At 34.2% G+C, this 68,740-nt stretch overlaps 10 protein-coding genes and 1 long non-coding RNA gene across 17 annotated transcripts; 10 read left to right on the forward strand and 1 right to left on the reverse strand.

The window, feature by feature from the left end:
• The first annotated feature begins 6,545 nt into the window (after positions 1-6,545).
• On the forward strand, positions 6,546-9,540 carry LOC140979938 (probable xyloglucan glycosyltransferase 5). The gene is made up of 5 exons (XM_073445600.1): positions 6,546-7,421; positions 7,542-7,850; positions 7,928-8,218; positions 8,352-8,465; positions 8,555-9,540. The coding sequence occupies exons 1-5, from the start codon at positions 6,699-6,701 to the stop codon at positions 9,191-9,193; spliced, it is 2,076 nt and encodes a 691-aa protein (XP_073301701.1). The 5' UTR covers positions 6,546-6,698; the 3' UTR covers positions 9,194-9,540.
• Positions 9,541-16,600: 7,060 nt separating this feature from the next.
• On the forward strand, positions 16,601-18,424 carry LOC140979939 (probable WRKY transcription factor 11). The gene is made up of 3 exons (XM_073445601.1): positions 16,601-17,429; positions 17,839-17,964; positions 18,065-18,424. Exons 1-3 carry the CDS (start codon positions 16,723-16,725, stop codon positions 18,234-18,236), a joined length of 1,005 nt encoding a protein of 334 aa, XP_073301702.1. The 5' UTR covers positions 16,601-16,722; the 3' UTR covers positions 18,237-18,424.
• Positions 18,425-23,350: 4,926 nt separating this feature from the next.
• On the forward strand, positions 23,351-28,914 carry LOC140978805 (uncharacterized). Of its 3 annotated transcripts, none has more exons than XM_073444030.1 (9): positions 23,351-23,496; positions 23,605-23,797; positions 24,334-24,420; positions 25,148-25,528; positions 26,698-26,854; positions 27,394-27,795; positions 27,916-28,152; positions 28,244-28,377; positions 28,466-28,910. In XM_073444030.1, the coding sequence occupies exons 1-8, from the start codon at positions 23,426-23,428 to the stop codon at positions 28,366-28,368; spliced, it is 1,653 nt and encodes a 550-aa protein (XP_073300131.1). In that variant the 5' UTR covers positions 23,351-23,425; the 3' UTR covers positions 28,369-28,377; positions 28,466-28,910. The 3 variants fall into 3 exon arrangements, with proteins under 3 accessions (XP_073300131.1, XP_073300130.1, XP_073300129.1); XM_073444029.1 differs by having other exon boundaries at positions 27,907-28,152; positions 28,466-28,893; XM_073444028.1 differs by having other exon boundaries at positions 27,394-28,152; positions 28,466-28,914.
• A 2,454-nt stretch (positions 28,915-31,368) lies between these two features.
• Positions 31,369-32,619, forward strand: LOC140978820 (KID-containing protein 1). Its single transcript, XM_073444049.1, has 2 exons — positions 31,369-31,666; positions 32,115-32,619. Exons 1-2 carry the CDS (start codon positions 31,473-31,475, stop codon positions 32,422-32,424), a joined length of 504 nt encoding a protein of 167 aa, XP_073300150.1. The 5' UTR covers positions 31,369-31,472; the 3' UTR covers positions 32,425-32,619.
• A 1,516-nt stretch (positions 32,620-34,135) lies between these two features.
• Positions 34,136-36,174, forward strand: LOC140978808 (uncharacterized). Its single transcript, XR_012175627.1, has 2 exons — positions 34,136-35,599; positions 35,726-36,174. It is a non-coding gene; the product is annotated as an uncharacterized lncRNA (long non-coding RNA).
• Positions 36,175-36,456: 282 nt separating this feature from the next.
• LOC140979942 (pentatricopeptide repeat-containing protein At5g10690) lies at positions 36,457-45,279 on the forward strand. 3 transcript variants are annotated; one of them, XM_073445605.1, is made up of 13 exons: positions 36,459-36,791; positions 37,115-37,297; positions 37,852-37,984; positions 38,208-38,305; positions 38,403-38,564; positions 38,629-38,727; positions 39,104-39,239; positions 39,441-39,673; positions 40,348-40,425; positions 41,796-41,864; positions 41,946-42,122; positions 43,271-44,368; positions 45,097-45,279. In XM_073445605.1, the coding sequence occupies exons 1-12, from the start codon at positions 36,597-36,599 to the stop codon at positions 43,514-43,516; spliced, it is 1,809 nt and encodes a 602-aa protein (XP_073301706.1). In that variant the 5' UTR covers positions 36,459-36,596; the 3' UTR covers positions 43,517-44,368; positions 45,097-45,279. The 3 variants fall into 3 exon arrangements, with proteins under 3 accessions (XP_073301707.1, XP_073301708.1, XP_073301706.1); XM_073445607.1 differs by lacking the exons at positions 43,271-44,368; positions 45,097-45,279 and adding an exon at positions 40,725-40,768 and having other exon boundaries at positions 36,458-36,791; positions 41,946-42,113; XM_073445606.1 differs by lacking the exons at positions 41,796-41,864; positions 41,946-42,122; positions 43,271-44,368; positions 45,097-45,279 and adding exons at positions 40,725-40,768; positions 41,273-41,737 and having other exon boundaries at positions 36,457-36,791.
• Positions 44,920-46,318, reverse strand: LOC140979943 (uncharacterized). Its single transcript, XM_073445608.1, has one exon. The coding sequence runs from the start codon at positions 46,316-46,318 to the stop codon at positions 45,089-45,091; it is 1,230 nt and encodes a 409-aa protein (XP_073301709.1). The 3' UTR covers positions 44,920-45,088.
• Positions 46,319-50,948: 4,630 nt separating this feature from the next.
• Positions 50,949-55,277, forward strand: LOC140979944 (uncharacterized). Of its 2 annotated transcripts, XM_073445610.1 has the most exons (6): positions 50,950-51,227; positions 52,701-53,875; positions 53,964-54,014; positions 54,086-54,184; positions 54,357-54,521; positions 54,922-55,277. In XM_073445610.1, the coding sequence occupies exons 2-6, from the start codon at positions 52,727-52,729 to the stop codon at positions 55,066-55,068; spliced, it is 1,611 nt and encodes a 536-aa protein (XP_073301711.1). In that variant the 5' UTR covers positions 50,950-51,227; positions 52,701-52,726; the 3' UTR covers positions 55,069-55,277. The 2 variants fall into 2 exon arrangements, with proteins under 2 accessions (XP_073301710.1, XP_073301711.1); XM_073445609.1 differs by having other exon boundaries at positions 50,949-53,875.
• Positions 55,278-56,986: 1,709 nt separating this feature from the next.
• LOC140978752 (putative RNA methyltransferase At5g10620) lies at positions 56,987-59,322 on the forward strand. 2 transcript variants are annotated; one of them, XM_073443966.1, is made up of 9 exons: positions 56,987-57,177; positions 57,251-57,346; positions 57,433-57,464; positions 57,543-57,685; positions 58,072-58,143; positions 58,321-58,387; positions 58,699-58,776; positions 58,905-59,050; positions 59,163-59,322. In XM_073443966.1, the coding sequence occupies exons 1-9, from the start codon at positions 57,168-57,170 to the stop codon at positions 59,200-59,202; spliced, it is 684 nt and encodes a 227-aa protein (XP_073300067.1). In that variant the 5' UTR covers positions 56,987-57,167; the 3' UTR covers positions 59,203-59,322. The 2 variants fall into 2 exon arrangements, with proteins under 2 accessions (XP_073300067.1, XP_073300069.1); XM_073443968.1 differs by lacking the exon at positions 58,072-58,143 and having other exon boundaries at positions 56,995-57,177.
• A 2,620-nt stretch (positions 59,323-61,942) lies between these two features.
• Positions 61,943-65,893, forward strand: LOC140978877 (probable LRR receptor-like serine/threonine-protein kinase At4g31250). The gene is made up of 3 exons (XM_073444116.1): positions 61,943-62,889; positions 63,919-64,467; positions 64,616-65,893. Exons 1-3 carry the CDS (start codon positions 62,232-62,234, stop codon positions 65,281-65,283), a joined length of 1,875 nt encoding a protein of 624 aa, XP_073300217.1. The 5' UTR covers positions 61,943-62,231; the 3' UTR covers positions 65,284-65,893.
• Positions 65,894-66,358: 465 nt separating this feature from the next.
• On the forward strand, positions 66,359-67,414 carry LOC140979275 (uncharacterized). The gene is made up of 3 exons (XM_073444618.1): positions 66,359-66,858; positions 67,017-67,151; positions 67,298-67,414. Exons 1-3 carry the CDS (start codon positions 66,709-66,711, stop codon positions 67,382-67,384), a joined length of 372 nt encoding a protein of 123 aa, XP_073300719.1. The 5' UTR covers positions 66,359-66,708; the 3' UTR covers positions 67,385-67,414.
• Positions 67,415-68,740: the final 1,326 nt, after the last annotated feature.

Below are 68,740 nucleotides of genomic sequence, written 5' to 3' on the forward strand. Positions count from 1 at the left end.
ATAATTCTTCAATATTAACCAATTGGCATGATCGATTAGGACATCCTGGTTCAACAATGATGCGAAGAATTATAGAAAATACACATGGTCATCCATTGAAAGACCAGAAGATCTTTCAGAATAATAAGTTTCAATGTAAAGCATGTTCTCTTGGAAAACTTATTATAAGACCATCACCAGCCAAAATCCAAACTGAATCACCAATGTTTCTTGAACGTATTCAGGGTGATATTTGTGGACCAATCCATCCACCATGTGGACCATTCAGATACTTTATGGTATTGATTGATGCCTCCAGCAGATGGTCACATGTATGTTTATTGTCAACTCGAAATGTTGCATTTGCAAGATTACTTGCTCAAATAATAAAATTGAGGAATCAATTTCCCGATTATACAATCAAGAAAATTAGACTTGATAATGCTGGTGAATTTACTTCCCAGACTTTCAATGATTATTGTATGTCTATGGGAATCATTGTTGAGCATCCTGTTGCTCATGTACATACTCAAAATGGATTGGCTGAATCATTGATTAAACGTCTGCAAATGATTGCTAGACCAATGATTATGAAAACAAAGCTCCCTATTTCTATATGGGGACATGCAATTTTACATGCTGCTTCATTAATTCGCATCAGACCAAGTGCATATCATAAATACTCCCCATTGCAGCTTGCATTTGGTAAAGAACCAGACATTTCTCATCTGAGAATTTTTGGATGTATGGTGTATGTGCCTATTGCACCACCTCAACGAAAGAAAATGGGACCTCAAAGAAAGATTGGAATTTATATTGGTTATGATAGTCCATCGATCATTCGATATCTTGAACCACAGACAGGCGACGTGTTCACAGCACGTTTTGCTGATTGTCATTTTAATGAGGAAATCTTCCCAATGTTAGGGGGAGAACAGAAACATACCGAAAAAGAAATTACATGGTATGTATCATCATTGTTACATCTGGATCCAAGAACAAAACAATGTGAAAAAGATGTACAGCAAATTGTGCACTTGCAAAGAATAGCAAATCAAATACCAGATGCATTTGCAGACACAAAAGGGGTAACTAAATCATATATACATGCTGCAAATGCCCCTGCTCGAATTGAAATTCCGAAGAAACAAATTGAAGATAGTCATGATGTCATTAAACGCCTGAAGCGTGGAAGGCCAGTTGGTTCCAAGGATAAAAATCCTCGAAAAAGAAAATTCATAGAGAAACACAATGATCACAAAATAGAGAATGATGTTCCTGAAGAAACACATAATGATCACAAAATAGAGAATGATGTTCCTGAAGAAACACATGATGATGAAAATGTTTTGTCAGAACCACAAACTGACGAGAATCATGAAATCTCTATCAATTATATTAATACTGGAAAAATATGGAACCGAAAAGATATAGAAGAAATTGATGATATATTTTCTTATAATGTGGCAATCGACATCATAAATGATAATGAAGATCATGAACCAAAATCTTTTGGTGAATGTAAAAATCGGCAGGATTGGATAAAATGGAAAGATGCCATCCAGGTTGAATTGGATTCGCTAAATAAACGTAATGTTTTTGGACCTATAGTCCTTACACCTGAAGGTGTAAAACCTGTTGGATACAAATGGGTTTTTATTCGAAAGCGAAATGAGAAAAATGAAATAGTAAGATATAAAGCTCGACTTGTTGCACAAGGTTTTTCTCAAAGGCCTGGAATTGATTATGAAGAAACGTATTCTCCTGTGATGGATGCAATTACGTTTCGGTATTTGATTAGCTTGGCAGTATCTGAAAATTTAGAAATGCGTCTTATGGATGTTGTTACAGCCTACTTATATGGATCACTTGATAGTAATATATATATGAAAATCCCTGAAGGATTTAAGATGCCTGAAGCACAAAGTTCAAAACCCAGAGAATGTTATTCTGTGAAATTACTAAGATCATTATATGGGTTGAAGCAATCCGGCAGAATGTGGTATAATAGGCTAAGTGATCACTTGATGAAAAAGGGATATGTAAATAATTCAATATGCCCTTGTGTTTTCATTAAGAAAACAACATCCGGATGCGTAATTATTGCTGTATATGTTGATGATTTAAACATCATTGGAACAAATAAGGAAATTCAAGAAGTTGTGTCATACTTGAAAGAAGAATTTGAAATGAAGGATCTTGGAAAAACCAAGTATTGTCTGGGTTTACAAATTGAACAAAAAGAATGTGGAATATTTGTTCACCAGACAAATTATACAGAAAAGATCCTTAAACGTTTTAATATGGACAAATCAAATCCTTTAAGTACTCCAATGGTTGTTAGATCATTAAACATAGAAAAGGATCCATTCCGTCCATGTGAAGATGATGAAGATATTCTTGGTCCAGAAGTACCATATCTAAGTGCTATCGGTGCCCTTATGTATCTTACAAATTGTACAAGGCCTGATATATCTTTTGCCGTAAATTTATTGGCAAGATTTAGCACATATCCAACAAAGAGACATTGGAACGGAATTAAACATATATTCCGTTATCTACGAGGAACGACAGACTTGGGACTTTTGTATTCAAAAGATGCTAATCCAAGTATAATTGGTTATGCCGATGCTGGATACTTATCTGATCCACACAAAGCACGTTCTCAAACTGGATATGTATTTACTCGTGGAGGCACTGCAATTTCTTGGCGTTCACAGAAACAAACACTTGTAACAACTTCATCAAATCATGCCGAGATTATTGCACTACATGAAGCAAGCCGTGAATGTGTGTGGTTAAAATCAATGACTCAACATATCCAAATCTCATGCGGATTATCATTCGACGAGAAGCCTGTGATACTATATGAAGATAATGCTGCATGTGTTGCTCAAATGAAAGAAGGATACATAAAAAGCGACAGAACTAAACATATTCCTCCTAAGTTCTTCGCATTCACCAAGGAGCTTGAGAAGAATAAATGTATTGATGTTCGTCACATTCAATCAAGTGAAAACTCATCAGATCTCTTCACAAAGGCACTTCCTACGACAATATTCAGAAAGCACATATATAATATTGGGATGCGCAATCTACGAAATTTGTGAAGAATTGTTCGTGTCAACATGAGGGGGAGTTTACGTGACTGCACTCTTTTTCCCTTACTATGGTTTTTATCCCAATGGGTTTTTCCTAGTAAGGTTTTTAACGAGGCAGTATAAAAACACGTAATGTATACAATCATTATGATCATCATCACAAGGGGGAGTGTTGAAAAATTATTTAAAAATGTGAAAAATATTTGTGTTGAAAATGTGAATGTTGAATGTTGAAAATTAGGTAAAATTAGGTGTTGAATATTGAAAATTAGTGTGTGATGATGTAGGTAATGATGTATTTTATTTTTGGATTATTTGTAAAAATTTTCTATAAATATATCTCTCATTTGTGAAGAAAATCACAATTGAGTTGAGAGAAAAATATTATAAAGTGTGTAGTGTGATAATTTTGAGAGTTTGAGATTTTTACTTTTTACCGTAAATTTTTATTTTTTCACAACCGTTGCTATCTTAAATGCCGACTTTAGAATTATTATATTGTTGACATTTAATTATGGACCGTTGCATTCATCAGCAAACATGTTTTTGTTTTTATTGGTGCCATTATTGTATAGTATAACCATCTAAATATAATGCTTTAACTATTTCACGTTTAAAAATATTTGAGTTGTATTATTTTTATTAATTATAGTTTTTGATAAAATGATAAACGATCGATGATGTAATTGATATTGAATTAAAGGTGACGAGTTAAACGCTCACTAATTGCAAAGAGTGCATTATTGAGATAAAGAATATTTGATGTAATAATTGTCTATGCTGAGTAAACCAATCGAAATGTGACGTTTGAATTGTTATACTCTTTAAAATATTTGATGTGTATCGATCGTTACTACCAACTATAATTTTTAATAAAACGATAAATGTTCATGATCCTACAGTTTTGATTGATCCAACATTGTCTCAACAATTCAATTCTAGTAGTACCATTTTTTGTTTGGTTGTTATTTCACAAATGAAAAACACTTTTTTTTTATTATTTGGTTTTCTATATTTTTAAATTCCAATTTTAGTGTCTTATTTTTGTTTTTATTCAATTTTAATCTTTTTTTTACGTAGTATTGATATAGTTTATATTTGACGCTAACATTATATCAATATGGTGCTGATGTATTCAATATCATATCAACGCTTAAGAAAAAAATTAATTAAACTAAAATTCGAATAACCAAAATCGTGAGGAGGAAATTTTCAGTTTTTCGATTCACGAGATCATAATTATATATTTTAATATATATAAAGTAATATCATGTCATAAAAAGGTTAATATAAATTTTTTTTTTTTGAACGAGAGGTTAATATAAATATTTTGTTCCTTAAAAAAAATATTATCATATAAAAATAGGTTATCACTTATCAACAAACATTCTTTTGAATAATTTGTTTGACTCATAAAATTTCGTTGGCCCTATTTTCCGCTTTTGAATCCAAGGCCATATGAGTTCGTTGAATCGTTTCATCTTACTATTTACAATTATAAAAATAAAATTGTTGCTTTTAAATTACAACAGCTTAGAATTTTTATTTTGGAATAAAAGGGTAGGCTTACCATTTCATTGAAACATTTTATTTTATTTTTAAAAAAAATGAAATCCCTTCAAACATATGTTTTTTTATTCAAAACATAATTTATAAATAAAATTACGAGCCTTTGGTTTTCTTGAATGTGAGGTTGTGCTTGAATGCAGATATTTGATGTTATGAATTTCAATTTCGTTTGAATATTTAAATGTATTTCAAATTCATCTATAATTTTTTAAAATTTTGTAATTGTAATGATGGTTATAATAAATTTGAAATTCACTCAAAATATGTATCATTTCGAATTCACATTTCAAATCACTCCTAAAGTCAAATATTTTACTCCAATTCAAACCATAATTTTTTCAAACAATTTGATTGGATTTATATTAAGAATTCGAAATTAAAATAAATAAATCCTCCAATTTAAAACCAAGCCTGCAAAAATTAACACGTTTCTGTTAAGAAAATATGTAGTTCTTGACTTTTATTATATAATCATAAAATGTAAGCTCGAGGATGACATTTGTACTGTATTTGGTTTCTTGAATGGCGACCCCTACGCAAACCCCATTTTCCAAAGATTAAAAACCCTTTATAATTATCTTTAAAAAAACATTTATAAGTTTCCATTGTAAATATATTACTCAAAATTTGAACTCAAAAAACATTTGTTACTTCCCTAAAATACCATTACTCGATTTAGATTATATAAAGTTACACATCACTTTTTTCGTATCCGATGCATAAGTTTGTCACAATTGAATTTCAAATCATAAACTTGAAACCCGAGCACAAGATGAGCAACAAGTCCATTTGCTAGTTATACATTATTTGATGGCCAATAGATTTGATAATCTAACTTCTCTGTGAAGATAATACTGCACAACAGTACTTGTCTGCATGGATATATATTACAGCCAATAAAACACAAGACTTGGCCAATTCGAAAAAGTTAAAGCGTTGCATTGTTTTACTTGTAGATGCTATTTGGTCCCTCATTTTCTATTTAATTCAAGGCTGTTGGGAAATTGTTTCTTTAAAGGTAAATCTATCAATTGACAAAGAAAGATTAAGGCTAAAGGGCTAGGAATCAATTAGTAAATCTGACTTAAAATTCAAGCTTGAATGATGCAGATAAAGTTTATGAGAAACAGGCATGATTCATGTCTGATTAATGGTTACTGTAAGCATGTCTTTTTTTAGCATGGGATCTGCGTTATATTACCGTGTCATACTTTTACCTTATCCACTTGCAATTTTAACTCGGTGAATTTTTATCAGTTGTTCTTAATTCCTGTTAGCATGCTTCACCTTTTTCTATATGCATGTGTGATTCTTTGCGTTTGCCATTTCAAGAAATCGAGTTCTTATGCTTCTTGTGATCCTCTTCTTGTTGTTTTCACTTGAAAAATCATAAAGGCGAGATTTTATGGTACCGTGTGTTGAAATCTAGCTAGGGATTTGCAGGAAATCCATTTTTTAAATGGTATTATTTCTCTGGTAGATGTTATATACCTTTCTCTGAAATGGTGCTTTGCTTTGTGTAATGTTGTGTGCAAAGAATATTTGTCAATATTTTAAGCTATTTTTTATTTTGACTTCTTTTTTTTTTTTTTAAACTTTCCTGTACTCTGCTTCTGAATACCGAACTAGCTATTTATCAGTGAATTTTTTTTTATTTAATTTGAGCTATTTTCCCTAGTTGGATGTGCCAATTTTAATTTGGTTAATTGTCATACGTCCGTTGAATAAAATTTTTGAGAGTTGTATATATAAACTTGGACAATCTTTCATTTAAACTAGTTTTTGAAATTGAGGAGTTTGTTAGTTGTCTCACATCCGTTCCGTTGATTAAATACCAGAGAGTTGCGTATATGGACTTAAATAAATTTTTTATATGATTTTCGGAGTTAAATTAAGTGCAAGTCTCCATTTTTAAAATGTTCTTTTGTATATTTTTGAATGTAAAGATTTGATGCATTTTGTCTCTTAAACCTGTTTTTGAATTTTGGGTCGGTTTCTATATTCCTTGCAGGGTGAAATTTTACCTCCATTTTTAGAGGAAACAAGAAAATGGTTCCCAGAATGAATCTTTTCTACTGGTGGACTAAAGACAAATCTCAAGGAACTCCAGTGGTAGTGAAAATGGAAAATCCCAATTTCTCCATTCTTGAAATCGATGGCCCCGATGCTGCATTCAAGACAGTGGACAAGAGCCGGCTCAAAAATTCCAAGCAAGTCAAATGGGTTTTGCTTCTTAAGGCTAATCGAGCTGTCGGCTGTGTGGCTTGGCTTGGAGCCATTTTGTGGGGTCTTCTTGGAGCCATCAAGAAGAGGTTGATCTTTAGACAAGGAGTGGCTTTTGCCAGCGAGAAACTAGGGAGGGGTAAATTGATGCTAAAAGTTATAAAGTCCTTTTTAATGATTTTATTGGGAATTCTTGGTTTTGAGGTGGTAGCTTATTTCAAAGGGTGGCATTATTTTGAGAATCCAAATCTTTACGCTCCACACACTTATGATATCCAAGGCCTGTTCCAGCTGTTTTATGTGGCTTGGTTGGAGTTTCGAGTTCGATGTATTGCGCCATTTGTGCTCTCTTTATCGACCTTTTGTATCGTTCTGTTCTTAATCCAATCGTTGGATCGGTTAATTCTGTTTTTTGGATTCTTGTATATCAAGTTGAAGAAGATTGGACCTACAATAAATGGTGATCCTTTTGAATACAAAGATCTTGAAGGAGAAGCTCAAAATTACCCAATGGTTCTTGTTCAAATTCCTATGTGTAACGAGCGGGAGGTATGATATAATTTCCTTCAATATTTCTTCTATATGTCGCTTTCAGTGTTTGATATGTTGTTGTTCTTAGATCATTACCCAATGTGAATAAGAATATCTAAATTTGTATTATTCGTACAGGTGTATGAGCTTTCTATATCAGCAGTCTGTCAACTAGATTGGCCGAAAGAACGTCTGTTAATTCAAATTCTTGATGATTCTAATGATGAAAATATTCAGTTGCTGATTAAATCGGAGGTTGCTAAATGGAGCCAAAAGGGTATTAACATATTCTATCGGCATCGTCTGATTAGAACCGGTTATAAAGCTGGGAATCTTAAATCAGCAATGAGCTGTGACTATGTGAAGTATTACGAATTTGTTGCTATATTTGACGCGGATTTTCAACCAACCCCCGATTTTCTCAAACTGACAGTCCCACATTTTAAGGTTTTTTACTTCAACTTTCGGCATTCTTGAATCACAGTCAAATTTCGAATTTGACAAAAAAAATTCTTTTGTTGTAGGATAATCCTGAACTGGGATTAGTTCAGGCAAGATGGACGTTTGTTAACAAGGATGAGAACTTGTTGACTCGCCTCCAGAACGTAAATTTGTGTTATCATTTTGAGGTAGAACAGCAGGTTAATGGGGTGTTCTTGAATTTCTTCGGTTTCAACGGGACTGCCGGTGTTTGGAGGATCAAAGCATTGGAAGATTCTGGCGGTTGGCTTGAACGGACAACTGTAGAAGATATGGACATTGCTGTACGTGCACATCTCAATGGTTGGAAGTTCATATATCTCAATGATGTCAAGGTACCAAATCCAGTCATTTCACTTTGTTTTTCAGCCAGCATGGGTTAGAAAGCATAGCATGTCATTCCTACTTTTTGAAGAAACTCGACTATTATGACTAACGCAATTGTATTCTACGTGCATATGAACTTAGGTTCTATGTGAAGTTCCTGAGTCATTTGAAGCTTACAGGAAGCAACAACATCGATGGCATTCTGGTCCTATGCAGCTGTTCCGATTGTGCCTGCCCGCTGTCCTGAAATCAAAGGTGCATTTAATATTAGTTCTAATAAGTCGCTGATAGTTTTCAGATGAAAGCCTCACTGATGATCCACGGATACTGGTTCTTTTCTGCAGATATCAATATGGAAGAAAGTGAATTTGATATTTCTCTTCTTCTTACTTCGAAAACTCATCCTTCCCTTCTACTCATTCACGTTATTCTGCATAATTCTTCCATTGACCATGTTCATCCCCGAAGCTGAGCTACCTACGTGGGTCATTTGCTTCGTTCCTATCCTAATGACGTTCCTCAACATACTACCCTCACCAAAATCCATCCCTTTCATCGCCCCCTATCTCCTATTCGAAAACACTATGTCAGTCACTAAATTCAATGCCATGATATCGGGACTCTTCCAATTAGGTAGCTCATACGAGTGGATTGTCACCAAAAAGGCCGGAAGGTCTTCAGAATCCGACTTGTTAGCTGCTGCTGATAAGGATATGAAATCACTTATCCAACCACAGATCAATAGGGGAGCTTCGGAAAATGATCTTTCTGATGTCACCCTATTGAAGGAACAAACAGTGAACAAACCGGTCAAGAAAACTAACAAGATTTATCGAAAAGAGCTAGCTCTTGCTTTTCTTCTGCTAACTGCTTCAATCAGAAGTTTTTTGTCTGCTCATGGACTTCATTTTTACTTCCTACTATTTCAAGGCGTCACGTTTCTACTTGTCGGTCTTGATTTGATTGGAGAGCAGGTCAGTTGATAAAGAACTCATGATGAAAGGTAAAATGAAGACAAGACAATCTATGCCATTTTGATGCCTTAAGCAGCTCATTTAAGGGGTAATTTTGTTTTAAGTGTGAATATCATTCATCAAGATTCACGCCAAATAAAGCTTTCTTCGTCCTGTTAATCACCTTGTACTCTTGTTTTTTCGACAAATTTTCTGTTTAGATAGGATAACAATAACATTTACATGTAATTTCATTATGTATAGGTTGGAAGATCAATTCTTCTGTTGTGGTAATTGGTCTCATATATTTGTGTGTACTATGTCATTCCACTCTCGCCTTGTATTGTAAATGATTGAGAAATACTTTAAAAGATAAATTTGCTTGTGGAAACTCTTGGGTTGTGTCTACTATATATAATGAGGAAACATTGAACATTTGACTTTGTATTTACCAGTACTTTTCTTGACATGATACTTCTTCAATTTGACATCTAAACTCCCAATTTTGTTGGGATGCAAGCAATGTGCATCAATAGATACGTTTTACTTTCGATTTTACTTCTTCTGTTCTTGTCATTGGCTTTTCAGTTAACTTGATGAACTATGTTTACTAAAGATCAGGATATTGAAGAGATCATTCCACCCACTAGTCTATCAAATCAACTTCACAAGAAAGTATGGGTATTATTTTAGGATTGAATTGTAAAACTCGGTGTTATTTGTTGTGACTTAAAAAGAAGGGAAGACTTAGAATTATGTCGCAAGAAATCGCTGCCGCTAACGTCGTTCATGACATATAACAGCGTAGATCGTCGACTTGGATATCAACGTTTCCAAGGCAAACAATGTTGTGACACAGCTATTGATTTTGCATAAATATTGAAATTGTGATTCTGTTAAGGAGAGACTCCCCACTAACATATTAGTCATATCAAAGTTTTCTTGCAAAAATAGATATTCATCTCTAGTGTTTAAAAAAATGGTGTCGGCACTGCGAAATGTAGGAGATTGGACATCCACCAATGTTTTGTTTTAATTTTGTATAGCAAGTTGTGGGATGTTTTGCTCTACGAGTTAGGACAAAGCTCCACCTTAGATTGACTGTGTTGGTCCACCTTTCGAATTTCTCGTCAATGGAGAGTAGGAAACGATTTTGACATGCTACCTATGAAATTGTTGCCTTCTTACATTACTATTGTTTTGTTCATATTCCTTAACAGTAGTATTTTTGGTCTTTTATTTTATTTTATTTACATTGTGTGTGACACAAACTCATGATCTTGAAAGAAAATTAATGTTTGGAATTAGTTGTTAAAACATTAATTCCATAATTAGCAATCTTTTGTGCGAGTGATCAACAAGAAAGCAAAAGTTGAAAGAATTTAGATTTTTTCTAACATGAACTCGAATATCTCGATATATACACAATTCAAGTTCAAAGAACTTGAATGTACGTAATTTAAATCAAGTCGACCTCAAATAATACGGTACTCGAACGTGCACCCTGCCTAGGTATGACCTGACAGCTCGAATTTAAACCACAGTTTGTCAAACTATAATAAAATATATATTATTAAAAACGTATCTGCTTGATTTTTGCTAGTCCCCTACTTGGATAATCCCATGAAAATGACCACCAAAATTGCAGTGTAAAAACTTTGCATATGTTACGACAAAATATTGAAATTTTGGTGACGGCAATTTATTGTTTTTTCAGAAATTATATATAAAATTTGGTATGTTGATAACATTGGCAAAAACTTGTGTGAGACGATCTCACATGTCGTATTTTGTGAGACGGATCTCTTATTTTGGTCATCTATGAAAAAGTATTACTTTTTATGCTAAGAGTATCACTTTTTATTGTGAATATCGGTAGGGTAAACCTGTCTCAAATATAAAGATTCGTAAGAACGTCTCACAAGAGACCTACTCTTCCTTATATTTTAAAATTTGGATTTACCTTAAATTTTTCGATTGCAGTTTTTGTGTTTGCCAACATCACGTATTCATAATTTTTTGCAATATAAAAAATAAAATTAAATAAATATACCTTTAATATTAAATAATTTATCCCTGGTTTTAGTAGGGATATATAATTTTTTTTTTTTACAAAATACATAAAATATTGAGGTGTAAAAGATTTCGAATTATCAAATTCTTATTAAATATTGGCATGAGATATAAAATATACTAAATATTAAAAGTCATATTATTCTTTAGTTTTTATTATTTTTCTACATTATATATAATATATCAGTTAATGATATCATAATTTTTATAACACAAAATTATTATTTGAGCTAGATTCATTTTATGTCGACATCAATAAACTATTAAAATTAATTAATATATTTTTTAATTTTCATTTTGAGAATATTTTGTATATGACAAAAATTACGATAGAATTTTAAAATTAGTCGTGGGGTACACAAATATAGTATGTACGTATTTTTAAAGTAAATCAAAATGTTATATTATAAAATAAAATTAATGAAAAGGGTATTACTGTCTAGAAGATAATTAAATAGATAATTTGGAGTGATATTAACACTTTTTAAATAATATTCTCCATGAAATTTGGGAAAATATATCTAATTAATGGATCAGGGTCTGGTTTGCCACTAAAAATCTCTAGACAACTATAAATCGGTTCATGATAAACATGTACAACGAGATTTGTATAACACTTTATACAACACAAAAATTTCATTTATCGAAATCTCATGATAAATTAAATACAAAATCTCATGAGACAATAATAAAATATCACGACATAATTATCATAAATATCGATGTATGATATATTTATCGTACTTTTAACAATATTTCTTTGGACATTGAATATTAGAAGATTGAACTTATTCTTTGTAGAAAAGCGGATTTTTTTGTGTGAAACGGGGTTGACTTGACAGGCTTTGTAAATATGTCGGCCAGATGGAGATAAGAACAAAAACAGATGAGAGACGGCTTGTGAGATGGCCATAGATAGTTGGGTGAAACAAGAGATGAGAGGCGAGACAGAGAAAGAAATGAGATCGAATCGAAAGGAATTGGCTATGAAAGTTGTGGATGAAGGAGGGAGCTCCAATCAAACTGTTCAAGAAATTGTTTCAGCATTGAAGTTGAAATTATGCTAAAATTCTGTGGATAAAACCGATTGTTTATTATTATTATTATTATCTAAATCTCTATATTCTATATTATGTTACAGGATATGCTACAAATGTCCCCGAGGTTCTATATTGGGCCTGTTTGGTGTGGACTCGGGCAATTATGATATTCGGCCTATTCGAGGCCCATCATTACAAATAAACATTGCTGGTTGGCCCAAAGTTTCGGCCTTATATATGCCACATGGTAAGTTGGCTTCTCACATAGGCAACGAGGACCGAGGATTTCTTGCAGTTAGTGTTTTAAAAGCATTTCTAATTGGATGTTTTATTATATGGATTTGAAATATAAAAGTCAAATATTTGAAATTTTATTTTCCCAATAGTTTTCTTGATTAATTTAAAATTCAAACAAAGACACAATATAATATTATTATTCTAATATTTATCAAGTCAAACAAATTAAGTTTTATGTTGATAATGTTGGATTATGTATATATATATAATATATTATATATTGGGTTGTCTGTATTAATGTGCTTTTCTTATATGTGAATGAAAATCAAGGGATGACGGATTTGTCCCACATCGAAAAAATAATGTGGTATAGATGAGTTTATATTATGTTACACTTTATGGTAGTGTAAGCATGAATAGTTAAAAGGCCCTCTCTCGCGCACGCCGACGCAGAATGGCCAAATCATGGGCCCGATTTGAACTGGAAAATGATTGACTTGTGTGCAAGCGTATGAATGTGACCTGGGTGCGTCGAATGTCGGACCGAGCAAGACAAAAATCGTCTAGCTAGTCTATGTTGTTGCACTTCTATTCCTGCTTTTACAACTACTAAAATTTATGTACTATTTTGTTCGTCAGTCTAGTGATTTGTGCAACATAACTGCGGGTCTATCCGTTGTATTCTAAAAAACAGACGTTCGGTTGAAACCTCGAATCTGTTTTAAGAAAACTATACTTGATACAGAATTCGGTTTAGTTTTGTTTTCCTTATACGATACTCATATTGTAAACAATACACTTATTTCGGTTACACCTATACCTTTACGAGTTTGATTCAATCATTCTGATATTTGTAATTTTCGCTAACAGATAATACACATATCTCCAAATTATGATCGAATCACGCGAAAATATTTAGGAATCAAAACTTGCTAGATTTCTTAAATTATTACCAAAAGAATTCCGTGAGCATGTTTTGAGTCCTTATACCGAAAATTCAATCACTTGAACACGAGGGGACCAAATGTCCGCCACTCAAATATTTGCTGCCTCCCATCTCAAACTTATAGTTGAACATAAAAAATAATTTTGTTCTTTCTAAAAAGAAGCAAAAACTTGTGTGAGCGTATTTTGTGAGACAGATCTCTAATTTGAGTCATCCATGAAAAAGTATTACTTTTTATGCTAAAAGTATTACTTTTTACTGTGAAGATCGGTAGGATTGACCTGTCTCACAGATAAAGATTCGTGAGACCGTCTCACAAGATACTTACTCTTAAAAATAAATTGTCTTTGAAATAATAATAACAATTGTTTTTTCATCTCCCAAAAATTTAAATGGAAAATTGCAAAAATATATATTTTCCTTTTTTCTAGACACGAAAAAAAAAAAGGTAACCCACTTGCCTAAGTTGGAAGTGACGTCAGGCACAACTTTGATCCAATTCATATTCATCAGGTTCGTTGACATTTCCCATTACCATATAAACTTTTCAATTTAGTTGGAATTTAGGAGGTACAAACAATTAACATATGGCAAACAGATTTTAGCAATAATGATTTATTGAATTCACACTTTCCAATAATAATAATAATAAATAAGAAAGTAGACGAGTATTGTTCTTTATCATGCTTGGTAGATGATATTTATACGAAAATGTTATCATCAACTATGAGTGATGAATCAGGACCACTAATTCATACATCATAGTTGAATGAGTGATCATAATTTATCTATTATACACACATGTCATGTGCTGAATGAGTAAAATCATCGCACATGTAAATAACATGAACAAAACTTTTTCCGGCCTTTAATTTAAATATGGGAAAATTAAAAGTCAAAAGTTTGATGTTTTAAATACTCCAAATCGAGTGAGAATGTATAAAGTCTATATTAAATAACATTAGCGGCGTACATTTGCTTTCAATTGCATTTGATTATTTTAAATAAAGCGAATAGTTGGGATTTACTTTTATATTGGATCGATCGCTTTCCTTTTTTTTTTTTAAAAAAAATTATTAAAATAAAGTTGTCCAAACTCATGGACATGAGAATCTCGATGTTCAAGTCCAATTGAGCCTAACCATTCTTCTAGATTTGCCATTCTAGATTTACTATTAGACACACGCGTGGTATATAACATAATATTAGATATTTGAAATATTATTTAATCAATTTATAAAATGAATGTTAATATATAATAGACATTTTTAAATAAAGTGAATAGTTGGGATTTACTTTTATGTTGGATCCGATCGCTATATTTTATTAAAAAATTTTTTTTATTAAAATAAAGTTGTCCAAACTCATGGACATGAGAATCTCGGTGTTCAAGTCCAATTGAGCCTAACCATTCTTCTAGATTTGATGATTTTTCTAAACTAAGTGTGAGATTAGTTGTCGAAACACACAAACAAATCTCCATATCGATATAATTAACAATTTTGACATTTTTAAAGTGAGGGATTATCTAAATTCTAATTTGATTTATCATGTCTATTATTGAGTCGGGTTTAATCTGAATTCTCTATATTTTTTTTATCATCAAACTTTTTAAATATAATCTATTTGAAATCACGAATTCCTCCAACTGGTTACAAGATATCGATTTTACAAGTTATTTCGTAGGAAATTAATTTAATAATATATAGTATGTTATTAAATTTGAATCACATAAAATAACTAAATTTTGGTGTCATGATCTGTTTTAATAACTATATATATTAATAAAGTGTTAAAATTTTAATGCATATCACATATAGCTCAACGGATAAAATCTTTATTTCCTAAACATCAAGTTGTATGTTATATTTCTACGATTTTTTCTTTTCTTTTTTTCTATTATTTTTTTCAATTCATATATCAAAATTACAGTATAGTCTATCACTATTTGTTATATTTATATTTTAACACTCATTTAAATATAAATCAAATAAATAACAAAAAATATTGAGCAAACACACAACACACATATATCAGTTTACTAGTTTGAATAATTTCATGGACCACTTTTAACTATTTTCCGATCATTGATTTTTTTTTTCTCCCTTCTTCAAATTTGTGATTAAATTTAAACGAGTAATTAAGAAACGCAATCCACGTGGCTTCATACTAATGGTTTTGGTAATTAATGCGATTTTTTTACAGAAAGTCCAGAGTCAGCGTCCACCCAATGCATCGCCGCCGTTGATGAGGCTAGCGTGATCGTACGGTTGTGAATTCAGAGCCTTTAGTGGGATTTAGGAAATTTCCAAAGTGGGTCAACCGTATCCCACATGATGTCTCCCATTTTAGTCAGCCTCTCTTAAATTAAAATAATAATTGATTTTTATTTTATTAAAAAGGATTTTCTTTTTAATCTCCAATTTATGTGAAATTTCATAAATACCCGTTTCACCCCTAAACTGTCTCCTTCCGATAAATTTTAGAAAAAGAACATTTTGAAATATAACGTTTTAAAATTTTTATTTGGTATTCAATTTTTCCATGTACCTAAAGGTCATTTTACAAAAGAAGAAAATAAAGGTCAATTGAAGCAGTAGTAAATTTAGCTTGAATTGACATGGACGTATCAAATCGTTTACTGAACCTAACTTCAAGTTTAATTAATAGTATATTGGGAAACCTAATTGTTAAAATTTTAAAAATTATTCTCTCTCGGAGAATCTTGACCTAATTCATTTTCATTCAAATAAATCCAAACTGTTTCAAAAGGTAACATAAAATTCGATTTTAAATGAGAAAACAGTGATTGAGTAAGAGTCAAACGAAAAAATGACACTATTTACTTTTTATATGGTAATTGTGAGAGATGCTTTTTAAAACTCGATCCGACGTAATTAGTTAGTACGTTGCCCTTCACAAATTGTACAGAGATTTGGAAGCAAGTAAAATAGATCTGGCAATACTAATTTCCTCGATATTCCACTCAAAGGGTCCCACCTCTCCCATTTTCAACAGAAAAGCCAGTATTTTCACATAGAAATTTTCAAAGACCCAATATCAGCCGTTGGATAATAAGGAACCTTTGACTATCGTCCGGTTCCCCTTTCGTCTTCTCCCATATATCACCCCCTCAGTCTCCTCTCCTCTCCCCATTCACATTTCTCTCCTGTTTGAATTCCCTCGACAAAACTGAATAATTTAGAGCAGAAAACTCTACGGATTGGATTTTTGGGGTGACCCTTTTCATCAGTCAGCAGAATATGGCCGTTGAATTTCTCGGCTATTCCAATCTCAACGACCAAATGGCGGTTCAAGATGCTGCGTTTGCTGGGATTAAATCAATGGAGCATTTGATTCAAGCGGTGTCTCACAAGCAGCAGCAGCAGAGCCAAAATCAGCAACTCGACTGCAAAGAAATAACCGATTTCACGGTTTCCAAGTTCAAAAAGGTTATTTCTATTCTCAACCGTACCGGGCATGCCCGATTCCGCCGTGCTCCTGTTCAACCGCTGCCTTACTCCGACGAGTCCACTGCTCCTCAGTTTCATACCCGAACATCTGAATCTTGCCAACTTCAAAATCCGGCTTCTGGAATCTACCAACATCAGCCTCTGAGTTTGTTACCCAAGTCCACTACACCTGCGGCGACGCAGCCTTCGACGCTTGATTTCTCCAAGCCGTCGCTGATGGCCCTAGGGAAGGACACGTCTGAGGTAATGGGAAAGGAGGGGTTTAGCTTATCGACGGCGGGGACGACATCGGGAAACTCGTCTTCGACTTTCTTGTCTTCGATTACTGGTGAAGGGAGCGTTTCAAATGGAAAGGGTGGGTCACCGTCGACGATCCTGGCTCCTGCTGTTTCCGCCGGGAAGCCGCCTCTGTCAGGGAAGAGATGCCGGGAGCATGACCACTCTGAAAACTTCTCCGGCAAGATTTCGGGTTCCGGCCGCTGCCACTGCAAAAAGAGGTAATTTCTTACCATATTTTTTCAGCTGAAACAACTTATCAAAATCATATATAACGAAATGACTAAACTATCTTTGCTCATGAAATTGAAACTAGATTGTTAGGATAGTAAAACTATCGATGATATCATCTGCAAAAAAAAAAAAAAAATCTTGGGCAACGGAATTTTGACCCTGTAACTTGGCGTTAGTGAAGAAGGCCAGGCGCTAGCTGGCACACAGGAAAAATTAAAATTGGGTAGAAACAAAGTTGACAGATAATAAAAGCAGAACCGTAAGAAATGCTTGCGTGAAAAATTAGTTCGATTTCTGCTGCCTCATGTTCCTTGGCAATTTATTACGGATTTAAGTGCAGAAATGTATCGAACGAAGGAACCCTTTCATATTAAAATTGCGCCATTGTCTCTGCAGGAAACTGAGGGTGAAGAAAACCATTAGAGTTCCAGCCATCAGCTCAAAAGTTGCAGATATACCCGCGGACGATTACTCGTGGAGAAAATATGGTCAAAAACCAATCAAAGGATCCCCATACCCACGGTAATTTCAGTTCACCAACGCTTAATCTACCTTAGACGGAACGAATCCACGTTAATAGGGAAACAGTTTGGCTAATCAATCTTCTTGCGCCAATTTTCAGGGGTTATTATCGATGCAGTACGGTGAGGGATTGCCCGGCGAGGAAGCATGTGGAGAGGGCAAATGATGATCCAACGATGCTGATTGTTACTTACGACGGGGAGCACCGGCATGTGCAAGGTGTGTTGCCGGAGATCCCTGCCGTCGGCACTGGCGCCAAACTTGTTTTCTAGTCAACCCCGAAGTTGAATTGAAGATCGTGGAGGGTGAATGTGGCCATTGTTGTAATTTGATTAGAATATGAGGGTCCCGTTGCGCACATATTTTTAATTTTGTAGGAGTAGTGGACTTGAACAGTTAAAAAGGAAATTGCTTCATTTTGTATATTGCTTGTTAGTTCTAAAATTTAAGAATTTATTTACGTTTTGAGTTAATTATTATATTTATATATAGTGACACTTACTTGAGAAAACAAAAGTAAGGTAAGTAAATAATTCGGTAACATTTTCTTTTCTACATTTTTTTCATGACAAAAACTTGTGTGAGACGGTCTCACGAATTGTATTTTGTGAAACAGATCTTTTATTTGGGTCATCCATGAAAAAATATTATTTTTTATGTTAAGAGTATTATTTTTTATTGTGAATACTGATAGGGTTGATCCGTATCATAGATTAAGATCCGTGAGACGGTTTCATATGAGATTTACTCTTTTTTCATTGATTGTCTTATAGTTCTATATTTTGAGACGATGATTCATATTTGAAGTAAAAAATTAATATTTATGTCATAAAAAATAATTTTTTAATGGGACAAGTAGATCTATTTCAAGTCATATCTAAAACGATGCGGTCCTAATTTGACTTTGAGACTTATTATTAGTATAATAATTGTAGGATTGTTATATTTTTAAATTTGAAATCAATTTAATATTTTCTATTTATTTTTTTTATTATGTTATAGTAATATAAATAAAAGACAAAAATTTGTGTGAGACGGTCTCACGGGTCATATTTGTGAGACGGATCTTTTATTTGGGTCATCCATGAAAAAGTATTACTTTTTATGTTAAGAATATTACTTTTTATTGTGAATATGGGTAGGGTTGAGCCGTCTCAAATATTAAGATCCGTGAGACGGTCTTATATGAGATCCATTCTAAATAAAATTGTGGGAATCGGAAAGTCAAAAAGGTTGAGTAAAGAATAAAATTATTGCTATTTATTCGCACAACCAAGTCATGTGACCGTCTTTGACCTGCCTTCTTTCTTTGACTTTTAATTTTTAAATATAATTTTTTTAATATAATATAAATGATAATCAGAAATAGGAAGAAATGTCGAAACAGAATAATCCAGAACAAATTATCGATACGCGAAATCTATAAATTTATTACAACAATTTTTGCCCAACTAAAAAACTATTTCTTTTATTGAAAAACAAATAAGGTTTTTATTACTAAAATATTAGAATATATTTATCGAGAGACGGTCTCATAGATATATTTTTGTAAAACATGTTAATACGATCTATATTTAAAATAAAAAATTATAATTTTTACATAAAAATAATACATCTTTATCAATCAGAGAGTTGAAAACTTTTCTTATAAAATTGACAAGTAAAACCGTATCAAGTGATTTTTGTGCAAATATTAAAAGACGTACGCAAAAAGTTTAATCTAGTGGGTGATTTATTTCCCATTTTCACCGTCCTATCGGTATTACTTTTGTCGATTCTTTAACAAATAAAATAAATAAATACCTAAATAGGAACTGACGAATCAACGCATGTGTAAAGAAAGTAAGAAACACACATTATTTCATATTCATCCTCTCTTTTCAACAAGGCAAAAATTTGTGTGAGACGATCTCACGGGTCGTATTTGTGAGACGGATCTCTTATTTGGGTCATCCATGAAAAAGTATTACTTTTTATGCTAAGAGTATTACTTTTTATTGTGAATATGGGTAGGGTTGACCCGTCTCACGGATTAAGATCCGTGAGACTGTCTCACATGAGACCTACTCTTTCAACAATATAGATGGCATTACAAATTATAAAACCCATTTTTTATATATAAAAAAGAATAGAGTAAAAAATAATTAACAATCTCAACATAGAAATTGAAAATAACATTAAAAACATCACACTAAAATTTCATCATACCAAATAATTGCACTGAAATATGTAATTGTAGCAAGAAAAACAATCAAATATTTGTAAGAAACGAAAAAGATAGATTAACTTCCTCAATATAATGTTACGGTAATTTAATATAACTTATATTATTAAAAATAATGAGTTCAACTAATTAAACATTTTGATCCAAAATTCTTTACACAAAATTTAAATAGCCAAATTTCTTTTATCCGGACTATAATTTTCTAAATCATGGTTGAGCTAATATTGACAAATAGAGTCACGGACTATTGGAAAATAAGACTAAATTTTATGTATAAAAAATATCGAGAAAAACAAGTCACCTGGGCTACCGTCCGTGGTTTGGGTCAGAAGATTAAAATTTGACATAGTTTGTGAAGGGATGATTTGAAATGATTATATAATAGTGAATTTTAGAAATATATTATAATGAAAAAATATGTTTTTGTTATTTTTTTAATCAAATAAATGGAAATTTTTTTATTAAAGTGTGAAAAGATTATGCAACACTCTGAATAACAAATTTCTGGAAGTTGAATCATCATCCATAACAAACCACCAAGTTGTTATAATAAATTTCTTCCTCTGCACGCTGTTTGCTAAATGCCTTCCTTTTTCACTTCTCTTTTTTGGGTTCCTCTGTCTGAATTATAACATATCATATTATTGAGATTGTAACGGTATTGAGTTTCATTGATATCTGATTTACGAGCGGGTTCTCAGCCAGTATGAGTTTACTGTTTTTTCCCCATTCTCTTGCGGTGTAATGCAGAGGAGGTATATACGCGTTTGTAATATAAAGTTGTGATTTTTTTCTTGGAAGTATAAAGTTTTGAATCTTTTTCGATTTCTCTTAGCTGCATTGATGGGTTGTATTATTGCTTTTGTGTTTCTGGATCAAAATCTGTTGAAATTTGGTGAATTTAAAGAATGAAAGCTGAGTTATACAAGAACCCAGATTAATTTTTGTTCTCTAGTTGTTTAATTCAGCCTCAAGGAGCTAGAAATACTAGCAAAGGTGTGGAAAAGATCAAGTTTTACCTGTGGCTGGAGAATTTGAATATTTTTTTGAAAAAAAGAGGTTTGGGTTTAGTTGTTTGTAATTTGATTGATTGGTCCCTATGGATAATGGTGTAGAAAATTTGGTATCTGCTTTGAAGTTTTTAAAAGTCAGGGTAGAAAAATCCAAGGCCTTGGGATTGTCTTTAGAAAAAGCTGGTCTAAGATTAGACGAGGTCAACCGAAGATTGCCGTGTTTGGAAGTGGCGATTCAGCCGATAAGGGCTCAAAGAGATGACCTTCGTGCTGTTGGTGGTCACATTAATCGCGCCGTGGTTCATGCTACTGCGGTTCTTAAGGTTTTTGATGGCATTCATGGTCTTGAAAAATCGTTGCCCGATACGCAATCTGATCTTCCAGGCTATCTTGGCGTGCTTAAACGGCTCAAATGGGAGAAAACTGTGGGATGGCGATTCAGTGGTTGGCTGATATTGTTGAGTATCTGGAGGATCATAAGATGGCGGATGAGTGGTTTATTTCAAGTTTAAAGAAGGCACTTGAGAATCTTTGGGAACTCGAGGGCGGTAAAGAAAAGGGTCTATTTGATGGGGGCCTGCTTCAAGTTTCTTTGGACAGATTGGCTAATGAGTTTCGACACTTGTTGTCTGAGAATAGCATGCCATTGCCTTTGGCCTCTCCAATCCTTGAAAATGAACAAGCGTGCATAGCTCCATCACCTTTGCCAGTGCCCGTGATTCATAAATTGCAGGCTATCTTTGGGTATTCCAAATACACTGCTCAGTCTCTGGAGAAAATGTTAGGTAAAGGTTCTCTCTTTGATCATAAGCCTATGAAACACGGCCTTTCTAAAACGAGGCTGCTAAGTGGAAAACTTCGACTCTCATTAGAACAATTGAGAACATGCCTTTGTACCAAAGACTACAACTGTTAGCAACTGTATATTGGAATATGTCAATATCCCGTTCAGACGGACATTTTGATCGTTCGATTGGTTTATTTTGAAGAAATGTGGCAAGCCTGATATGATCCCAACTGCCTGAAGTCTTTGCCATTGTTTCTTCCATTCAAAACAGCATGGTTTTATGGTATATAGTATATACTATATAGGAAGTTTCAAGTTTTGCAATTTTACCTATTCATTTCTAATAACATGAAGTAAAAATGNCTTTATAAAAAAAAAAAAAAAAAAAAATGATTTATAGACAACTGAGATAAAGTCACCAAATTATGATAAATTAGGTTTTTAGTATTAAAAATTATTGAAGATCATAAGAAAAAGAAAGAATTTACACAAATTTTAAAATATGTAAATATTTTTAAATAATCTCAAATAATTTTTTCAATTGTACGATAAAGTACCTGTGAATTAATTAATTTTTTTTAGAAAATTAATTATTTAATTAGTTTTGAAAGGAAAAAAAATAAATTATCTTGTCCATGTAACTCAAATCCCAAAAAATCTTTTCATTTTTGTTAAGATTTCATTTACTTATATCAAAGACCTTCAAATCTTACCAAAAACTCAACCCTTTTTTTTAAAATTCTATAATACCAAACATACAAAATCAAAATGAGATTTTTAATTCCAAATCTCACCAAATTCCATGAAATCCATGGAACCAAACACACTATAATTCTTAAAAAAGACGATGCCAATTCAGTTCTTGCAGACATGCAAGATTTGCTGTTGAGTAAATGTTCCTGTGTCACAATACTCATAGGCCACAAAATATGGGGTGGGCCTCCATATTTTTTAGAGCGACCATTCCATCATATTGTCATATAACTCACATGACATTAAAACAAGGATTTAGACGATGTCTCGAGTTCGAGATCTAATTATAAATTTATATATCATATAAATTTTATATGGATATTTGAACTGTAACGTATTTTATTCTCATACGATCCTAACTGATATTGTAAGAACAAATTAAGAAAATATCATGTTTTGTTTTGTGCAACTCTGTGTGATATTTATCATGAAATAACAATTTACTAAAAATAAAATAATCATATCACGAAAGAAAATTCTAGAAAATTTTAAATATAGTATAAAAAAAATAGTTTTTGTCATAAAATTGTTTAAATCTTTATAAAATGAAATCAATATATATATATAATTTATTTAGAATTTTTCTTTCTTTTAAAGGAAATAATTTTCTAATTTCTCTTCCTAGTTTTCCCTAATATTTTGAATCAAAGCGTAAACCCTAATTGAAGAATCAGTAATTCAGCCATGGTTGATGAATCAAATAAACAAAAGAAAACCACTATCAATGAAGAAGACGTTTCCAATCTCCTACAGAGGTGAACTTCTCATTCCATAAGCATTATCTGATGGATTAATGCAAAAATCGAAGACTGATGCGTTAAGGATTCCTTCTTGTTGTCGTTTTTGCCTTTTATTTTCCTCAGTTACTCCGTGGAAACGGTTCTGGCATTGCTGCAAGAGGTGGCTCAAGTCCCTGAGGACAAAATTGATTGGAATGCAATGGTGAAGAACACTGCTACTGGAATTTCCAATGCTAAGGAGTATCAAGTGCTGTGGCGCCATCTTGCATACGGGCAAAACTTAATTGATCAGTTGGACGATGATGAAAACCCTATGGCAAGCACTTTATCACGATTATGTCTACTGTTTACTTTAACAAGTGTGGCAACGTGATTATTTCATGTGATATTTTTTGAAGTTTTATCGGTAAATGTAGTATTCTTGCCCTTTTGTTGTCTAACAATTAAATTTTTTATTTGTTCTTTCATAGTACACGAAGTATGACTGGTTGCTATTGCGTTCACAATTTTATTTTATTTCATATTTAATTTTCAAGTATGAATTATACGTGGGCGCCAAATTTTTATCTATGTGTATCATCAATCATTTGGAATAGAAAATATGGATTGGATTTGTTGCATGTCTGTACCTAATTAAATTTATAAACTTGCTATGATCTGACCAATCTTATTGGCTGTGAATTTCACTATCCTAATCGGCTTATTGTTGATATTTTCTCCTTGTATGGAGGGTTTATACGCAGACACATTAATATTTATTGTGACTGGGTTATGCCAATGGTTAAAAATCTATGGGTGTCACCACTGTCATCTTACTTTGTCACGGATGACATTTTTGTGTTCTGGATGTAGGATGATGATAGTGATTTGGAATATGAGCGGGAAGCCTCACCTGCGGTCAGCCGTGAAGCTTTAGCAGAGGCTGCAGCATGTGTTAAAGTATGTTGATTCCACTAGAGCGAGTCCCTTATCCTGATATTTGAAACTTGAAAGCTAATGTTTGTTTTCTCGAGTTTAGGAATGCATTGATAATTATTGTTCCGGGGACCAATCGACACGAAGCCTTTATTGATCGAAAACTGGAAGTTTTATTATAATTTTAGATATGTTAGGGTCCAATGAATAAGATTTGACATTTTAAGCTACAAGTTACCAAATTATTTACTGTGTTTCTTTTTTCAGTGTTTATCATTATGTGAAATACATCTGGTCTGTGATATGGTCAGGCTTACCTTGCAAAACCAAATCTTGTTGAAAAACATTGTCACAACATCGTGTGAAGTACATAAAGTCAATATTCACCTTGTCCTTTTACAATGGCCAAATATGCTGAAGCTGAAGAAAATTTAATTGGAATATCTTCAAGGATATAAATCGAACTTTGTCTAATTCCATTTATACTCGGAAGTAAGAATTGGATGCTTTTTCTTTTTAAAAATTGAATGTTGTTTGCTATAACGAGAAACCAATTCTTGCTAAGTTCAATTTTATTTTATTTTACTTCTATACTTATTTTTTGGCTACAATTTCTTCATTTTGATATGTTTTAGGGAAGTTTTTTAATCTCAATCTTCAATTATAATGAATAATGGTTTCTTCTCTTAATTGGCTTGCCAATGCCAATCCTCATTTATGCATCTAATGTGGGAATAACTATCTTTTGCAGGTGCTAATTGCTTCTGGTCAAAATGATTTGCATCTCCCTAACAGCTCTACCATCGATGCACCGTTGACTATTAATATACCGAAAAGCAAGGCACACAGTGCTTTTTCAGATGGTTCACCTCTCACTTGTGCTATTCAGGGGACAAATGTTAGCATTCCTGTTACTGTACAAAAGCAACCATTGTCTTCTGGAACATGTAGTGAAAAAAGGCCAAATGGGTCAACTGAGATAAATTTTCCACCCCGGAAAAGAAGAAGGGGTTGGTCTTCAGAAGATGATGCAAAGCTTACTTCTGCTGTGCAAAAATTTGGGGAACGAAATTGGGCCAATATTGCTAGGGGAGATTTTAAGAATGATAGGAAAGCATCAGAGCTATCTCAGGTTCTCAATTTGTCACAATCACTGTCTCTAATAATTGTTTATTGTGTTGTTACCATTCCAATTACTAGATGGACTAACCAGTAAATAACTTCTTAAAGTCCTTTTTGTGCTGGAAAAATTGATGAGTTCTGTTCGCTTAGCATAAATGACTATAATTTGGAAAAAAAAAAAAGCATTCTATTGCTTTTCTCCTGCTCTTACTGCATGCTGTCATATAAATCCAGACAGATTAGATTTTTTCACATATGTAGTTTAAGAAACTCATGCAATACTATGTGATCTAAGTCCTCGACACATCAACCTTATTTGGGATGATTTTTATCACATCTGTCATCTGGTAGTACTTTGAATCCACACAAACTTAACGATTGATTAACATCATATACCTGATAAAACGCACAAAAATAAATCAATCGGGATGTGTCTCACATAGTTACGTACTCCAAACAATTTCATCATAATGTCTTCAATCAATGTCAAACACCATTATATCAAACCACAATCTCATAAACTAGATGAGAAACTGACCCAATGGTCATATAACAAATTTAAATGAAATTCAACTAGGTTTTTCAGTATGACTTACAAATGAGGAATCAAGATTAGATAAATGCCAAAAGAACCACTCTTGATAAATATTTATTTCAACAAGACCGCAAGAGAAAATGCTTAAGTTATAGAAAACTCGGAATTTTTAATAATAGAATGAATTGTATCTAACAACAAATGTTTGCACGAAGTACATCTTGAAAACCCCAAACTGACAATATAATATGGGCTTAATAAATAAAAGTTTTGTTTATCCATAAAATAGCCTGATGAAATAATGCTAAAACCGAAGAAAACAAGTCCTGAGTTCCAAATAACTATTATTGTGCTCATATTGTGAAATACAAAGCAAATGTAGCACTCAACTAAATAAGTCAATTTTGAACTGGAGTAAAGTTGATCCATTCTGAATTTCCTAGTTTAGTGTGTTCGCTTTTGGCCTTGTTTGAAATCAATCATAACTCGATTTTCAATTAACTCAAAATTTTCCCAATAGTCTTCAAAAAATGGATCATAGTGATAGTTAAAATAGCACCATTAATGTTTGGCATGTCTATACAACGAGTAGGTTTTGGAAAAATATTTGTTCTTTCATTCTCAAGAGCAATGTCAATTTGCAGAGGTGGGCCAGTCTCAGGAAAAAACAAGGCAACTCAAATGCTGGGACCAGTTCACAACTTTCTGAAACTCAACTGGCTGCCGCCCATCGGGCAATGTCCCTAGCCCTTGATATGCCAATGGGCGATACATTGAAAATGGCCGGTCAAAGCAATATAAGTAATCCTCTATCTCTCATTCCATGTGTTATTTTGTCATTCCGTTGCTTAGGGAAATATTCTGGCACTTCAATTGGAAGGCTCCCTTTGACCTGGCAATACTAAGCCAGTGCTCTAAGGCTAGGTTGATGCCAAAGGCCCAAAACACCTAAGCTGATGCAGTTAAAAAGTTGGTCTATCTCTATTTTTCCATTATTATTGTTCTTATTAATTTCTGGTCGTTGCTTTCAGAACATAAATTGTAAACCATTTGAAAGAAAATTGATGGAAAATTGTCCATGTGTAAAACTGGTTTATACATTATGTATTTATGTTGATATCAATCCGGTTGTGTTATTGTGTTTCTCTCAGCTTTCTTTGGTGTTCCTCGTTTTCTCACCATTTAATTGTTTCCATCTTAATCCTCTTTGGTAGATTTTGCTTCGGGTCCCTACCCCCTTTAACATTGGATTACTTGTTCACTGTTTGGAAATTGGTCTTAACTAGTTTAACAATGTGCCTGAATAGTTTCTCACTCTCATTTTACCAACACATAATCAGTTGGCACAAAACCTCAGCTTCAATCTTTAAAAGCTGCTGCATCAAGACCAGAGCAACAGTCTGGAACACCAATACCTGTAAAACCTTCAGTTTCAACAAAAGGGCCACCAATTAACCCTTTAAGTGCAGATTCAATGGTCAAAGCTACTGCAGTTGCTTCTGGGGCACGCATAGCTACGGCTACTGATGCTTCATCTCTATTCGAGGCTGCTCGTTCTCAAAATGTTGTCCATATAAAAACTGGAGTTGGTTCTGCGATAAAATCTTCTTCTACAAGCATAACAAATCAACTGCCAAGTAATGTACATTTCATTCGCAATGGCCTGGCAAAAGCTCCAATCTCCTCTCCTGCTGCTGCTATACCATTTGATTCAAGACCTGCTGAAGCTTCGAAAATACAAGGTAACTCTACCAATCCTGTTGTACCAGCAGTTCAGCCTAACCCAATTATGTCAGCTGGGGTGTCGAATACTGCAACCTCTACTCCATCCATTGAACTTGCCAAAACTAAAGATATTGCAGTTATTACCTCAGCAAGTGAGACAAAAGATCCCATCCAAAAAGCTGGAGACTGTAATCGAGATGATATGTCAGTTGATGATCAATCATCTCAATCGGAAGACAAAGTCGAAAAACATCAATCCTCTGCCTCAGGTAATATATGGAAGGAAACTGCTTCAGGAGATCAAATTAATATTTCCTTTTCCGATCAAACTCCAGACAATCAAGTTCCTTTACCATGCTCAGAAGTCGTTGAAGGTGATTATTTCGGGTACCTACTAAGTGAAAAGACAATAGCTGAAGATAAGTTTATGATTGCAAGAAAACTGTATTAATCTTGATGTGTCAGGTGAAACAAACACAGATAACCTGGGTACAAGCAAGGAAATTCAAGAGATTAATCCTAAATCGAACGTGAAGGATGATGACTTGCTAAGCAATCCAACTGCCACGACTGGAAGCACGGGAGAATAAATAAGCCATGTAAGATATTTTATCATTTTGTTGTTAATGTTATCGGATGCTACAATATTAATTTTCACGCATCCGTGAATTAAAATCACATTTGCAGAATGAAGATGCTTGGTGAATAAGGAAAATTTGATTAGGGAATAGCCACCGGATTGAAGATAAAAAAAAGAAAAAGAAAAAAGAAAGCCAAATTCATTGTAGCTGACTTGCAATCCAGAATGGTCTTGTTGGTTTCTTTACGGCAGAGGTAATGTCAATACAAGCTGGAGACATTCAAATGCTTTGTGAGTTTTCAGCATGCTGATCACATGATTTAAATGGCTGTTTTGCGATGACAATTTAGTTTTTATTAGTAATTTAAGAGAAATGTTAAAATTTTCTTGGTATATAATTGAAGGTTGAGAACTCGTGTTACATGCTTTGGTACACATTATTTTCCCTTTTGAATACCAAAACGAATATCTAATCGTATTTCCAATTATGTGGATTAATGGAGGAGGGGCTGGTTCATTTTTGACATCCCAACTGGCGCAAACCAGTCGCGGAGAGTTTACCTTCTTATTCAGGGGGCGAAACGAGAAGAAGAGTAAATATCGAGGTCGCGAAGCACGTTTTAAGATCATACAAATAGGGTAAGCAATTTGCAACATAGTTTGATACTGGAAATGCGTTTTATAGTTTGACACTGGAAATGCGTTTTGGGCATCGCAGTATTTAAATCATACATAATCTATCGACTGATGTTTGAGTGCAATCTGTATAACCTAAACCCTAGAATGCAATTTGCTCTTTTAATCCAACTCTATTTTTTTATTTTAAAAATGACATATTTTTTGTCATTTTTTTAAAAAAATTAATATAATTTAATAATTGTATACGAACTATGTCAAATAGTATAATTATTGTTGTAAAAGAAATGAGAGAAAAAAATATAATACTTATATAATTACTCTATATGTTTTCTGCCGTTGATTTGAAATGTGTAGTTTATTGGCTGATGTTGGAGTTAAATTCCCAGTATAACCAAAAAATTAAAATATAATCTTTGTTTTTTTTTTACTACTTCTCTACTATATGAAAGAATATAAATATTTCAAGATATACAACTTTGATTAAATTACTCTATTTAAATATATATATGTATAACATAATATTTATGTTACTCACACAACTTCCAAAATAAAATTTTTAAATATATTATTCACAAAACCAGTAATCCAAAATCCACACAACGATTAAATATTCAAAGTCAGCTGTGATTAAATGTCTCAATTTTTAATTATATTATATACTAGATACAATCAATGCATCATACATGTGACATATTATTTAACGATTAAATATAAACTTAATCAACTTAAAATAAAAAAAAATTACAATTTTCCCAAAAACTTCAATAACATGTTTATAAAATATTTTTTTTCCTAGTTTTTGTTATATATAAAATACACCACGAATCATCTTTTTTGCTAATTTTAATTTAAGAAAAATTGATTAGGGATGTATGGATTAAAAACCTAAACAATGGTTGGCCTCCGGCTCCGAGTTAAATTCATAGCCCAACCAAAATTGGCCTTTGTCTCGATAACTCATTTACCACATTGACAACTAGCGATAATTTATTGACCGCCAATCCAAGTAGGGTAATAAGGCATACTTATTAGTTTACTAGCTATTATGTATACACTCGGTATGTATGTGTACAGTTTTTTTTATAATTATCGAATGATTAAAGTGAAATTCGACAAACTATTGATAGACTAAAGTGCTATTTGAATTGTTGTAATTAAAAAAATAAAAATAAAAGTATTTGTTGAAATTAATAAAAATAAAAATAAAAGTGTAATATTGATAACATTATAAGGGTAAAATTGGAAGAGCCAAAAATAGACCAAGACACCATTTTTGTCTAGATTCTTAATAATAATAATAGAATAATAGATAATAATAATAAAAAAATGTGAGTTCGATAAAACCGGAAAAGATTATTTTAAAAAATGTTGGTGGCGCCTACTAATAAAAAAATTCAAATTCAAATTTTTTCCGTTACGTAAGACCGTTAAACGTTTTATCATTATCTGTTTAATTTTGAATATTGTCGTGATTTAAAAAACGTTGTCGAACGGAGACTGAACAGATGTTAAGATTGAGAATAAATTTGAATTTTGATTTATTAACCGGATTTGAAGCAATCCTTTTCTCGCAAAAATTACCATGGAATTAAGTTTTACTATATTAAGAGAAAATGAAAAAACAAGCGGATGGACCAAAATATTTGGCTCACAATTGGATTCACAAATCACCATTGGTATTAGTTATTCTTATACGCGAATAAAAGTGTTTTGAGGAGATCTCTTGTGAGACGGTCTCACGAATCTTTATCTGTGAGACGGATCAATCCTACCGACATTCATAATAAAAAGTAACAGTCTTAGCATAAAAATTAATACTTTTTCATTGATGACCAAAATAAGAGATCCGTCTCACAAAATACGACCCGTGAGACAGTTTTTGCCAAGTTTTTTTTTATTCCTATATTATAAGCTAACATTTATATAATTTTTAAATGTTTCAATCTAAAACAAACAAAAGAGAAAAGAGAACAAAATTGTTGTGTAATGGAGTACCAAAAAAAAACCAATTCATTCAGACTAATGTGACAAAACCAACCGATCCATTAAAAGTACAAACGCCCGTTATCTCCGCCGTCACTCAACTTTCTTACCGCTTTTCCTCTTCCCCGGACAAGTACCTAGTAATCTTGCCCATTTGGCCATTTGCAAGAACAAACTAAATTAAATAAAAATAATAATATATATTATTTTAAACAATTTTTTAGTATCCAAATTATAAACTTGAGGCTAAGGCTTTGAAAAAGATAATCCATAAGTATATATATTTATAATTATATATATATTATATTTTCTAAGTAACCCCACTGGCTTACTCAATAAATAGGAGTTCTTTCTCCATTCTTTCACACAAAATATGTATATGATCGGTTGAGGCTTGGAGCTGCCATAGAGTGATAAAGAAGATTATAACTATCTCACTTCAAGAAAATAAATCAAATAGAGAGATTTGGAGTCTTGCGCTGTAAACACACAATGTCACAGGCGGTGGCGCACGGCGGCGATGGAAATTTGAAGAAATATGTAGCAGTGGATTCTGATTCAGAGGATTCGTCAATTGGGATACCGAGTGATGATGATGTCGAGGAACACGGCGAGGTTCAGAGCAGAATCTCCGGCGGTGGAGCTCTGAATACTTTGGCTTCTTTGGAAACATCTCTGCCCATTAAGTGAGCAGCTCCTTTCCTGATCTGTGGTTTTTGTTTTCTTCTTTGGTTTCTTGGCAAAACTCTTGGTTTTTTTTTCTTTCCCTAAATTCCAACCATTAGATTGTTTGAAACCCACCCCTGGTTTCATCCGATGGTCTCTGATAAAGATTTATGAATTGGAAAATCTCGATTAATCTGTGAAAAAATAAGCATGCATGACGAATGCCGTGCAAGAAATGTTCTATAAGTTTTCGATCGGTGCAAATTTAGCATGCATGGAAAAACATATGTTGTGTCTCTAAATGGATAAAAAAAAATATTTTTCCTTCTTTTTTTTTTTTTGAAAAATATAAATTTGTCTGTAATCAAATTACATTATGTTTAACACTCTAATTAAATTAATACTACTCATCATATTTATATGTAATGCAGATTGGTAAATATTTTATCGATTTGTGTGTTTTTGCAGAAAGGGGTTATCTCTTCATTACGATGGGAGATCGAAATCTTATTCAAACTTGGCAGAAGCAAGGCTTGAAGTAGCCACACAACTGGCCAAAACTGAACATGCTTTCAACAAGAAAAGAAGACTGATCAACATCTCCCAGAAATTTAGGAAATACTCCAAGAAACCATCCAACAACATTTTACACCAATCCTCCATGCCTGCCTTCCCCTTCGAGGATCGCGAAGAAGACGACGACACTGAAAACGGAGCCATGGAGGATGAAGGACGCAAAGCAGAGTGCTCTGATCTTGAGAGCTTGCGGAAAATTTAAAATGGTTCTAGACAATATAGTCTCTTAATTTTCGTCTCATTACATTTTCCTTTTCAAGATTAAAAAAAAAAGAATTTTGATGTATAATTGATGAGTATAAGGCAGTATTATACATGGTATGGGATATATGGTATTAGAACATGTGACGAACTAAAAGCTATTAATATATGTTTTTAAGTAATTTTTTGTTTGTCGAATTTTATGGGTAAATTTTTCAAGGAGCTTTGGATTGTAGAAGTGCATGCATTCATTCTATTTGTTTGATCACTAGAATTTTACACAATTTTCAGGCATAAGCTATACTTCATTTAAGGGGATCGGATGGTTTCTTTACATATATATCAGCATTAAGCTAGATGTCTTCGGTTGCATTTGGATAGAAGGTCTGAGTTCTAAAATCTAAAATTTTCAGCCCAAACATAAATGTATCATTTTATTAGTTTTATTATTTTCAGTTCCAATATGAAATCATTTTGCTAATAATTTGTTATTATTTTATTTTTCTTTGTTATGGGTCAAAATAAAGATTGGAAAATAAATTTAGTTTAATAACTATATTACTTGAAAAATACAGATAATTAAAAAATATATTTATACTATAAATAATCTATATTAATCATTTTTCAGATTATAAATCATGTATATTAGAGACCACTAGGCTAGTGGTCTCACCCCGTCAGATTAGTTGACTCTCCGGGTCCATCCCTCCATCTCGTGTGTTGTAATCAAAAAAAAAAATCATCTATATTAGTTTTTTTGTAAGATAAAAATCATCTATATTAATACGGCAGCTTGAAAGGAATTTTCAATCGCGGAGTGTACCACTACCACCGTTTGGGGAACCGTGGCAGTGGAAAACCCCGACAAGGAACCGCCGGGAACCCAGATTTAACCTACGTGAGACGGTGATCCTTTATATATATTTCTTGTTTTTTCAAATTTCTATGGTGCTGTCATTTTCTTGGTTTGCTTTTGAAGTTAAGAGGAACTTTGTTGGTTCTTTCTTTTGTTGAATTCTTTGATGTTTGATCAAAACCCATGAAAAAGATAACGAAACAACATCTATTCTTAGAAGAAAACTATGCATCGCTTTGTATTGTGCAACTGCCTGTTTAGTTTCAAGTACATTAACATGAAACAGGTTCAGAAGGATTGGGCATTTGAACTGGTAGTCTTGATGGGATTACTTGGTTTTGGATGAGAATAGAAAAATCGTCGTTTGATTTAATTTTAGTGATTGATAAATTTCAATTAGTTGAATCATTTGTGATATATTGATTAATGATTGTATGGGGATCTCAAAAGTTTGTTTGCAACCACATTGCCATACGTAGTGTTCAATATCTCTTTTTTTTAATGATTAATTGACACAGTTCAGCTCAATAATTGTGATGAATGAATGGCTCAGTATATTTTGGAAGTTGCAGAACTTACTTTTTAGACATTAAACCTGAATCTTGAACATGTTTATACCGTTTAAGGTTGGAGGCTCGTCTAATATGTTGTGTAGCATGATCTACTGATTGTATTTGACTGGGTTGTATTCATATTACGCAGGTGCCTGTTTAATTGAAGATGATTCAACAGGAAACAAGAAGAATTGGACATTTGTACTGGTAGTCTTGATGGCATCACTTATTTTGAATGAGATTAGCAATTCATTTTTTTTAATGAAATTGGTGTTAGTGAATAATAAGTTTCAACGCCATATCTAATGACCAAGATCTCATCTTTTATGATTAAGAGCTACAGCCAGCTCAAAAATTTTGATGAATGAGTGACTTGGTATATTTTGGAAGGTGCCGAATTTACATTTTAGGAATTATACCTCAGATTCGCACAATTTTTTATTTGGAGTTGGTGGTTCGTGAGTTCATCTAATATGTTGTGTAGCACAATATCATGATTCTGTGTTGTAGTTGGTTATATTCTTGTTCATTTGAATTGTGATATTTCCTTAAATTTGATTGTGTCCATGCTGCTTCCCTGTGATTTTCTTTGATGAATTGGGAACCATGAAGCACTTAATAAAAATCCAAGAAAACACTAGTTGACCATAATCGCGCTGTAATTGATTTTGGTAACAAGAGAACATTTCATTAATCTGAATCTTTTACTTTTTTAGTGCATTTTCATGTTAGCAGTATGAAGACAATTGATCGTAAAATATTCATGTTGGTGTCTTTGGTGCAAATATTTATAGAAAGCCATGAATTAGAAGTCACATTCAATTTATGATCTAAACTAAGAAACAATAAAAATGGTATTGGTTGTTGTCAACCCTGGTTGAAACATAATTGCAAAAATGCAAACTTGTATCCATCCAACAATGAGGTAGAGCAGCAGCTACTCCTCCGATACGAAAATAAGTTATTGCAATCAGTATAGGAGAAAAATGCAGACTTGCCAGAGCTGTTTATTAACTCATATACATGGTTGATACGACCATTTTTATGCGAAACATTGAGCTTTACTCGATGGATGCCTAATAATCATCCACGACACACCTATTTGCTTTGCGTATCTAATACGCGTGGGGTTTAATGTTAAAGCTACCTATTTTGGTAGCTACACCTAAATCTGGCTTAGCCATATGTTGTAATCCAGTATCATGCACTATCTAATCGTTATGCTTAGCTAAGTTATGTGTCTCAATTATACGTAGTGCATGTAGCGCATTCGAAAGCTGTTATGTGTTGGATGCAAATATATACCATTCTTGTTGTAGCCATTTCATTCAAGGGGATTAGGTTTCACTTGCGTATATCTTAATTTTATGCATCTGCAATTTTTTTGGTTGCTGATTGTTAGGTGTTGAATTCAAGTGGTTGGATAGTTTCTAGATTGTTTCTTCTGTGAATCTGTGAACTTCATTTGCAATGGATTGCAAATTTCTTGTTTTTTGGGCTTTTTTGTTTTTAACAAGGTGAGCGTTTCCAATTCTAGTAACTGCTGAAACCTTCTTTTGCAGGATTGTTTTGTTGAAGTTGACAAGATGCAAAATTCAAATAATTGAACTTGGTGGAAAAGGGGTGGCAATGCCCTCAAAGAATTGAATATACCAGAGCATTCACTCGACAAGAGGAGATCAATTCTGTCACGCTTGGATCAATATCCAAAACCCGTGCCTGTTCCAAGCTTTAAATCTGATCTTGTGGATAGGGGTTGTCAGATTGTGAGTTTCTAGTTTTCTCGAAGAACTCTCTTTATTGAATCGTCTCAATTTAACATCCTCACGCACACACACGGCAAATTGATTTGTACATGTTTCTGAGATTAATATGAATTTCTTGTATTCCAGTAATGACAGCAGGAAGGCCATTCCTTTCTGGACTAAGGGAAAGAACACTGCTCAACAGGAACTGAAGATTGATAAATCGAAAAGTTCCTTCTTGTATTTGGATTCACGTAACGGAATGAGATTGCTGCAAATTCTTGAATCTTGAGTAACAGAGGCGGCAAAATGTGCGTGGGAGAAGAGTATATACACTTGATGAAGACTTCACCGGTTTTTAGAATATATATGCTAAATATTCAGTTAAAATAGAGTGGGGGTTGGGTTGGGTTGGGGTGGGCAATCACACTTCGTACCAATCTGTTTTCATTTTCCTCACTTGGTTCTCTCTTTTCGTGTGTGAACATCAAACTTTAGGCCTCCTATATTTTTAGATTGTATTTTTTAGAATATTACAATGAATTCATTTTATTTTACAATTTTGATTGATTATATTCGGGCCAATATACTTTATTTGACACATTTTCTTTTATTTATTATCTTTATTTTATTACAAATAAAAACGAGTGACCAAATTGAAAATTATATCTTTAATAGCTATTTGATATTTTTCGCGGGTATGTTAAACTCACATTCTCGAGTGATGTGTGTTTTGAGAAAATAATTTAGGAAAAATAATTTATAAAACGTAGAATTTTTATTTTAACAATTTCATCGTGTAAAAAATTATACGATAATTTTGTGATATTATATTATAATAAAATATCAAAATAATACGTCATAGTAATAAAAAAAATTCAGTGTAACAAAAATGGAGATAAGTTGGTTATACTGTGCTACATTATCTGCAAAAGGAAATCTCCAACACTAGCTTTGCTTTGCTCCTCCTCCGAGAGTGGAGTAATGGCCGAATCTTGAGTCTCCATTACCGGAAAACATGCTTATACTACTGCAAAGCTCCGCTATCCATGGAACTTCAGCAATGTCGCCTCCATCATCGACCAGAATGAAAGCTAGGCATATACGCAAACAATATCCGAGCAAATTGTCTCGCTCCCCCTCGGACCAGCTCAATCTCAAGATGCTCACCTCCCGCGTCGTGCAACTCACCCGACGCCGGCAGTTGGATCAGGTAATGTCATTTACCTGTTCCCTTGCTCGTTCCTTTTCGGTTCTGGTGATTTGGCATTGTCTTTTGGATGAATCGGTCAAAGTTTGTGAAAATTTGCGACGATATGCGTGTCTGCTGAAATTCCAATGGTTCGGTGACTAAACTGGTGCATCTGCAAGTTGAAAAACACGTTTAAGTCTAGATTCAATTAGCAAGGAAGATTCTCGCGTACTGTGTGATTGAACTCTCCGCATCATACTGTCAATCCAATAATAGCACACTGTAGGCAGCATTAATCAAGTTTGTTCCAATTCTTAGTTTTATCACCTTTCTTTTTGTTTCAGATATTTGAGGAAATAGAGATTGCGAAAAAGCTACATGGTAAGCTGAACACAATTGTGATGAATGCTGTGATGCAGGCATGTGTTCATTGTCATGACATTGAGTCAGCTCTTGGAGTGTTTGCTGAAATGTCGAAGCCGGAGGGCTGTGGGGTTGATGCTATCACATATGGCACACTTGTGAAGGTACTCTCAATCACATTTAACGATGTATCATTTAGCGGTTGAATTTTTCTGGAACTAAGGTAGTGTTTTGGGAACATTTTTCGAAAATAATTCCTACCCCAAAAATCAAATTACATTCTCAATTACAATTTTACAGAACTGTATTTTTTTTTCAATCTTATACCATCCAACATGGAATGCATTTAGGCACAAAAGTTTGTGGAGTACAAGCGTCTATTTTTTCGTTTAAAAAGTGCTTTTGCTAAAAAGGTGTTATAATTGGGTGGACATATCAGAAAATATAGTTTCTAGGTTTTTTACTTGGTTGTCTTTGAAATTTTTTTAAGAACTATTTTTTTCGCTATTCTAACCAAACTCGGAACGATTTCTTCTATAAAACAACACTTGAAAAAGCTCTGTTTAATAAAACACACTTTTTATATAGTCAGGTACATTGTTGAACTGTGGACTCATGAGAATAGTCAAAACCATCTTGTTTTACATGTTCCACATACTTTGAAGAGGTGGAGTAGATTTTTAGTATTCGAGAATAACTGTGGTTTTCTTTCACGAAGGGATTGGGTGATGCCAGGAGAATTGATGAAGCATTTCAACTGCTTGAGTCTGTGGAACTGGGCACTGCTGTTGGTAATCCACAGTTGTCTGAAGCTCTTATTTGTGGTCTCTTGAATGCTTTAATCGAATCAGGTTATCATTTCCACTCAAAAATTTGAGCTCTCTTTACATCATTCACTGTTAGATCTGTGAAACTCTTTTTCTAATTTAGACATTTTATTGAGTTTGAACAACTAATATATCTATCTTGCCTGGATAATTTTTTTTTTACATATAATCTCTCACTATCAGTTGTCTCCAGTTTCATTTCCATGCTTGCTGACGCTGCCTCTCTGTCATCGACGATCTAGTGCAGGGGATCTCCGCCGTGCAAATGGTCTTCTTGCAAGGTTCTGCCATGTGCTTCAAGAAGGTGGAAAACCATCTGTTCTGAGTTTCAACTTATTGATAAAGGTAGTTCTGAATCTTCTACTGTTGTTTATGCCCTTGACGTTCAAAGATTAAGGGTGATACCCATACATTTAAGTTGACAAATATTTTTCCTTTGCAGGGATATATTAGTGTTGGTTGTCCTCAGGCAGCAATTGGTGTACATGATGAAATATTGAGAAGAGGTCTGAATCCCGACAAAATCACATATAATCATCTAATTTATGCGTGCATCAAGGCTGGAAACTTGGATGCAGCAACAGAGTTTTATGAACAGATGAAGGTCTCTGCACTTCTTTGAAGCCAGTTTGAAGCTTCGATAATGACTGTGGTGATATCAATTTCAGGTTCTCAAACATATCAGATATTTATTGCAGGACAAAGCTCTGAAAGATTATCACCACAATGATTTCCCAGATCTTGTCACTTACACTACATTACTACAGGTCGGTCGTCCATGCCACCCGTAGTTATATTACAACCAATTTTCCCTCTTTTTGGTAATTTGTAGCCGACAGTCTTTACCCTATTGCTCTTGTTGATATGGAATTGGTATTTCTGGTTCATTGCAAGTGCAAATAATTTGTTAAAGTCGTGTAATATTTCGTTATTTGCAATCATTTGCTGGTTACTTCATATATGAACCATAACACATGATATATTGTAATGATACAACAATATTTCGTTTTTGGTTATTTGATTGCCACCTAGAGTGTCCACACTCTCCATTATGAGGGCTTCTACTCATTCGCTGTTTGAAATTATCCTTTGGTTTCATTAATCACTTGTAGTGATTATAACTCAAAAGTGTCGTATTTATAGGGTTTTGGCCAGGTAAAGGATCTGCATTCTATTGAAAAGATCTTGATAGAAATGAAATCACGCAACAAATTACGCATCGATCGTGTTGCTTACACTACTATTGTGGATGCATTGTTAACTTGTGGATCAATTAAAGGTATGCTTGTTCTGGATTATATAAGTGTTTCTTCTGTTTTTAGTCATCAGATGAATCTGTTCTACCCAAAGAAGATAAGAAAAATTATACCTTATCCAGCATTTTATTAGCCAAGCAGGATCAAGAGTTTGTTATGATCAATCTTCCAACTTGTCTGTGGCAGACCGAAACTTATGCATTCAATCTGTGTACAATGAGCAGGTGCTCTCTGTGTTTTCGGGGAGATGATAAAACAAGCTAAGGCAAAACCTATCTTAAGGCCGAAGCCTCATCTGTTTATGTCGATGATGCGTGCATTTGCTGCCGAGGGAGATTATGGAATGGTCAGAAGACTCTATGAGCGCATGTGGTTTGACTCAGTGGGAACAATTTCATCTGTATTGCAAGTAGAATCTGATCACCTTTTAATGGAGGCAGCCTTAAATGAAGGCCAGGTAAATTTCTTTTGCATACAACGTGATGGGGTCAATTGCCCACTTGTGGTGTCTCTAATGTATAAAATATTCTTTGTAGATGTTCTCAACATATATGTTCAAAGTCATTTTGGAGAAGGGAAATTATTTGGATTTTATCTAGAAATGTGACAAATTGAAGTCAATATGTAGAGAACATCATGTAGTAGTTAATATTAAAATTTTGTGTTCTTAGCCAGAGCTTCCAGACCTTATATATCATCATAAACAAGTGCAACAACTGAACTAGAATGTGGAGGATGGATCTTTCTTCGTTAACAGTGTTGACTTATAGAACTGTATTGTCTATACTTTGATAACTATTACTTCTCGTGTTTGATATATTAAAAATGATACCTTTTTCGATGCGGCTGAACAATGAGAATCATATCTGACGCCCAAAATATGGTTGTCCCAAAATATGGTTGTCATTGTAATCTGGAAATTCTATTCTAGTTTTATTACATGTGTTTCGTGCATCTAGATATCAGAAAATCGAAAGTATATACTTGACTATTTGTTGTTTCTAGCAGATCTTGTCTCGTTAGTTGTTCTAGACTTTCGTTTTTGGATTTTTAACCTTCACGTTACCAGTTACGCGCTGATATGTCTTTTCACCAATCACATACTGTACTCAGTCCGAGATTTTCCTGCAGGTTGAATTGGCTTTGCAGAAATTGAGAAAAGTTACTCGGAAATGGAGGGATATATCATGGAACAGTAGAGAAGGCATGGTATGTTATTTCTCACTTTCTGGGGCCTATGACTAATAAAACTTTGATGTTAGTCTTGTTTAGTAACATGCTTTTTAGTTTGTAATTGTTTTGCTGATGGACGAACCACTAGCTTAACCTGTAAGAAGTCCATGTGACCTACCCATCTTAATTTTTCGTGATTGAGGCTTTTTAGTTTGTCTGTTGAGAAGCTAACCTTGAAATACATGCTAATGGCCCAATTCTGGCCTGTAAAAGCCTTTAAGCATTAAACCTACCCTTCTACTGTAGCACCTTTTTCTCTTAATCTTCTTGTGCAGATGAAGTGGTTACATTGGATGCCCAAAGATCTTCCCTTATTCAGGTAAACTGCTGATATTTAGCCTCAGATACCCCTTGGCCCAAGTGTCACAGGTGTAAATGCATCCCATGCTTGCATTGTTAAGAATACACCTCTTGATTGGCATTTGGCAGCAAGCCAGTGTGCTTGGCTGTGCACCTAGTCATGTAAGATCTACCCATTTCCTGCTTCATAGCGAGCATCACTTAATCCCAACTAGTGAAGGAAACAAAATGAGAGTGCATATCTTTGGACATTTCTGATATCTACCAAAAGAGCTGGTTCGAAATTTGAAAATCCTTGTCTCTGGCACCACTTACTGGCTGCGAGTAAGCTGTTGAGTGCTTTCAGGATGAGACTCAGAACCAGCCTTGACCTGAAACCATTAGGTTTATGGTCTTGGATTGCATATGCACATCATTACTCTCGTTTCCACAGTGGATGGCTTATTCCTAGGTTTACTCGGTTCATATAGCATAGTAAATGCAATTCTATTTGCAATAACTCTCTTCTAATCTTGCAATGTAGGACTTTTCTTCTTTGCGTAGTTATGCAAACTATTTACCACTTCTAATGAGTGCATGGTAATCTTCACATGGGAGATTTTGCAATAGGGTTATGTAGACCAACCCAGCTGTCTACTTTTTTTGCTACTCTGGCGACATTCTTGGAGAAGTTCTCCAAATATTTCCACTGGGTATACATTACTTTAGTGATTTGCAATGTAAGAGTTGTCCTACCGGTTACAAAATATTGTAAAAATGATTGTTATCCTCATCAAATTTCTTATCTACTCTGAGTATATGCTACCTTAGTAAATTAATGTAAAAAGTGCTCCCTCTACTACAGTATATTGTAAAAATGATTTCTAGTCTCCTTCTAAAAGTTTGAAGGAGATGTGCTAATCTAATTTCACTAGTTTGAAGGGAATGAATTAATATTTAAAATTTGCTCAATTTGATATTTATCTTTTACCAACTCAATACTATTGTCTTACTCAGTTGAATGTAGATGTTTTCTATTATTGATAATTCCCTGCATGACACTGCAGGTTGCTCTACGACTTGAGGCGTTGATGGGTTTAAACACATCAATGTTGTGTCCTATTGTGCTTCCTCAGGTATTTAAAATTGATGCTGATGGATTTCACACATAGTTTGAAGTCAAGTGAGTTTCATTTTCTATCTATCATCTAATCCAGGTATCACTCAGTGGCACGATTGAGAGTATCATGATGCCATTTAGAGAAGCGCAGCCGCTACCAGCTGCACTGCTATTGGAGAAAGTGGTTATGCGGTTCTTCAAGGATTCTGTTGTACCCATTATAGATGACTGGGGAGGCTGCGTGGGAATATTGCATCGTGAAGACTGCAATATGGTATACTAATTTTATTTACTGTAACTGCTCATCTACACCTTTTTAAATGAGGAAAAATGAATTTTCATGTACTCCAAAATGGTATTGGAGAGTTAGCATACAAGTAGCAAGAGCTTTATCTTTTCTTGTTACGAACGGTTCATACATAACTTCATGAAGACATCTTCAGTATAGTTTTGATATTAAGAAAAGCTGGACTGAGAATCAATGTTATTGGAGTGATGTCCTATTGCTGTGAACTGAAATTTATGAAGTATTTGCTATACGGAAACAGGTTCTTTAGATCTGATTGGTAGATTTGTTGTGAGAATGGATTTTTTAGTTAGGTCATTAGAATGCATGGAGATTCCTGTTTAAAATGTTACAAAGAAGACCTGGAAACAAATAAGTCAATATCTAGTTTAATAGGGTACCTATTGCGAAATTTGATGGGGACCAAATGGATGAAACTGAACATTTTATTTGGAGCCTGGAGGTAAATATACATTCTGTGCAGCTGATTGAAAATTATCGCATCGAGGGAAGACATTTCAAATGTATATCCTTACCGAAACAGAACGCATAGACAAATAGTTTAGCATGATGCTCAGAAAAAATCTCAAAGATATGCTCCAATTCGAGCATAAAAACTATAGAAAACATGGATTTATCTAAACTTTATTTCTCTGAGAAATCCATTGATAAAATGGATCCAAACTCTAAAATTGTGAGTGTTCATTTTGATTGGTAGGATTCAGGATGCTTTTCCGTAGTTACAAATCCGTACTTGTGGCTACCGTCTGCTAGATGGAATTTAAGTCATGATTAGAGAAAAAATGTTGTTCGTTCCAAAAGTTGATTAATTTGGATGCAATTGCATGGGGTGGAGAACTCTCATTGCATATGAATTTGTATAGCTTTTGGAAACAAAATCATATTTATATCGAAAAGCCGCAAACTTCAATTATTTATACGAAAAACCGCAAACTTCGATTATTTATTAGATGTCAATTCATGGTTACAGTCATTGCAAATTTATTGCATGTCAGCGCAACAGCTTTTGACTATATTTAGAAATGGATGAGTCATGACTTGTGAGAATGTTACCTTCTTCCCTTTTGGCATGATGGATGATTATAATAATTTACTATTGATGGTTTTCTATGCAGTTAGATGCGCCTCTATCAGCACTCATGAGAAGTCCACCTCCATGTGTCACAAGTTCAACATCTATTGGATATGTCATTGATCTTATGCTTCAGAAGAGACACAAAATGATAATAATTGTTAAACATGGTGACTTTCATGGTTTATCTTATGGCTCAAGTTTACGTGCCATAGGAGTTTTTACACATGCACATCTGAATGAGCTTAGCAAAACTTCATCATCAAAGTTACCTGATGAATTTTTTTAGCTGTCAGAAAGCAAAGCAAATTCTTGAGATAGGTTCTATCATCTGCTTTAATTAGCCATGCCTTTTGGATTGTTCAGTTAATTAAAACTATTGTCATATATTATTTTCCGAGGAAGAAAAATGGCAGAAGGTGATTGTAGGATATATGGGTCCAGACTGGGAATGCTTTTTCTACTACCAAAACGGGAATGTTGCTTCAATATGCACTCATTAAAATTTTATTAGCTTGTAACTGCTCGAACGAATCAGGAAGGATATTTTTTCCACATAATACATACATAGATACCATGTGTAAAAGATCTATTTGAGACTCCAACCATATGACAGATGCTTTCATAATCTTATACGTGTTTTGATTATTTATGTGATATACAACCAAATTTTCTTCAAGTCTGTGTAACCTACAAACCTTTGAAGATTTTTCAATGAGCTTTAGTAAATCATCTGATAACTTCATGTCTTACCAAACAAGGATTACTCCTTTTCATCGTAATGAGATCTCAGTGTTTTGCTGAAATTCTGGGAAATATCAATGATAAGGCTTGTTACTTCATAGCTATAACATTGAAAAATGGATGCAATTTCTATATATCAAAACATGCTAAGATTTCAGATACATCACATGAATGTCACAATGCTACTTGCTGAAGAGAGATTCAGTAGAAGATGTAGCACAGAAGCCCATTATTATCTTCAGCTTTCTGAGACTGAATGTTTTTGGAGTGGTGATTGGGTCATGGGAATAACTGGCAAGTACAAGTTCAATCAACAACTCAATGGATATATCAGTTATTTTTGGTAGACTTCGCTGCAAATTTCTGATGACCAACTTGGTAGCAGCAGTGTTTATTTGTAAGTATGATTCCTGAAGTCTTTTCTTTTCAATTTTGAAGAGAAAAAGAAGTCCTTTTTTTCCTTTGTTGCAAATCTCAAAATATGACTAATCTGGTTTCTTGTCTCATTTTTGTGATGGTCTAAGTACAGCTGTGATAGTTTTGAGTTGAAAATAACATTGAATTTGTTAATATTGCTAAATTTCATTACTTGAAGTGTTGATTAATCATATATAAGCACAGATATCTGTTAGAAAATAGAAGAGAGCATTATTATTTTTGTTTGAAATATTAATAGAAGTTGACGGAAACTTGTACAGCGGTCTTCAATTTATATAATGTGCAGAAATACCATGCAGTTACCACAGTGGCAACATGCAATCCCTTGAAACGTGCTTGATAGATGTTAAAAGCCAGGGACTTAACCGAGTTTCCGATCACAGCTCAAGGAAACATCAATTAGAAACGTAAATTTTTCAGTAACTATAATCAGTGAGTGTCTTGCTATTGCACATAGTATACCGACGCCTTTGTACAGAGAACTGAAAAATTAAAAACAAGAAAGCAAAATGAGAAAAGTAAGTTTTGATTGTCATATCATTCTCTGTGATATTTACGACAACGAGTTCAACTGTGAAAACAAATTCAAGTAAAAGCATTCTGCCAACCATTCCTCTGTGAGTGCCAGCAGTTATCTTGTATTTTTTTTTTCATTTCTTAACTTTATGCATGTGTTTTGTTACTTAGGCTCCTGCAAGGATATGACAGTTTCAAATGCCCCTGCAAGCGCTTTCACCTTGTTTTTCCTCTGCTCCCGAAGCTTACTTGCAGTTTCCTCAATCACATCATTTGAAACTGCAGAATCCTTTTTTCCTTGTGGTACTTGTTTTTTAACTGCCACACTTTCTGTCTCCTGCTTCTCTTCCCCTGCGATTTCTTGCACTTCTGTTTCTTTAGACTCGGTGGCTTTGTTTCCACTGGCTGCTGCTTCCTTGTTATCCAAATGTTCTCCATCCTTTTGTCCAAGTTCTTCATCCATTTGTCCAAGTTCTTCATCCTTCTCTTCAACTTCAGCAACGGGAATATCTGAAACACTTTCTTCAGTTTGATTATTATCACTTTCGTTTGAGGTGTGTTCTAGTTCCTGAAGTTTGCTGCCGGTTTCTTCGATATGTGTCTCGCCTTCTGGCTCTTCTGTCTTGATGCCGATAGAGGCGTCATCTTGTTCAGAAACGGTATACACCTCTTCAGTTTTAACCTTGACATCGTCGCCTTTCTCCTCTTTAATCTTCTCCGAGTCTTCCAGCACCAAAATTTCAGTTCCCATCTCATTGTTGCTCTCAACTTGAGGTTTCTCTTCTTCAGCTTTGGCAACGGCAGATTCTTCATCTTCTTGTTTTGTTTCAGGTTGTGGGACAACATACTCATTGGAAACATCCATTTTCTCAGAAGGGCTAGTGACTTGTTCCTTCACCACGGCAGTACCACTTCCTGCATCCTGTTTTTTAACATAAATTCCAGTCTTCTTTACTGTACTTACAGGCCTGGCATACAGGGAACTCTGTTTTCCAGCATCCTTCGACTTTGGTGCCGTACTAGTTTTGCTGGAAAACGAGGAAGATCGAAGCGAAGGATTTGGTGAAATCCGTGATTTTTGTGTGCTAGAAGCCGATGGGGGCCTGTCAAATGATCTTCTTCTTGAAAGACTGGGCTTGTAGGCATTTTCACTGGCAACGGGTTTCTTGCCTTGTTGCTTCGGAATGTCGGTGGCAGAACTTAAGGTAGGCTTGAGATAGTTTGGAATTTGCTTTTCTGATGTAGCTGCATCTTGGTTTTTTGCAGGAGAGCTTGTTTTGGAAGGGCTGGGGCGGCTCCTACGCTGTGGTGCAGTTCCGGTTTGAGGAGAATTCGAAGGGGATGTTCCCCTCTTCTCCCTGGCAGGTGCGCCGTCTTTTGTTCTTGTTGCCATCTATAAGGTCTAGCACTTTATATTCCACCTGCATTGAGGAACATATATATGCTTGTCAATATAAATTCCACTGATCACCCAGCTAGTGGAGTATGTGGGGGAACAGAACAATGGTGCACAAAGAGAAAATCTTCAAATTTAACATTCCCGACACACACACACACACACACACACACTCTGACATATGCTCCTTACATCCCCGATATATTTTCTGTCTTCACCATTCCATTTTCTAGTAATTGTTATAATTTGGAACTCAGCGAAAACGAACGCGGGAGTTCAGAGATCAAACTGTTGTTTTTTCAGAAGTACTCGTCATTTATTGTAATTTATAGTTGAGTTATCATAAACATATACATATTTGATAAAAATCAAACTGAAGTTTAGAAATGTTATAATGTCGAAAATTTTTAAGAATCGACACATTAATGATTATTCGAATCAAAAGATTGAAACATCAAATAATCATATCAAATAGCGGATAGGCTTAGAGCACATACATCCAATTAACATGTTCTGTCCTGTGTCCCAACAAAATTATTATTTAAGCTATTCATATCTCCCAAAACATTGATGCACGTGTTATCTCAAGCTATTCGTCTCACCAACAAATGCCTATCAATGGACGTGATATCCCAAAATATCCAACTCTGGAAAGAAACAACAAATCGATGTTGTACCTCATATAATGCAAACGGATGAATGCCTTCCCCATTGAACGTTGAAGAGCAAGAAAATGAATAATAGTTGTGATAATAAAGATTGATATATGAAGAAATTAGNCTACGTGCTCTCCTTGCCTTCCTGGCCTATTGGGATCTTAGGCTATACACGCACTGGTAGATATATATAATAAAATAATAATAAATGACTATTTCAAAGTTACATGATATTTTCTTTAAATATTGAATCAAGTGTTAAAGTTACAGTTTAGGGGTTGATTGCAAAAATTTTAAATCTTTATCTTACTTGATTTTACGTTTCTTGGTTAACATAGACGGTAGTCGAAATGACATTCATGCTCATTTTAAAGGAAGATGTTTCATATTTAGACTTTTGAAACCGTCAACTTGTAACCTGTGTTTTATTTATTCTTATATAAAAATAATTTTTATTTTGATATTCTTTTATTATTTTATGAAATTATGACATTTACTTTATCTGTATATTAATGCAATCTGCATAGATAAAGGTCTTGGATATACAAAAGATACCATGAGGCTTGTTTCTCGGTGTAAGATCATGAAAATCATTAGGAAGCATACTAGTTTATTCTAAACTTTTTCCTTGTCGATTCTGCCGCCTAAAATAAGGATAAAGGTCGCCGGAGCATGAAAATAACATATGTGATGTAAACGTCATGTTTCATTAATAAGAACATGAAGATGTCCATTCACACAGATGAATGATCATTTGATGATGCATTGAACAACTCTCCCTCGAAATTTTCAAGTGGTTATTACTTATCGAGTGGAACAGTCCGCTGTTATGGTTGTACATCATTAGTCTTTTGACCCGGACAACGTGGAGGCTCTACGTACTAGTATGCACTTTGATCAGTTTGCCGACTTCATTGAAGGTTATCAAATGATGAGTTGGGTGTGGTTTCGAAATAGTTAGTAGTTGATGCATTGTATTCGGAGATTCACTGCCCACCTACGAGTGAAGATATCTTATGTGATCTGATGAGTTAATAGTGTAATGAATATCTAATCAGAGTGAGACATGCATATTCTGGAAAGATGTTTTCTTAGTTGCACATATCATGTCACTATTGTTACTCAAAAATATTTCACATAGTTGTCGAATTCATTTGCAACTCTCCATATACCAATGATTGCAGATTTGATCGGGATATATGAGTTGAAAAGATCATATTATATGCTAATCATAAATTAATATTCTTGCAGGCACTATCAGTGATACATAGGGGATCATAAGCGATACTAATAGAAGCTCTTAGCATGATCTGATGGGTGCAATCAGACTTAAATCTAAATCTCGACGCAAATTTCATGTGGACTTCTAGTGCAATCTACACGAGTAACAAAATATCTGATCGTGGATCTTATTCAGGAGATTGAAGAAGGTGGTTGATTCTAGTAGATCGCTCGTAAGGGTTTACAAGAAGAACCAACTCCACTAATCTCGGACTGGTATGGTATCCATCATTCTTATAGCAAAAGTAAATCAAATCTAAACGTCCTATGAATGATTTTTAATTATATGACGCTCAAGAACATTTTGCACGTCAAAATGAAAATTTTAAAACTTCCGCTGAATCTGAAATGTAAGAAATGATATTCCAAACAATTTTGATTACCACCACATATAATATTTTTTTATTAACTTTGTGTATATCATTATGTTGTCAAGTTGATGGAATCAAGACGAGCAAACAAAAAATAAACAAAGATGTGATGTTATAAGGAATAACTTGGATGCTAAGATATAATGAGTCATTATCAAGAGATCAAGAGTTTAATATTTTTCTATAGTTTGTTATTTCAGTTTCGAGTCTGTCATATGCGATTTGTCAATGAGTACGACAAGACTAAATAATAATAAATATATATAATTTGTCAACAAAACAAATAGACAAATAATATAATCACTATCTGAATAATATTATCTTTGTTCGATCGTTATCATTTCATAATTTTTATTTCAATACTTTATTTTCTCGTTCCTATCTAAAAAAACAAGAATTGGTATGTAATAATGAAAATCTTATTTTTTGAGTTGATGAACGGATTTTTTTTATAATGATGAAATCTTCGTCGTTGTTCTTCTATATGCACTAAGTAAATATTCAGGTTAACGATGCATTTTCTAAACCACGTCAATCAGTAAACAACATTAGATAAATTATGTGTAACAAAGTAAATTTAAATACAGCGAATTGAAATTATAACTATTGATTAAACAGTCACTGCAATCAACACGCAACCAACTCAAACAATGATCCGATCGATCGACACACATATTTTTCTGCAAGTACAGTTGTTGACAAAGTAAATTAAATACAGCGAATTAAAGGAGCCAACTAAACAGTATGCTAGTAGTGGGCCCGTGACAATAGAATGTTGATGTGCTATTTCGTTTTAAAAAATTAAAAGGTTCAATCATGATGTTGTATCACAGCAAGTTCGTGAGACCCAATCGTTTTTATTTTTGAATTTATTAATCCATTCCCTACCAAGTTCAATNTCAAAATAATAGTTTTAAGTATCAATTAATTGCATATCACAAACCACAATTCAATCAGATAAACATGAGTAGACAAGCTTATTGCGACAAACTCGAACGAAAAATTGTTGGTGAGAGGAATAGAATTTATGATAATTTGATCTCGTGTTCATCTATTTTATCAACTTGAAACACGATGTGTAAGTACAATATTCTATTCTTTTTATAATATTGATATTCCTTTTCTAAATATAAGGTCAAAATTTTGGAATTGATTCCAATATCTTTTATTGGTTTGGAGGAGGCCAAGTGCACTGTGAGGTTAGCGGTGGGATTTGGTGATAATTGGTCGTGTCCACAAATATAAGCAAATTGTGAAAACCACGGTCGATTTTATATTTGGTGTCTATCTACTCGCAAAAATCTGTGTGAGACGGTCTTACGGATGACATGTTTGTCTTTGTACAGGGGCTTCATTTTTTTAAAAAAAATTTAAATTCAGACAAATTACTACTATATACATATATAATTTGTTATTTTTTTGTTTCTCTTAAAAAATAATTTTTTTTCTATTTTTATTTAATGTTATATCAATTGATACCAAATTCTAAAAATCTAAAGTTTTATCTTTGAGGTCTTGAGTTCAAGTAGTTCAAGTGTTAAGAGAGAAGAAAAGAACTCATTATCAGATATAAAGATATGCTATGATTAATGGCGCATGGGTAAACCCGTGAGGGAGAAAGCCCTAAAAAAATCCCGATATCGAGATAGTTTATGATCGTTATATCGGGAATCCTCTGGGTCTTCTTTTGTAAACGGACTCTCTTTGGGACTTTTTCTTTTATGATTTTTCTCATGTACTATTACTCACGATATATCCTCATCTTTGGAAAATGTTTTTTTATGAGAACATTTTTATCATGCTAGGTGATGAATGTATACTATAATATAAATGTTGATGCTTTTAAAATAATTAACTTTTGACGTAATGATGGTCTTAAAATATATTTTTTTAATAAAACATCATAAAAATAAATTTATTAAATCAGTAATTTAATTATAATCACCATATCTCATCTAGTTTCAAATTTTTTAAAACCACTTAAATATTTATTTATTAAAAAAAATCATAAACTTAAAATAAAAAATATTTAACATAAAAATTATTTTTTTATGTTAACTATTTTATAAAAATAAAATTTTATTTGAGTCTAATTGTGAGACTCCTAGATGCATAGAACGAGTGGAAAGACAATAATGGGAGGGGTAGGGCCCAGTGGGCTCTAGACCTGACTCTTAGGCAGCCCAACAGTCCCGAATCGTTGACCCTACGTACACATATCCGACGGCTGAAATCTGTTCCTCAGAAATAAAAGGCAGTACGGCAATTCTGCGGTGATTTGTTGAGGATTTGTTTATGTTTAAAGGCTTCCCAAATTGCATAAAACCCGGCCTCCCATTCGCCTCGGATCGTTTACATTATACGTATATATACGTACAAATACCTATACACGAGATAAATATATATATATGGATACCTATCCATAAATTCACGTACATATATATATATATATATATCTGACCATAGACCTCTGCCGTTTCTGTATATCTATGTGAATATATGCCAAGACCCTCTACAAATCGTGTAGCTGTTGGGACTTTCTCTTTTTTTTCTGGTGGTGTGAAAAAAGGGAATACCTGTGAAAAAGGTGGAAGAAAGGTAAACGAGGGAAAATATAGAGTTTGCTGGCTCTTTGATCCCGGTGTTTGAATTTTCTTGGTTTCTTGATTGTCGTCGTTCTGATTCTTGATTCATTTTTTTGTATTATCTATTTGGTTTAGCTGTGATCAGTTCTTGTTTATTTTCTTGATTGATTCTTGTCAGATATTCAGTGTCTTTGGAAGTTTTGATTTAGGAGCCCATATTATTCAAAAAAGGTTTCTTGAATTTTTTCGGGTTGTATAAATTTTGAGTCCATGTTTGATTTTTTGACATGACTTTTGTTTAAAAATCGGTGTTNTTTTTTTTTTTTTTTTTTTTTTTTTTTTTTTTTTTTTTTTTTTGTACTTCGTTGGTTGTAATTGAGTCAAGATTGATAGTCTTGCAATATTGATTGGCGGCCTCTTTTTTAATTGGGAATTTGACTGCTTCCCTCAGCAGTCAATATTGTCTTGCCGAGGGATTTAATTTTAAGTGTTTCTTAAATTTGTTTTGCTTTTGTATGATCAACTGGATTCTGTTTTTACATCAATTTCCTGTATTGGTTTGATGATTTTCGTGAAGAAAAACACACTTTTTGTTCTCTTTTCCAGCTTGTGTCGCTTGCCTGTAATCGAAGAGAGTACAGAGTCATCTTTGCTTGAAATTTGTTATGGCGCGATTCTGATCGTGTATTTCTTCACGAATTGAAAGTACGAAACAATAAAATCAGATAATGCGAAAATTCTCACTTAATTAAAGGAAAGAAGAAAGAAATCCGCTTCTCATGGAATTTTAAATTATGAAAACTCCATAGACGAATACAACTTTGACAATATGACCTCTTCTGTCTCGCTTTGCCGCATGTTCTTTCCACTCTGTCTCATCTCGAGCATGTGGTATCATTTGTGTAATTGTGTAGATTATGTTTGTAAATATTAATCATGTGGGATACACTCTTAATGTAGATTTTTTTTGGGATTTTGATACGATGTTGATTAGTTTTTGGCTAAGCTTCTACATGTGAATGTATTTGTTATTTTTCCTGTTCTAACCAAGTTCTATTGATGCTGACACATGCCAATTTGTAAATATTTAAAGTTTAGCGCAATAGTCCCAACCCGCTGACATATTGGTTGAGTGGGAACTATTCAAGCTGGAAGATGCGATCATGGATGATTCTTATGTTCTTGTTTAATTATGTGTTTTATAACTATTTACATAATCTGCTCATACTTCATTCTTTAATCTGCATATTCACTTTTTTCGTCTCACTTTTTAGTCTCATAATTTTTTAACTGTTCTAAGCTAAGCTTGGGTAATGTTCACCATTGACAAGCCCTACAACTGCAACATGGTTGTGATTTTTGAGCAATTTTTCTCCCAGTTATGCCGTCTTTTATCTATTCAGACAAGATGCGAGAGCCCCTTTGTGTGGTTTAAAGTAGGCACACCAATATTTATTTTAAAGATGCTAGTGTTTTGCTGGAACAGGATAGAATCTCCTACAACAAATAGCCATGGATGCATGCTCTGGTAAAAGAAGTGCAGGTGCGCTTACAAAAACCAAAAAGGGATGTAATGTTAACTTAAAAGATTCAGCTGCTGAAAGGGATCAAAATATTCAATTTTGTTACCGAATAGGATGCAGTGGGAGAATTAATTATAGTCAGAATGCAAAACATGGAACCTCAGATACATCCAAATGTTATAAGCCTTCTTTACATTCTCTGAATAGGAACAAAACATATGGAAATTCCTCTAGGGGCAATTCTGTGATAACCAGTGCAAAAGAGTTGAATTCTAATTCAGTCAGCAAGGTGTCTTCCCGATTGAAATCTTATCCATCAGAAGTTGGTCTTTCTGGTGATTCAGAGGCTCTAGAGCCAACGCCTTTACCCTGCACGAGTCTAACTGGAAAATTTACTTTGACCGAAACAGGAAGTTCTAGTGCATCATCAAGCATTAGACCTCAAAAAATATCTCCGATCAGATCAGGTTTGCACAAGCCAAACGCTCTACCTCCCTCTGTTTCAGCAGTTTCTAAAAGCCCATACCAAGGCCCGTCTAAGGACGGTTGTGGGAGCAGGTATGGTCTCAGGAGTCTGAAATGCAATTCCATACCCGATGTCGTACCATCAAGTTCATCATCATTTTCAAAGCCAGTCAGAAAGAATCTGATGAATAAGCAAACCCCAGAAAGGGAAGTCGACTTGTTTCGTAGAAAAACAAATGCTGCATCATCTGTTGATGGGAATGCGTCCCCTTCAACTTGTAGTAACTCCGTCTGTGATTCAAGAAATAGTAATCGTGCTTTTGGTGAGGTTAACAATGGTGCCATTTGTTTCAGGACTCAGAGGAGAGTGAATATAAACAACAGGACAAAGCTTTCTTCTAGACCAAATATAAGGAACAGTTCCTCTGCTAGGAAACCTGCTTCAGGTAGCCCTCAGTTTCCTCAATCTGGAACACCTATCAATATTGGTGGCTCAAGTTCCTCACAGCACTTTTCAGCCAATGGTTTTATGAGTGGTTCAAGCTCTTATAGTATTTCCAGCAGCAATGATGATTATCAATCCACCTTACCTCTCACTTCGGGTGAATTTGGTTGTACCCATTTCATGAGTCATGATGCATTACAGCGATACAACATTGATGGAGTCGCAGAGGTATTGTCCTTATTGTGCATCAAAATTGGCTTACATTTCATTTTCCCGAACTAATAATTATTTTAAACATTATAAACTCATGGTGCAGTTATTATTAGCTCTTGAGAGGATTGAACGAGATGAGGAACTGACACATGAGGTTTCTTATCTTCCTAGCTCCATAACATCTAATTGAAATATTTAATAATGATCTTTTCTTCTCGTTTATAGCAAACCCTTGCCCTGGATACCAGTTTTCTCCTCGGTAGTTTGAACTTCCACGACCAACACAGAGAGATGAGACTGGATATTGATAACATGTCATATGAGGTTGGTGTTGCCTTAAGGTTCTTCTGCCGTGACTTTGTCAAATTCCATTGTTGAATGAGATATCTCAATGATAAGGGTCGTTAGTTTTGTTCCATGGAGATCGTTACCCCAGTTGTTTTTATGATATCTGCTCTCAGTTTTAATGGAATTCAATATGCATTACATCTGACAGGAACTGTTAGCTCTGGAAGATAGGATAGGCTCAGTGAGCACAGCAGTTCCTGAAGAGGCACTGACAAAGTGCCTCAGGAGAAGCATATATCAGGTGACCTCATCAGGCGTACGAGCTTTTGGATTGGATGAAGATGGAGATGATATCAAATGCAGTATTTGTCAGGTAAACAATTTTTGTTATTTATTTCACCGTGATTATTGTACTTTCCTTATCATCATCTCCGAGGAAACGTGTTATAAAGTAACAGAATAGACAATCCAACTTGAACAATTTTTGAACATCTTGTTTTAAATCTAAAACTTGGAGATGTTAACCTGCTCCATGCTAGTTTGCAGAGATTAAGAGTATATGAAAAAAGATGAGTTACTTGAACTTGAAATTTTACACTAGATGATTAAACCGCTTAATCTCTTGGTATGATCATGTGTTACTCTTTGATCTCTATTCTCTTATTCAATTGATTATAAGATCTCCAGGAGAGCAAATATATACCGTTAGAATTTTAAAGCTGTATAAATAGTGTGAAGATTGCACTATAACACAAAACAACCATTATCTGCAGGAAGATTTTGTTCTTGGGGATGAGATTGGCGCATTGGTGGAATGCGAGCATGGGTATCATGTTACATGCATTAACCAGTGGTTGCGGCTCAAGAATTGCTGCCCCATTTGCAAGATTGCCGCAGCCCCATCGGGACCATCTTCTTAGTGAAAAGAACCCTTCTGTGTACAAAATCAAAATGTGTTTCTATTTTCTTGGATTTTAGTGATATCTAGGCAGGCATTTGGTGAAAACTGTATTATATGGCCACCGGCTGCCTTTTTATGCACAATGCAAATGGATGGATGATACAGAACCTTTCTTTGAATATAAAGTTCTGGGATTTAAATATATTATGGTTGTCAAATTTCACCCTCACGGGTTGAGGCAAAAAAAAAATCGGCATCATAAGTTATTATTTTCGCATTAGAGGTTTTTTTATGATAAAAAATTTACCCACGAATCTTTTCCTTTAATATTTAGTGGCTCGTGCCTCATTGAGACAAGCTTAGTTGATGGATAATTTGAAACATTGTATGATAGTGATTAACTTGTAAATTCGTTTTTTTTTTTTTATCAAATTAAATTATGTAAGCCAGTGATGATAAAAGTTATGATAAAAGGTGATGGTTGCTTTGTTTAATGCCAAGCTGGATTTCCCAAAATATGATGGGCCATCCGATCCCCTTGGGTGGCTCAACAGGTGAGAGAACCAAAGGACTCCAGATGAAGTTCAAGGGTTGGGTCTGGTTCTTGAAATTAGAGCGTGACGTTTGGGTCCGCCCATGCGAAGCAATATAATAACCTGGGGGAATTGTCCAACAGTAGGCGATTACCAACGCCGCTTTGACTCAAATTATAGTGAACTATCCTTATCTGGAAGCAGAAACAAGACGTTCTGCTTTTACTACAATATTGGGAGTTACTATTTTCTGTTTCTAAGCTCTGTTTGGCTCTATTTGCACTTAGGATGTAGATATACTCCCGTAGCTTGCCTCTAGGGCTTCATTTAGTTGAAATATAGTTTCTATTTAGTGAAAAGCACTTTAAGTTTCCTATATTTATTTCACTAATTGACTAACAGTTCAGCATGTGTGCTGTTTTGTTTGTGGATTACATTTTTGTTCTCTTTGGTAGAGAATATGCTCAATGACTATTCCAGCGACTACCTTGAAGACTCATATCCCTAATCAAAAGCCCTTAAATCTAGCCCTAAATGAAAGTCTGATAAGACGAGCTTGTCATACAAGGTTTTGTCTAGTATTGTTTATCTGACTAGCGTGGTTTGCAAGCTATTGCGTTAGTTCGGTGGTTTATCCAGTTTGTACGTACCAAAAGATAACGGTTGCGAGTTCCCATACCACAAAAAAACCCTTAAATCTATGATTAACAGTGGCTAGGCACGGTGCAATACAACAACTATGAAGAAAGTTATGCATTTTCAATACAATAATCATCCAATATCCGAAACTGAACTTTCTTGATTCCATTTTAACTAATATTTGATTGAATCTGTTGATAGACTACCTTTACAACGAAGTCCCACTATGGCATAGAAGAACGACAAGCACAATGGGCAGCTGCACAGAGGACTCTTCATGGTCTTCAACCGTGGGAAATTTCAAACATTTTTGCTGACAAAAGTAGCTACATGGAGCTTTCCGAGATTGCGGAGCAAGCCAAACGACGTGCAGAAGTTGCTAGCTCGTCAATATGTTTTCGAATTTTGACCAAGTTTTATAAATATTATGGTGCATCTTACAGTTTCTTGAGCTGGTTCAGGGATGGCATCTGAATCAGATTCCTATAATCTTTTGTCAGAGCGCACATTTTGCTTTCTGATATGGATCAATGAATTGGTGGTGCAGGCAAAGGGAGGTGCATACGCTGAAGGGGCACGTTGAATCTGTGGTCAAGTTGAAAGGATTGGATATTGACACAACTCAACAGCACTATACAGTTTGATGAATGATCCGTTATATACTAAAGATGCTTTCATGTACTGAAGAACTTCAATGTAATAATATTTTAAGAACTCGTATGAATATAAGGTGAAATCTAAAAATATAATTATGACAAATCCACACAAACCAGATCCATTCTCCCTGCAAAAATGAAGTTTATTGAACTTTCTGTTTCAAAATTTCATCAACTGAAATTTAGTTAGTTTCCAGTAAGACTTAGTTATTGATCCCCAAGAACTCATTTTTCCAAACTGAAACACCTAAGAATCTTGAACTGGGCTGCTCAAAGATTCAATCTTTTTTATGAGCTACGGTAGATGGGTTTATATATATATATATTAAATAAATTGTTGCTCCATGAAAGTTGACATTTTCCCCTCATTTAGAAAACATCACCGGTTTCGAATCCCAAGAAATTCTTGTTTATGGTATGGGATTATCCCTCTTCGCCATCAGCAAAACCCATGATTCTTACCCTCCAGGTTCTTCTCTTTCTTAGAATTTATCCTTATTTTTCACATTTTGAAGCACCTAATCCAAAACCCATGTCAAGTCTTTTTTCTATCAGGTAAACAGTGCAAGTATGCTGGCCAATCAGTGGTAATTGCGCTCACGCTCCATTCTTTGTATTATTTGTGCAAAATTTTTTTATGGAAGAAGGCATCGTTGTCTTCGCAGAGAGCGCTACCAATTCGAATCCTTACGGTGGGGAAGAAGAGGTCGCCAGGAGTTCAACTTATAGTTGACGAGTATATTAAGAAGCTCAAGAATTATTGCTCTGTCCAGGATATTAGACTCAAATCCAATCCTAAAAATGCCAAGTTTGTTGAATTTCTCTTTTTTTGCTCTTCTACAAATGTTTTCGTATTAGCTAGCTTAGGATAAGGTTTTTGCTTACTTCAGGAAGAATCGAGCATCGGCGAGAGTTTGAAAAATGAGATTATGTTCGATTCTTTATACATATTCTGTCCTTACGAAAGGCTACGTATCTAAAATACTCTAAAAAAAATCATATTTCTGTCTGTCCTTTGAATAGAGTTATCTCGAAGCAAAATCCACAATCCTACTTGTTTCTTGAATTTTTAGCCATTTGTTTTGTCTAGTCCACTAGTGTAACTTCAACTTCTTGTTCTTTGGATCGAAATAGTACCGGATAGTAAGCAGTATTTGTGGAGGTTCGAATGGTGGTGTTCGTGTGTGTATGCAGCTTGAGCAGTTCGCGACAACTACCACCCAACAAGTGTGAGAGCAGCCTTGTTACGCATTTCACTACCATTAGGTGGTTACACTTGCACGATTCATATAGTAAACAGGCTAGAGTATCTCTTTTTTCTCCATATAATCCTCACTCCTAGTGATGCCTGAATGATTCGTTGTTCTATCGGTTATCTCTTATTTAATATCTCAAAATGATATATAATTTGTTTATGATACTTTTGTTTGTCTTCGGTATCAGGGATGTGATGGCTCAGATTGAACATGAAGATATATCTGTGATAAGCCTTGTCAAATCCAATGAATGGGTATAACATAACAGTTGCCGATTTTGATCATCTTGTAATTTGTTAGAGGTCCCTTTTCAAAACTTTTTGTGAACCCTTGTCACCAAATTAGTCTGTGTTGAAATAGTTTTAAGAATGCGAAGGGAACAATTAGATTTTAGCATCACATGATCCCAATTTGTCTGAGCAATGCAACAGACTCCCTCAAGAATGGAATCCAAGGCATACGTGTGTATCTTAGTCGGGCAAGCTATGCATTGAACAAGCGTGACTGATTTGAAGATTTTATCATCATTGTGAAATTTATGTTGCTAGTTTACTTTTCACTGCAGGTTGTAATGTTAGACGAGCACGGAGCCGACATGGGATCTGAACAAATGGCTTCTCTCATTGGGGATGCTGGAAACACGGTATGAACTGCCTCAACATATCTTTCTTTTACGAGTTCATTACAAGTTAATATGTACATCAAATGCTCGTATGGGACACGAAATGCTCATATTCGGAAACTATTCTGTTCCCCTCTTGTGTGGAGCAGGGAGCTTCTAGCATCGTGTTCTGCATTGGAGGACCTTATGGCCATGGAAGACAGTTAAAAGAGAGGGCCGACGTATCAATCAAGCTATCATCCCTAGTCTTGAATCATGAAGTTGCTTTAGTTGTACTCATCGAGCAACTTTACAGGTTTGTATTTTGTTTTAGCTTATTTTTTAAATTCACAGTTATTTTAGATTTAAAAAAATAGTGAGATCTGGCAGATTATTCCAAATATATAGTTCATCATATGATTTTTCAGGGCTTGGACTATTCTCAAAGGCCAGAAGTATCATCATTAGACATCCCCTATTTTCTTCAATTGAGTGTAGCAAATGGTTGAACTTATAATTGACAATAACTGTTACAAATGAAGTGTCTGTGTGTGCACCAAGTATATGTTTTTCTGTTAAATTATCCAATCCTCTGTGATCAAGAAAAAAGAGTGCCACTTTGTCTTAATGAGCTCACTATGATGAAATAAACTCGATACGAAGAAAATTACAAGGATGAATATTTCAATATGCCGAGTGTTACAAAGCTTACTCTCATATATGAATTATGTGGTGAGAAATGAAGTAAATCTAAGAGAAAAAAGGTGACAAATCCAAAAGCTACAAATTTTGTTAGAGAAGAATAAATTTGTTGTTGAGAGTCAAATCTCAAGAATCCAAGGCAATTGCAATTGGTTTAGGCAATCCACCGATCAACTTCTCCTTCTGCAACCCAACAAGTATCTTTCTTACTTCATTTGCAAGCTCAATCACATACTCATCTTCATGGCCTGCTCATATTCATAACCTCAAAACGTTGCAGACTTGTTTTTTAAAATACACTGAATCGAAACATGGCCTTCTCCAAAAGGAAGAGATAACCCCTGTTGTTTCCACAAGGGCCAAATGCTGTTGCTATTTGAGTAGCCATGCACTCCAAAGGGGCTGGTCCTAATTAGTACTTGTTCCTTATCTTGTCTGGAGTCGAACCTTTGGAGAAACATTCTTCCCCTTGCTTGCAATCCTGGTCGCTGTATTATATGAGGGGAACATCATTTTCTCATGGGTGACAAAAAGAACAAGGTTGTTCCAGTCAAGGGCGTGGCCATTGCTAGTGACACACTACAGGAAGGATTCCCCCAGAAACTATTTCTCTGTTTACGAAAATATCGATTCAAGTTGTTAAAATCCGTTACATATTCTTGTAAACCTTGTATCAAATCATTGCCACAAACTGATGCAGGATGGGTGGAATACAGTCGCAAGATATCCTTGTTCTGAATTTGATCTTGCTGACCAATGACCTTTCCGATTAGCATGTTTATCAAGATTGAGCTTTGTTATACCTTGTGAAAAACTGTGACGCTTAAGTGAATATTGATCAAAGAACCAAGAAAACTGCATTCTTATAGTCACATAGCACATGCTGAGTCTTAAGTGTTTTTTCATATGACTAAGGTTCCAAGAAACAAAAGCGGAGGATGAAGCGCCAAAAACGAAGAATTGAAAAGGTAAATCCATGGGGATACTTCACTAGCCCAAAGATAAAGCTTGAAGACTCGTGCAACATAAATGGGAAGTTGGAAAACAAAAACAGCAACATTGAAAGTTTACTCAAGGAGAGCACTGCAGAAACGAAGGAGCAAATTAATCCTTTGAGAAAATGCATTACAGATAAATGCGATACTTGAATGTGACATTGCTGACAACAGAGATTACAAATTGTCTGATGTAAAAAATGCTGAGACTGTAGAAACGGATTTAACGAGACAACAGGGCGATACGCTTATCATTTATCTCGAAAAGATTTCGAGAACCCTGAAGGATTTTTCTGATCTGGTTGAACAATGCAAATGATGTTATCGTGAGGGATTGTTTCTTAGTTTTCTTGCGTTTTGTAAAGGCGGCAAAAGATCAATTTAGTCTATAAAGCTTTTCAGAAACATTCTCCAAGAATATTATAAAGATGATCTTCAAGTCTTTTAATGTTTTATTAATAAATAATCCTTATTAATTCTTCATAACAAGATATTTCTTAGAACTCGAAGAATCATGATACAAGTGACTTTTGATTTACCCTCTTCAAGATTATATTTACCTTAAATTTTTTTTAAATATAGGAATCATTCTTGAATAACGAACTATTGTCCATTTTCTTGATTCTTGATCGTTTACAAGTTAATCAAATTGTAATTGTAATCATTTGCACAATTCTCTCTTCTTCTTTTTTTCATGATTTAGTTTTCCTTCTTCCCACCTCTCATGGCAATTTCTTGATCAAACATACATCATATCGTGTAAAATATAGTTATCTAATATAAATCATTGGATTATATTCATCTCATGCGGAATATATTGAAGATGATCATATCGTATAAAATATAGTTATCTAATATAATCATTGGATCAAACATACATCATATCATATAAAATATCAATATGAATATGATTGACCAATTTTACGAATAAAAACGTAGAAATGATAGTACCTGACAATTTGTGTTATGCGGACTTGACGATGACAACAAATTATTAATAATAATAATAAATGTTAGTGCATTTAATGACCCCTTTTGGAACTCTATTGAAAAAAAAGACCCAATTTAGTAAAATAATAAAGAAGAAAAGGACACATACAGCTCATGGACAGCCCCATGATTTACGCAAAATTGGAGCACATTGGTAACATAATTAGTTTCTTATATGAGTTACGTACTTACGTTGACACTAATAAAATGCATGTGGCTCCTGCAAAACGATTTTAATGGCTAAAGAGTTTATAAAATTTTAAATATTACGCATAAATTTTATTTATTTTTTCAATTAAAGTAGATATCTGTCAAAAAAACAAAGTGAAGAAGGATTATTCAAATTTTCCAATGAGAAATTTGCATTTTAATGAAATTAGAAAAAAGACTTGACACTACTCTTTTTCTCTATTTCATTAATTGCAGAATCAATAAAAGGTGACAACTGAAACATTGTTTACAAGAAAAAGGTCAAAATCCCACATAATATTCTTGCTAGTAATGACCACCCAAGCAAGAAATATAATCTACTTAATTCCCAAAAATACAAAAAAATAAATACAAAAATAAAGCCGGCCAAAACACAGCTAATCCCTTTAAATATGGCAAACTTTGTCAATCTCACAATCCGAACATATCTCCCTTTGTCATCTTCAAATCATCCAACATGCCTTCCTCAAACAATCAATCACCATTTCAAGAAACTATGCCAAAACATTTTTAGACATTCATACAATTTCAACATTTCTTCAACCAAGAGATTCCTTCAAGATCATTATTATACATAATCAAGTGTTGAACTCTCGAATAATGATCATGGATCGTAACACTCGTTATTGTTTGGTTGTGTTTTGCGTCGTGCTACTTTGTGTTATACCATCATCAGGTGATGAGACGGACACGTCTAATTCCCTCCTCAAGTTCAAAGAATCGCTAACCAATGCCAACATGCTGAGTGATTGGAAAGAACCAGTTGCTAACCTGTGTTCTCCTATTTGGATTGGCTGTGTTTGCACACATGGTGTTTTAACAGGATTGAGACTCGAAGGGATGGGGCTTGGAGGAAAAATCGACATAGAATCCCTATCAAACTTGTCATCATTTACCAGCCTAAGCGTCATGAACAACAGTTTTTCAGGGCCGTTTCCAAGTGATTTAAACAAGCTTCAAAAACTGAGAAGTTTGTATTTGGCAAATAACAAATTCAACGGTGAAATACCGGATAAAGCTTTTTCAGGGTTGAAGGGTATGAGGAGAGTGGTGTTAGGAAATAATGAATTCGCCGGAAACATTCCTATGTCTTTGCTTCAACTGCCAAGGCTTGTGGATTTGCAGCTTCAGAGTAATCAGTTTGAAGGGGAAATACCGGATTTTTGGCAGGAGAATTTGACAGTAAATTTTTCTTACAATAAGCTAGAGGGATCTATACCTGCTACACTTCGCAGCCAGAATGCAAGCTCATTTTATGGTAATTTTCGACATTCATTCTTTCTTGATTTTGATAATCCTTGTCGCGTCTATATCGATTTTATATCACGTCGCTAAGTTTCTTGATCATATAGTTAACTTTTTTGATTATTTTCGAAGTTGATTCCAAGGTTCTCGACTTGTTTTTATCTCCAATTTAGTTTGATAATCAGAATTGGTCTAAATATCGAAATCAGTTATCGGATTACTGCTAGCTTTTTAAGTTAATATCAAAAGGGGCTTCTAATTCGGAAGAGGTATTAAAATATTAGATAACGGTTGTACAAAATATTTTTTGTAGCTTTGTTTTCAACTTTTTAGTTATGTTCTTTAAGAACTGTAACTGACATGCACGTTGTTCATATGCTACTGATGAAGTCGCTTATTATTGGTCTTGCTAATCTGTTTTCTATTAGGAGTGCAGGGAAGGACTGCAACCCGTGATTTGGATGATTTTAAATGATACTCATTCTGGCTTATTTGAAATTCACGACAATTATTATTATTAAAATTGCATAACGTGATATAAAGTTGATTAAATTCATTTCAAATTTGTTCATCCAGGGAGTCAAGAAATTTGAAATTAGTCATTTCAAATTCATCAAGCACTACCTAAATAGGCAAAAATTTGTGTGAGACGGTCACGGGTCGTATTTGTGAGACGGATCTCTTATTTGGGTCATCCATGAAAAAGTATTACTTTTTATGCTAAGATTATTACTTTATATTGTGAATATGGGTAGGGTTGACCCGTCTCACAGATTAAGATCCGTGAGACGGTCCACTCACGTAAATAATCATTTGAACTAAATTCAAGAGTTTGGCGCATAACGTTATTATATAATTAATTACATTTTACTATTTCTACGTTGATCGTGTGATAACGTTAGAAATAACACCTTTTTTATTGTAAGAAAGAACATTACTTAGATTATAGAAAGACCATCTCTCTCCCAAATATCGCGCGCCATGCAATAAAATTTACTCGCTCACTCATTTTCTGTATTTTGGGGTCTGTTTTATCTGTCAGGAAATAAGCTATGTGGTATGCCATTAGACATTTGCAAACCAAAGAAATTGACCTGGAAAATCGGCTTAATCATTGCGGTTGCAGTGGGAATTGCATTAGCTGCCATTATCATATTTTTCCTCATATTCAGCAGGCGTATAAAGCCGCTGAAATACCAAAAATCAATAGACAAATCCCACAGAGAAGATCCACTTTCTAGCCAGAGTGGGGCATTCAAGAACAGTGAACATGGAAAACTACAATTTGTCAGAAACAATATACAAAGATTCGAGTTGGAAGAGTTGCTAAGGGCATCCGCTGAAGTGTTGGGGAGTGGAAGCTTTGGCTCGTCTTATAAAGCCGTGCTTTTTAGCGGCCAAACTTATGTTGTAAGGAGATTCAGACAAATGAGCAATGTCGGAAAAGAAGACTTTCAAGAACATATGAGAAAGCTAGGAAGGCTGTCACACCCTAATTTGTTGCCTTTGGTTGCTTTCTATCACAGGAAAGAAGAAAAGCTTTTGATCGCTGATTTTGCAGAAAATGGGAGTTTGGCTAGTCATCTTCACAGTAAGTCTTTCATCTCCAGATTTTTTGTTTGGATGTATCTATTATAACCTGAGAGAATGAAAATATACAAAACACAGAAATCACATTTCATTTTTAAAAAGGTGGTATTTGTTACATGATCTTAACGTGTTTGAATTCTCTTGAGAAGGCAAAAGGGGCCCGAACCAACCAGGTCTTGATTGGCCAACACGCTTAAGAATCATCAAAGGTGTTTCAAGAGGATTGGCGTACCTCTATGAGGAACTTCCCACATTAAGTCTTCCTCACGGCCATCTAAAATCGTCAAATGTCCTACTAGACAGCACATTTGAACCCCTTCTAGCTGACTATGCACTAGTACCAGTAATCAACAAGGATCATGCTCAAAAATTTATGGTAGCATACAAGTCACCAGAATCCTCTCAAAATGACCGTGTAACGAGGAAGACTGACGTTTGGAGCCTCGGAATTCTCATTCTCGAGTTGCTGACAGGCAAGTTTCCTGCAAACTATCTCAAACAAGGCAAAGGACCTAGCGCAGACTTGGCTACGTGGGTTAACTCTGTTGTGAGAGAAGAGTGGACAGGTGAGGTGTTCGATAAGGACATGAATTTAGCAAGACGTGGTGAAGGGCAGATGCTTCGACTACTCAAAATTGGAATGTGCTGCTGCGATTGGGATGTGGATAAAAGATGGGATTTGAAGGAGGCCGTTGAGAAAATAGAAGAGTTGAAGGAAAAGGATAGCGATGATGACTTTTCATCTTACGCAAGCGAAGTTGATATGTATTCTTCTAGAACAATGACTGATGACGATTTCTCGTTTTCAAAGGCATGAAATTTTGAGAAACTAGTAGACGCCGACTGCCTTTTAGTCTTTACATTCTTTTTGCACAATGCATAGGTAAATATGCAGTTCAACCTTGGTTTATGGATAAGTTTACGATTCTTTGCAAGTTTGCTCGTGTACGTTGAGAACAATGGATACTACGTTTGATTATTTAATAACCAAAATACTGGCCCTTTTTCTCTCCATCTCTACTCCAATGCTCACTAACAACATATGTAAATATAAATGACAGTAGAGAGAGGATTTATGAGCTTAACATGATCCAAATTTTCTTGGGAGCTTTTTTACCAATTGCATTAGACTGAAACTGCTACATTTTTTTTGGAAACTTTGGAGAAATTATAGATTCTTGAGAAAACTAAAATTCAATTTCTACACGATAAGAAAAATTACAACAATTAAGAAGCAACCCTCTCTCTCAGTTCTGTTTGGATGTGCAAATGGAGCAGCATCTTTGGTGGGTAGTACTTTGCATTGCTTCACTGTTAGCCAAAATGGTAAAAGCGAAAATATGAAGATCGCGATTAAAAAGCAGTGAATGAAAACAATCTCGTAAAGATAAATCATTAAACGAAATAAGTATACTATTGAAAATATGAATATCATATATAAAAGAATAACAAGGAAACGGTAAATCAAATCGAGGTCTGTAACCTTGAAACAGATTCATCACCTTCGATATGTCCTTCGAAGATTTAGCCGGACAACTATTTATCATGATACAATGGGCAAACAAGTAGCAACGTTGCACAAATCACCACACTGGAGAACGAAATAGTACGTGAACTTTATCTGCATATCACACAGAATCACAAGTAGCATGCGCAGTGTGCAAACAGGAGAAAGAAAACATGAACGAGGGAGACAGTGAATGTTTTTTGTGTGTTTTAGAGCATGGCACATCTTCTATTTAAGCTGTTTGCATCCACAGGAAAGGTCAAAAGTTGTCAATACGCAGTCATACGAGTTTTATTGTCATAAAAAAAAAATGAAGTGCCTCCATTTATTTGGTTTCAAAATCGGATCACGATCTACCCTATTCATTAAAATTGCTAAAATTTTAAAACCTTGTTGAACGATTACATTTTCAAGAATATCATTACGTCTTCAGTCTTCTGCCCTGCTCGCATGGATTCGGCCATGTTTGCTATTTATTATACTCAAAGAACTTTTGTGCAAGATTTAAGGTTGCGTTTAAATGTTTAATCAGCGGCAAAACTGGTTAACGTTGAAGAATTTTAAGTGAATCTTACGCTATTTGATCTTAAATTTAGAGCCACAAGTTGGGTTGTGGACTTGTGGTCTGACAATTTTTTGATAAAAGATATGATTTTGCGGCAGATTTGGACCCCACAAAGGTGATAAATGTATGGATATGGTAGCTGTGGTGGAATTCTTGACGGAGAATAGGCAATGGCAGTTGCTATGAAAATGGCTGTTGCTTCGGCCCATTCCAGTTGTAATTTGAAGCTCAACTTCCCCTGCAGCAGTAAGCCATCGCCATCCAACTCAAAAGCCCGTCTCGACCTTAGACCGGTTGGATGCGTTCCCGTCCAACAACAAGTAACAGTACACAAATTCTTGCTCTAAAGTTTCACTTGTTTGGATTTGAGCTATTGTGTTCTTGTTCGTTGGTGTTTCTTTGATTCCGAACTCGCCCTTCTATTCGGGTTTTCCCATTGATTTTGACATTCTGTTGGTTTTTGTTTTGCTTGGAAAAGTTGGATTCTGGGATTATGTGTGAATCTTGCAGTGGAAGAGGGTGGCTGCTTTGTGAGTTTTGTAAAGGGCAAAAAACCAATGTGAAAACTGCCGAGAGTAACCGGATTTACCGCCGTTGCCCAGCTTGTAAATCTGTAAGCAATCGCCAAATTTGTATTCTTTTGTACATATTTTGTCCTTTAATCCTGCCTGCGTTCCTATATTTCAAATGTTATTTCTATATAGCCACAAAATGCCTTCCGGGTTCGATAGTGTTGATTATTTTGTAAAAATTGTGCAGATTGGAAGCGTGTTGTGTTCAAAATGTAAAGTTTTCAGATGTGTTGCGTTCCCGGATCATAATGATGGTGAAAGCATCACCTTTTGAGCTCAACATAATACAATCTCACACTTTTCTAGCTTCCATCGTAAGATCAAGTACGAATAAATATTGAGTTTGACATCCCCGCCTAAACCGCTATATCTCATCCTATCAACTACGTTTTGAAAAACACGAAACCATTTTAACATATGCCAAGAGCAAAAAATAATTACCTTCGCTTTGAGTTTGCATTCGAGCGTGATATATTATTTGGTTCAGATTTTATTATTGAAACTATTTAGCAAAGGCTTGAATTCGGGTTTGAACTTGTGAGCTTGTGTAAATTTTAGGTATATTTATAAAATATAAAATTTAAAAATCATATTTAAGCTCGTATAGAAATCATTTAGATTCAAATTTGTCTTGGAAATCATTTATACACGTTGGTTGTGACACACACGATGCATGTGGTCCTTAAAAAATAGGGAATGAAGTTTTTTTCACTTAGTTTAAAATGAAAGTTTGAAGTTATATTTAGGTGGATAAAGAGTCTTTTGCAATAACAAAAAATTCAAACGACATATCAAAATTAGTTTTTATAGTTGGTTTTAAATTTACAAAATCACCTTATTGTTATGTTAGGCATAATTTTCCAAAATAACTAGAATTTTATGTTATTTATCAACTTTTGACAATGATGAATAACTAAAATCTAACTAATCAATTAGGCACATATTCTTATTGAGGAGGTCTCTTGTGAGACGGTCTCACGAATTTTTATCTGTGAGACGGGTTAACCCTACCGATATCCACAATAAAAAGTAATACTTTTTCATGGATGACTCAAATAAGATATCCATCTCACAGAATACGACACGTGAGACCGTCTCCCACAAGTTTTTGTCATTGTTATAAGTTAAGATTGCGATGCATATGTTATGTATAGTGTTGATTATTCTTTTGATGGTCGGTTAGATACACAGGGTTGTCTATCTAACCAAAAAGTTAAACTACAATAAAAAAAAAATTACTAGAAATAGGGAAAATGTTAAACACATAACCAAAAATATAATTTTCTCTTTTGATCATACACGGAGTTGCCTATCTAAGCATCATATAAATGAACCTTATATTTAAGAAACTTAACATTCAGTCTGTGAGCCTATACATAACATTAGAATTAAAGCACTGGTTTAAAAATTATCAGCACCAAGTGACTCAACTTGAACATGTACATTAAGTTTTTCAGACACGAAAGCTAAATCGTTGTATACGTTTGTCCTGAGGACTGAAATCCAATTTGCACATTATATAATCTCAAATTAGACAAAAGAATGAAAATCGATAAATTTATAAAATTATCCGAACACAGAATAGTGGCGTTGGCTGCTAAAGTTGTTGAGGCATGAGTCATAAGGAGTG

The sequence above is a fragment of the Primulina huaijiensis genome, chromosome 6, assembly GCF_012295235.1.
Source record: "Primulina huaijiensis isolate GDHJ02 chromosome 6, ASM1229523v2, whole genome shotgun sequence".
Taxonomy (NCBI): domain Eukaryota; kingdom Viridiplantae; phylum Streptophyta; class Magnoliopsida; order Lamiales; family Gesneriaceae; genus Primulina; species Primulina huaijiensis.

Excerpts from the sequence above, each read along its gene's own strand:
- LOC140979938 (XM_073445600.1), top strand. The coding sequence starts at position 6,699 with ATGGTTCCCAGAATGAATCTTTTCTACTGGTGGACTAAAGACAAATCT. Across the intron at positions 7,422-7,541 it reads CTATGTGTAACGAGCGGGAG|GTGTATGAGCTTTCTATATC; the intron begins GTATGATATAAT and ends TTATTCGTACAG. Across the intron at positions 8,219-8,351 it reads TATATCTCAATGATGTCAAG|GTTCTATGTGAAGTTCCTGA; the intron begins GTACCAAATCCA and ends ATATGAACTTAG.
- LOC140979939 (XM_073445601.1), top strand. The coding sequence starts at position 16,723 with ATGGCCGTTGAATTTCTCGGCTATTCCAATCTCAACGACCAAATGGCG. Across the intron at positions 17,430-17,838 it reads CGCTGCCACTGCAAAAAGAG|GAAACTGAGGGTGAAGAAAA; the intron begins GTAATTTCTTAC and ends TTGTCTCTGCAG. Across the intron at positions 17,965-18,064 it reads AAAGGATCCCCATACCCACG|GGGTTATTATCGATGCAGTA; the intron begins GTAATTTCAGTT and ends GCCAATTTTCAG.
- LOC140978805 (XM_073444028.1), top strand. The coding sequence starts at position 23,426 with ATGGTTGATGAATCAAATAAACAAAAGAAAACCACTATCAATGAAGAA. Across the intron at positions 23,497-23,604 it reads GTTTCCAATCTCCTACAGAG|TTACTCCGTGGAAACGGTTC; the intron begins GTGAACTTCTCA and ends TATTTTCCTCAG. Across the intron at positions 24,421-25,147 it reads AGGCTGCAGCATGTGTTAAA|GTGCTAATTGCTTCTGGTCA; the intron begins GTATGTTGATTC and ends TATCTTTTGCAG.
- LOC140978820 (XM_073444049.1), top strand. The coding sequence starts at position 31,473 with ATGTCACAGGCGGTGGCGCACGGCGGCGATGGAAATTTGAAGAAATAT. Across the intron at positions 31,667-32,114 it reads GAAACATCTCTGCCCATTAA|AAAGGGGTTATCTCTTCATT; the intron begins GTGAGCAGCTCC and ends GTGTTTTTGCAG.
- LOC140979942 (XM_073445605.1), top strand. The coding sequence starts at position 36,597 with ATGCTTATACTACTGCAAAGCTCCGCTATCCATGGAACTTCAGCAATG. Across the intron at positions 37,298-37,851 it reads CATATGGCACACTTGTGAAG|GGATTGGGTGATGCCAGGAG; the intron begins GTACTCTCAATC and ends TCTTTCACGAAG. Across the intron at positions 42,123-43,270 it reads ATCGTGAAGACTGCAATATG|TTAGATGCGCCTCTATCAGC; the intron begins GTATACTAATTT and ends TTTTCTATGCAG.
- LOC140979943 (XM_073445608.1), bottom strand. The coding sequence starts at position 46,318 with ATGGCAACAAGAACAAAAGACGGCGCACCTGCCAGGGAGAAGAGGGGA.
- LOC140979944 (XM_073445609.1), top strand. The coding sequence starts at position 52,727 with ATGGATGCATGCTCTGGTAAAAGAAGTGCAGGTGCGCTTACAAAAACC. Across the intron at positions 53,876-53,963 it reads ACATTGATGGAGTCGCAGAG|TTATTATTAGCTCTTGAGAG; the intron begins GTATTGTCCTTA and ends CTCATGGTGCAG. Across the intron at positions 54,185-54,356 it reads TTGATAACATGTCATATGAG|GAACTGTTAGCTCTGGAAGA; the intron begins GTTGGTGTTGCC and ends TACATCTGACAG.
- LOC140978752 (XM_073443966.1), top strand. Across the intron at positions 57,347-57,432 it reads CCATGATTCTTACCCTCCAG|GTAAACAGTGCAAGTATGCT; the intron begins GTTCTTCTCTTT and ends TTTTTCTATCAG. Across the intron at positions 57,465-57,542 it reads AGTATGCTGGCCAATCAGTG|AGAGCGCTACCAATTCGAAT; the intron begins GTAATTGCGCTC and ends TTGTCTTCGCAG.
- LOC140978877 (XM_073444116.1), top strand. The coding sequence starts at position 62,232 with ATGATCATGGATCGTAACACTCGTTATTGTTTGGTTGTGTTTTGCGTC. Across the intron at positions 62,890-63,918 it reads GAATGCAAGCTCATTTTATG|GAAATAAGCTATGTGGTATG; the intron begins GTAATTTTCGAC and ends TTTATCTGTCAG. Across the intron at positions 64,468-64,615 it reads TTTGGCTAGTCATCTTCACA|GCAAAAGGGGCCCGAACCAA; the intron begins GTAAGTCTTTCA and ends TCTCTTGAGAAG.
- LOC140979275 (XM_073444618.1), top strand. The coding sequence starts at position 66,709 with ATGGCAGTTGCTATGAAAATGGCTGTTGCTTCGGCCCATTCCAGTTGT. Across the intron at positions 66,859-67,016 it reads GCGTTCCCGTCCAACAACAA|TTGGATTCTGGGATTATGTG; the intron begins GTAACAGTACAC and ends TGCTTGGAAAAG. Across the intron at positions 67,152-67,297 it reads GTTGCCCAGCTTGTAAATCT|ATTGGAAGCGTGTTGTGTTC; the intron begins GTAAGCAATCGC and ends AAAATTGTGCAG.